The 71538-nt window shown below is 41.8% G+C and overlaps 4 protein-coding genes across 5 annotated transcripts in view; 1 reads left to right on the top strand and 3 right to left on the bottom strand.

Annotated features, from left to right (window-relative positions):
* LOC104347957 (granulocyte-macrophage colony-stimulating factor receptor subunit alpha) overlaps positions 1–2802 on the top strand; it is an 11772-nt gene extending 8970 nt beyond the window's left edge. The window contains exons 9-10 of the mRNA XM_086481956.1: positions 783–912; positions 2705–2802. Coding sequence (XP_086338082.1) covers positions 783–912; positions 2705–2802 — 228 coding nt within the window. The remainder of the gene's footprint in view (positions 1–782; positions 913–2704) is intronic.
* Positions 2803–9156: 6354 nt separating this feature from the next.
* SLC25A6 (solute carrier family 25 member 6) lies at positions 9157–13123 on the bottom strand. Its single transcript, XM_086465522.1, has 4 exons — positions 12979–13123; positions 11232–11718; positions 10353–10493; positions 9157–9855 (listed from the first exon to the last, which is right to left on the bottom strand). Exons 1-4 carry the CDS (start codon positions 13087–13089, stop codon positions 9698–9700), a joined length of 897 nt encoding a protein of 298 aa, XP_086321648.1. The 5' UTR covers positions 13090–13123; the 3' UTR covers positions 9157–9697.
* Positions 13124–15459: 2336 nt separating this feature from the next.
* Positions 15460–45502, bottom strand: ASMTL (acetylserotonin O-methyltransferase like). 2 transcript variants are annotated; one of them, XM_086477155.1, is made up of 13 exons: positions 45410–45502; positions 43761–43892; positions 41901–41948; positions 41199–41263; positions 39100–39161; positions 37070–37178; positions 31357–31783; positions 28340–28502; positions 26352–26536; positions 24274–24403; positions 23033–23176; positions 22334–22456; positions 15460–15780 (listed from the first exon to the last, which is right to left on the bottom strand). In XM_086477155.1, exons 1-13 carry the CDS (start codon positions 45500–45502, stop codon positions 15566–15568), a joined length of 1896 nt encoding a protein of 631 aa, XP_086333281.1. In that variant the 3' UTR covers positions 15460–15565. The 2 variants fall into 2 exon arrangements, with proteins under 2 accessions (XP_086333281.1, XP_086333275.1); XM_086477149.1 differs by lacking the exon at positions 15460–15780 and adding an exon at positions 20127–20728.
* A 15894-nt stretch (positions 45503–61396) lies between these two features.
* On the bottom strand, positions 61397–62615 carry P2RY8 (P2Y receptor family member 8). The gene has a single exon (XM_009955859.2). It carries the CDS (start codon positions 62579–62581, stop codon positions 61508–61510), a length of 1074 nt encoding a protein of 357 aa, XP_009954161.1. The 5' UTR covers positions 62582–62615; the 3' UTR covers positions 61397–61507.
* Between the last annotated feature and the right edge of the window lie 8923 nt (positions 62616–71538).

Here is a 71538-nt window from a genome sequence, read left to right on the forward strand (position 1 = left end):
AAGTTAGTACACCCCTTTTGGATGGGATAGCTTAAACTAGGCCGAATTTTTCATGAGTTTCACAAAACTTCACACTTCCCATTTATCACACAAATAGACTTTACTTAAGACAAATAAAAATTGGAAACATTATCTTTCTCCTATCTATTGGTGGAAAAATACAACTGTAGTTCAGGAGACCTAGACAGAGGGAATGGTGAGATCTTCAAAACCTGTGAAATTTAATACATACCATCAGTCTTTCTCTGACAATGAGTGGTCCGCTCAGCCTGGGAAACACCTTAAGCTTCACAGATTCCAGACTTTGTAGAAAGTATCATGAGACCAGATGATACATATCTGTTACTGGATTGTCTCAAAAATGTTAAGTCTGTTTAGCCAAGACAGGCACCATCTGGGGAATATTTGCATGATTAAACCTCATAAATGTTGCAAGGTGAATTTACAGGTTACTTCTCCAGATTCAGCTTTCTGTCCTTCTGTTCTTCGTAGGATCCATACAGAAGAGCAAGGAAAAAAAGTGTCCTTAAAGCATGATAAAATAAATTAAAGACCAAATAGGCTTCAAAATCCAATTTTAAACTTCAAAAATCAGAAAGATTCAGTGGAAGGATAAACTAATTTACCATGGTTTTAAATTTGGGGAGAATATTTAACCATTATATAGCCACAAAATCATACAAATTAGTTTTTTATAGAAACTGTATCATGAAATTAAACCCCAAATTTTATTAATATTTGCCTACGGGGTGAAATGCACAGTCTGATTGCTTTGATTTTAGGTAAGGAAGAACAGCTACGAATTCCAAAATTACAATGAGAAAAAAAAATACAATCTGAAAATCAGAGCACGTGGAAAAAATTGCCTCATAAGCTCAAACTGGGGGCAATGGAGTGAACCCATCGAGTTTGGTAAGACTGTGAAATACTATTTTAATATAGTTTTTTTTTTCCAGTATTACCATGTTTGCCTCCCTTTCTCCCTTGCACTCACAGATACAAACAAAATCTTAATTCTTATCCAATGACATAGAAGGAATGGGGTGGAAATTATTAATATGGAAGAGAAGCTCCAGAACTATGGCAACTAAGGCTGATACCAGCCTTTGATTAGTTTGGATTGTGAAGGCAGCAGTTACTCAGATGCCAGGGCTACAGGAACAGGCCAAGATAGACTCAGTCTTGTCTGCAGTACATCGGCTGCCTTTCAGTTATTTAAGTTTTTGCCATGAATATCACCCTCTTCCTTCCAATCTTCCTTTCCACCCTTTCCTCAACGCCCTTTTTACAGTTTCACCACTTTTGCTGTTACTTGTTCTCTGACTCTGTTTCTTCTACCCATTTTCCAGATTTTTTTTTTTTTAATTCTCTACATTTTAAATGTTTGAAATGGTTTTAAACCATAGAATCATAGAATCATTAGGTTGGAATAGACCTCTCAGATCAAGTCCAACCGTCCACCCAACACCACCATGCCCACTAAACCATGTTTACAAGTGCCACATCTACATGTTTTTTGAATGCCTCCAGGGATGGTGACTCCACCACTTCCCTGGAAAGCCTGTTCCAACGCTTAGCAACCCTTTCAGTGAAGAAATTTTTCCTAATGTCCAATCTAAACCTCCCCTTGCACAGCTTGAGGCCATTTCCTCTGGTCCTATGGCTAGGTACTTGGGAGAAGAGACTGAACCCCACCTCACTACAACCTCCTTTCAGGTAGCTGTAGAGAGCGACAAGGTCTCCTCTCAGCCTCCTCTTCTCCAGACTGAACAACCCCAGTTCCCTCGCCTGCTCCTCATAAGACCTGTTCTCCAGACCCTTCACCAGCTTCGTTGCCCTTCTCTGGACACGCTCCAGCACCTCAATGTCCTTCTTGCAGTGAGGGCTCCAAAACCACACACAGTATTCAAGGTGCAGCCTCACCAGTGCCCAGTACAGGGGCACGATCCCTTCCCTACTCCTGTTGGCCACACTATGTCTGATACAGGCCAGGAGGCTGTTGGCCTTCTTGGCCACCTGGGCACACTGCCGGCTCATGTTCAGCCGGCTGTCGACCAGCACCCCCAGGTCCTTTTCTGCTGGGCAGCTTAACAGCCGCTCCTTCCCAAGCCTGTAGCGCTGCGTGGGGTTGTGGTGACCCAAGCGCAGGACCCGGCCCTTGGCCTTGTTGAACCTCATAGCATTGGCCTCAGCCCATCGATCCAGCCTGTCCAGATCCCTCTGCAGAGCCTTCCCACCCTCAAGCAGACCAACGCTTCCACCCAATTTAGTGTCATCTGCAAACTTACTGAGGGAGCACTCGATCCCCTCATCCAGATCATCAATAAAGATATTTAACAAGACGAGTTCCAATACTGAGCCCTGGGGGACACCACTTGTGACCGGCCGCCAGCTGGATTTAACTCTATTCACCACCACGCTCTGTGCTGGGCCATCCATCCAGTTTTTAATCCAGTGCAGAGTGCGCCTGTCTAGGCCATGAGCCACCAGCTTTCCTAGGAGAATGCTGTGGGAGACAGTGTCAAAGGCTTTACTAAAGTCCAGGTAGATGACTCAAGTGAACCTTTTTGACAAGGCTCTGTAAGAAGTCAAGTTGAAGCCCTTCAGATTATTCAAAAAATTAGGTGAAATTTGCATTCATTATTGACAGTCACAAAGGTAGCTTTTTGGCATGCAATATATTTTTCTCTCTTCAATGTTTCAGGTCGAGGAAAAGACTACTTTATTTTTGTGATTTTATTTCTGCTAGCACTTGGAACAATCTCAGTGATGCTGCTCCAATATTATCTTTTCAAAAGGTAAATCAACCTTATTGATGTAGAAACTATTGATACAGTATTATTTCTATGAAACACATTCCTCCTATCTCCTACCTTCCTACCTACAAACTTAAATACTCTGATTATCAATGTCATAGAATCATAGAATCATTTTGGTTGGAAAAGATCTTTAAGATCATCACATCCAACCATTATCCTAACACTATCAAGCCCAACACTAAACCATGTCCCTAAGCACCACATCTACACATCTTTTGAATACCTCCAGCATTGCTGTGGATGACACTTCAGCATGCAAAATCACAAGTGAATAGGATAGGAAAGGAGGCAAAAGGATGTTAGTAAGTGACTCATTCCACCAGATCCTGCAAAAATATTTCTGTTCTTACTTTTAAGCATTTAATATCCACATCACTTTGAAGCCATTGGCTGCATACAGTACCAGACAAGAGGGAATCAGGACAAACGAACGTGTCATTATTTTGATAAAACTTCTCCCTTACTGGTGGAAGAAAGTTTTGTCACACGATTTATTGAGAGTCATTGTTTATAAATTATTTAAGGTGCCTCTTGTCACAAGATAAATTTTGGTTACCCAAGTGGTAAGTATAATAATAGTTGCCCATCAGTCTACACTCAAAATATTTTACTTTTCACTTAGTGATTTGTAGAGCAATAGCCATTTAATCTTGTGCCCTTAAGGCACAATATAAAACGTTTCTGTAAGTTCTATTACCACTATTTTTAATTTCTTCACAATCCCATTTTCTACCCAAAGGTGTTGCAATTTCAAGAGTATATTTTCTCCCATACCACAACCAAGAGACAAATTGAATACATCAACAGATGAAGATAGCCAGGTATGCTTTCTTTTCAGTTCAGTCAAATTTGTTAACTATCAACCACAACAGGCCAAAGACTAGCAGAACTGGCATATAGAGACAAGCATTAAATTTGGTCCATTAAAATCTAATTTGCTCTCATGCCAAGTATGCTGTTTTGAAGCTAGAAATGCTGCGTGCCAATGCTGAGACTAGAGATTATCCTGCATGTATTTGCAGCCATATTTTAAGACCAGAGTTTTCACTTTTACTGAGACTGGCAATTTCTGTATGTACCAGTTTTGCTTGGTTGCCATTCATACTTTGAAAATAACCTAAGTGAGGAAGCATTTGCCATTAGCATTTTCAAATAGCAATGATCATAATACAATGTGTATGCATATCTTATAAGTCTGACCTATACCCATGTAAAAATCCCGTTGTATCAAATCATTAAAATCAATAGGGCTGAAAAGTCTCAACAGCCTAACTAGCCTTCCTCTTTGCTTCAGCATAGGATTAGCTACGACAGTTTCAATGTTTTGTGCAAATTGCATTCAACGATATTCTGCAGCTTCCCTATGCAGCCTATCCTAACGTTTAATTATCCTTACTTTCAGAAATCTTTTTTATTAGCCTGTTGTACTGCACTTAAATTCCATCACTTCTTATCCTTATTCCTTTCCTGTTTACGGTATCTTACATGCTCACACACTGTCAAGGTAATTAACTCTTCCAGTGTTTCTTCATGTGTCATGACAACCAGGCTTCAAACCATTCATGCTTCTCTTCTAATTTGTCCATTTGAACAGTGGTGTGTATAGTATCCTCATAGTGAGGGAAAGCCCTGTATCAGCTGGCTAAAGTAAAGATGTACTTTAAGTCAATAAATCAGGGTAGTCGTTTATGGCCTACATTTCAGTGGGCAACACCACCCTTTTCAATGAGGCTTTCAAAAGTGACACTGAAATTTTCCTTTACCAAGAATCCTCAAAGCTATTACTACTAAAATTCCCTAGTTTTGCTAACTATATACCAGCATATTGTCTTGACTTATTTGTCTTTGGTCCTACCATCTTTGGCTTTAATAGAAGGCAGGTAGCAATGTAACTTGGATGAGTTTCCTCATACACCTTAAGTCAGAAATACCTGCTATCTCACTTCATATCAGGCTGACAGAGTTAAGACCACAGAGCAGCAGCAGTCCAGGGTCCATCACATTATTACATAGCAATTGCTAGTAAAGTAGCAACCAGTCCTTCAAAAATTGCAGGCTCTCTGGATTGCTTGCTGTTACTAAACTTAAGGGGCTTCCAAATTCCTGTGCGTATACTACCAGAATTACTCAAATCACCCCACTACAACCCCGAAACCTTTGTGGATGTGGTTTTGTAAACGTTGGCACAGGCACTTCCACACAGGCAGCAACTTATCAGCGGAAACTGTCAAGAGTTCAAGTGAAGCCCTCAGCTCAGGCTGCCTCACACCTGCCAACAGGCACTGTGAAGAGGATTCGTAACTCTGACATGTCTTAACAGTTTCTACACCCCTGTTTGCCTAGTTTAATTTAGTCCTAAAGCCTAGTTTTATCTTACGTCTTATCTCCACACTCAGGTATCCTTAACACTGATGGAATGTTGCAATTCTTCAAAGCAGCTAATAAAGCACAAATAGGTTCTCTCAGGAGAGCTCTCCTCCTCCATTGAATACCAGGACTCTCTCTTCCTGGCATTTAGTGTAATATATCTATGAGTTTTGTAACCTGTAATACCTTTTGCTAATAACACCTTTTAAAATCTTCTACTTCCTCATTTTGTCCCTACTTACTTGATGACCTTTCTCATTATTTGTCCTGTTGCACAACACTTTTCCTTAGATCACTGAAAAACCTCACGACTTACAGCCCTAACCTTTCTGCACTGAGTTGCACTTGTGTCCTTAACACTCGTGTTAAACTGTCAGATTTCCTATTTGCTGTGGGTAAGATCCTATCAACATTTTCACATAGTGCATTCCTCTAATCAATTTTATTTTACTCATCTTCCTTCGCTTTTGGGTCATTCTCACCGCAAATGCTTTCCTCACCCTCACTCAGAACTTTAATACTTTGTTTTCCTCTTTTCCTGAATTAAATACATTCCAAGCACTTGCAAGACACGCTCTGTGTGGAGATGCATTGTTTTCCTCCGAGAGTGGGAGCAGCACAAAACACCATGACCACGAAGTCCTGCCATGCTTACCAATCCTGCAGATTTCCTAGGCAAAATTCCCCAAGACACCCTGGCTTGCTCTGTAACATACCTTCCCCCCCCCCCCCCCCGCCCCAGTACTACCTCCTCCTACTTTAAAAAAAAAAAACAAAAAAACAAAAAAACACAAACTTGTCCCCCCTCACTATTTGAGCCCCAAGCACTGTATCAGTACTACGATCTTGCCTTGCAACTCCCACTCTTGTAGAGCTCCAGGTTAACCAACACAAAACCACATGATAAAGCCAACACGTTTTCTCTGTAAGTCAACGCCTACATATGAAAAACTCAGCCAATACTCACCGAATATATTTCTTCTGCTGTCTCAGTTAAGGCTGTCCAGCATTTAAATCAACTTCTGTTCTTTTCCGCTGACAAGCAGCTAGTGCTGATCATACATGTCAAAAGTCAAAACAATCCTTAACTGTCCTTAATACTGTTCTATTTTATGTATTAAAATAGCCAGACGAGGTGCCTTCGGCACTGGTGTACCTTAACGTTTAGAAATGTTCTCTGATCATCAGCAGTGACTCTTCTGTAGCTCATTGCGTGTTACAGAAAGCTCTTTCTCTTTAGGCAGAGTATGTAAGCCTACCAAAAAAAAGTTGTACTGAGGAAATAACTACGGTTGAGGAGATGACCTAACCTTTCAAAAAGGAAACACACTTGGATCCCCCAACAGGAAAGAAAATCATGGATCCTCCTGACAAGGAGTACTTCCAAGCAGATTAGAAATTAATATAACTACCTACCTATAAAACTATTTATCCCATAAAAATCCACCTAAAATGGAGCAGGGGAAAAAAATGGAGAAAAACAGCAAAACTTGTTCTTTTCCCTTTGTTCAAAAACACAATGCCTGGCAGCTAAGCTTTGCTGCAATCACCTACTGTGAAAACTTGCTTAAACCTTGCTGAGATTTTCTTCAGGAGACAAGGCCTCACCCCCAACACAGAAAAAGACGATTTCCTGTCTTTATTGCAATGATGAGTCTTTCCTCTGAAGAGAATTATCTCTTATAGCATTAAGGGTCCACTTAGGAATGCCAGAGTCTTTAATTTTACCAGCTTATCATTTTTATATACCCAGAGTATTTTCTGAAGCAGAAACTAGGTACTTAAAGCATTTAAAATTGCCCTTCACCCTTGCAACCAGCAATACCAAACTGCCACAGTATATTCAATAAACTTTATGCAAAACAGAATGGGAAATAAAATGACACTTGCCAAAAGTAACTATTAATGCTGTGCAGCAGTCAGCCATTTCATGAGCTCAGTACTTCCAACGCAAATGTGAACCCCTGCAATACTAACATGGACTTAACTCACAATAGATACTAAATCTTCAAAAAAATCAAGTGTAACAGTTGTGAGAATCAGAATAAAATCTGTAATAAGATTTAGTAACCAGAATTTAAATGTATTTCCTCACACCAATGTATTTTATTTATTCCCTTCAAAGTGTGCAAGCTGTATTTTCAATGCCTTTTAAAAACACAGGCTTTAGATGCCAGTATTTTCTTACACAATTTCCAGATCTTTTCCTGTTAAAACATATTTTTCAAAATAAATGTTTCAATAAGGCAGAAAACAAATGCTTTTTTTAAAAGTCTCATTTATTGTTTGCCTCATGTTCCCACACTGCATAATCACAATTGAAAATCGCTGCTGCATGACTAAGGGAAGCCATATACTAAAAAAAAAAAAAAAGAACACCAAGTAGTACATGCTGTACATGTGAACACACAGCATAAGTAAATTGCAGTTCCACTTAAAAACCCATCTACACTTGCATTGATTTATTTTCCTATTTGTTCTCGTTAAAATCTAGGGGGGGGGGGGCAGGGGGGATGGGATGGTGGAAAATGTCCTCCTCTGTTCAGGGGCTGCTCAATTGTCACATTTAGCTCTTCCTCACAAAGCCTGGGCCACCACCGCACACTCACAGTGAGGTTACGTGAAGTTTCCTATCAGTGTCTCTACCTTTCAAGCCACCAATACAGAAAATAAACCTAAGCAATGTATTTATACAGACAAAACTCTTCCCCTGCACCACCCAACCAATATAATTACAACAGAAACAGCAAGTTGACTGGCAAGGTCAATGTCAAATGACCTGCCCGCAGCACGAGGGAGCCACCATTACCAAACAGGATAAAACCACTTGCAGTAGGTACAGAAAGTCTGCGATTAGGCTGGGCGCAAAGCAGCTGTGCAACGTACTCACATTCACATACGGACGTTGAAAGCAGTGCTTGTGCAACGGTGAAAGGAGAAAGGTAAATTATGGTCGAGAGGAAGGTAATAATCAGCCAAAGCCAAGCAGTTAATTTAAATACTTAATCTTGAACAGCAACCTCGGAAGGCACACAAAGAACTCAAGAGGGCTTGCTCAGCCTTCAGTGACTCACACAGTGACACAATGTTTCTTTCTCAAGGCATAGGGAGAGTCCTCAAACACAGGATGGGAAGACAAACACCTTGTTTTCCTTTACTGGTCCCTCTACCACATCTTTGCAGATTACAAGTACAAAAGTAAGACTATATACATATGAAGAGCGGCACATAGGTATTACATTATCTCAAACAGCAGTATGAGAAATTATTCTGTCAGATTTTGGTCTTCTGACAGTCCCCAGGACTAGACATCAGCCAGGGCTGAAGGCTGACCTACCTTGACCTGTATTTAACAGCTACACAGAAGCACACGTATTCCCTCACACAGCCCATCAACTTCAGCTCTTCAAATGAACCTCGTTTCAGATTAAATTCACCTTCCACAGAGGTACTGACCACTGCTACAGATCAGGCCAAACAGTATCTTAGACAGGACAATCAGCATTTCCAAATAGCAGCAACAATACAATACATAGGTTACTCGGATGTTGAAGGCATTTACGAGGTTCCTGGGTTTTTGCATGAATGCCACGTTGCTTCCTATATTGATTAAAAAGAAATTAGTTCATTTTAAGCTGTTTTACCAAGGGCAAAGGTATTACATTTGACTGTCCTTGGAACTTTGGGTTCTCCTAGTACTACAACAGAAAACCCCCATTTGACATCATCTGAAAAGTTGCAAATAAATTTCTAAGAGTCATGCAAAAAGCCACTTGCAGCAGCCCGTCATACACTATCAGGCACAAAGAATGGGAGTAGTTTCTATTAGTATAACCCATGCTTCCCCGCCCCACCCCAGAGTTCTCACATTCAATTATTTTGTTTAAAAAAATCAAGCTTATTCTGTTACAGAGTGCAGTGTAAGTGTACCAGAGGAACCATTATTTAAAACAAGTTTTCAAACAAGAGAGGCTTTCCCAAAGCTTTTATGTAATAATTTCAACACAGACAGAGTAAGTATGTTTATTGTTTTACAGCAGAATGCCCCAATTTAAGAACAAAATTGCTAGATGTTCAGCTGTGCAAAATGGTACATAGTGCTTCAGTACAAGTGGAAAAGAACATGATTTGTTAGCAAGTACTTTCAAATACAATTTTATGGTCCTAGAAGATAGGACTTGAAACCGGGGACTGATCCACAGGCAAACAATTTTTTTCTGCCTAAATTGGACCCAGCCACTTTGGACCCAGAACCAACGCCACTCATTCCTCCTTGCTAAAAAAAGAAAGTAAAATAAAAAAAATCACTACACTGAACTGCCAGATTCAGTGTATTCTTGCGTGTTACCAGGAAATGGATCAGTCCTCTACGACAGTTTCTAGCCCCATCTACAAATATCATCTGGCTCCGATAAATAAGACTCACAGGAATTTCTTGAAGGTCAATGGTCCATAATGGTAGTTATTCTACATGATCTGCTCAACTTGATTTCCAATTCTAGTTAGGCTGCTTAAATAACTTTCTTGAACTCATCGTACAGGACAAGCACAAACGCACCCCCCATGCCTCTGAGAACATTAGACCATGCACCCTTGAAGAACGCCTTTCCTCCCTCATCCCTTGCAATCTTCCGCCAGCAGTCAATTGTTCCAGAGTACATGATATCAGCTGCAGAAAGAGCAGAGAGTCGTTGTTAACGCCTGTAATTGTATCCAAGATGTTTTTCACAACTGCCCTGTTTCACTGCTCTAGCTGCTTTGTGATGTCCCAAACCACATTTTAAGACTGTAACACAACACTTGGTTCAGACAACAGAGAAGCTTCCCATCTGCTTGCCTAGTTATTAAAAACTGAGGAACAAGATAAAAAATGCCAAGTCTTCTTTTTGGCAATCATGCTGTCCCCTAATTGCCTTCATTTAATTTGTCACGGCCAACAGGCAGTCCATCTGCCCATTTCATGTTCTCTAAAGGAAACTCCTCAGCATAACTCCTGACAAACATCACAAGTTGAGCCCTGAGCATTTCCTCGTATCACTTAAATGTCATATAACTTAAATTAGATTTATGGAACAAGGAACTGTAAGAGCTGAGGGATGACTATTAAGAAAAAATAACCCTATCTTGTTAATGCTGCTTGAAGAACGGCGGACATTAACAGCCTACCTCCTTTGCGTCCCGACTGCATCATCATCCTACGCCGCACTGTATCAAAAGGATAGGAGACCACACCAGCCACAGCAGTCACCGTCTGGGCAATCATCCAGCTGATGACAATGTGAGTATTTCTGGGATCTGGGAGCATGCCTGCAATGAAAAGAGTAATTACCCTTTAATCTTGTACATCCTCCTGCCGTTCACTCACTGCATGATAGCTACTTCACTGCATGAACTATTATGAATCACTGTAAAACCATACCTTGAAATTGCAACAAGACGCTCGATAAACTTTAAACATGCTGAAGCAATATTAAAAAACCATTTAAGGAAATTCAGAGGATTTTCTTCTCAGTAACATTTAAGCACCAGGATTCTTTTCTGACTGGCATGAGAAGAAACTAACTGCTCCCTACTCTTCTCAGAAATAAACGTCATTAAACTAAGTCACTGCCCCTGTGAGTTACATTAAAGTTAATGTCAGTGACCTCCATGGCCAAATGTCAAGCTTAACAAAGGTGCTATAAAAGCACCGCTCAATCCAATTCTGCTACACACCTGAATTGGTTCGATGTAAGTACATAACACACTGAACAAAAAAGAACTTACTGTAACTATACTGTGTGGTTATCAACAAGCTCTGCTGGCATTAGGAGAAGCTCCTTTAACTACAAACCAGGAGTACTTGAAACTAGCCTGCTGCCATCAGCACATGCCCCAGTTTTGCCCTGAACACTGCAGTGTCACAGATGTTGGCACAGATATCCCCCTCCACCTCCACACTCTCGCAGTTACTACACACAGACACAGACTAACACCCAAGAAAGGACATGAGGAGACAATACAATTCTGAAAACATGTTTATCAGATCCCCCTCTGAAGTGTTACCTTTTGCTGTATCATAGATCCCAAAGTAGGCAGCTCTATAGATGATGATGCCTTGGACAGAGACATTGAACCCTTGATACAAGCCACGCAGACCATCAGACTTGGTAATTTTGACTAGACAGTCCCCTAGACCAGAGAATTCTCTGTCTGCACCAGCTTTTCCGACATCAGCAGCCAAACGGGTTCTTGCAAAATCCAGGGGGTAGACAAAGCAGAGGGAAGTGGCTCCAGCTGCACCACCAGAAGCCAGGTTACCAGCAAAATACCTCCAGAATTGAGTGTGCTTGTCTACACCTCCCAAGAACACCTGCTTATACTTATCCTTGAAGGCAAAGTTGAGAGCTTGAGTTGGGAAGTATCTGATGACATTTGCCAAATTTCCTCGCCAGAAAGAAAGCACTCCTTGTTCCTTTGGAATACGCACTACACAATCGATGATACCCTTGTACTGCTTGTCAGCGGCAATTTGTTTACTTGCGTGTTGTACCTGCAAATAAAAATATGCATTTTGACTGCATGCCTTGGCAGGCTGCACTACAGCTAGGCTTAACGCTGCTTCTACTATAAATTAAAGAGCTGTTAAGCCTGAATGCCTGATGGCAGCCATGCAGAGAGATTAAGCCTCTGTTAACAACGATAAACCAGCTGCAACAGCCGACTTTCAAGCAAAAGCTCCTGGGTCAGTCTGAATCTTGACTAAGAACTGTCAACTATTTGTATTTTGGTGAAGACCAAGGCACTTGTGGGTTAACTTGAATTAGTTCTCAAGAATTAAAAGCCTAAGTTTTACACACACACACAGAGAAAGCAAGCAAAGAAAGAACCAGAGACGTGGGAGGCCTTGTCCAATCCCAAGAACCAGAAAGAGGGTTGAAACTGCTTCCCAGCTTCTTCAGAGCTCAGGACTTGCCAAAATAGGAAGGGCCAGCCGTGAGGAACAAGGGCAAGACAAGCACGTCAAGACTGGGACGACCTAGAGCCGACAGCCCTCACTGACAGCGGCGGGCCTGCGGGGGGGAGGGGGGCCTAAGCGAGCGGCAGGACGCCGAGAGGCCTTCCAGCCGCGGCGGCGGGGACCGCGGGCAGCGGCGGAGGTGGTGGTGGGGGGGCGGCCACCCCTGCGTCCCCCACCCGGCGAGGCCGGGGCCGGGGCCGCTGCCGGCGGCCGCGAAGGTCACGCCAGTCACCTTGGGGCGCCAGGCAGCCCCGCCCCGCCCGCGGGGTCACAGGAGGCCCCGCGCGCCGCTCGCAGGCCCGGCCCCGCCCCGCCGGCAGGCCAATGGGCTGCCCGGCCCCGCCGTCACGTGAAGGTCATCAAGATGGCGCCGCGCTGCCGCCCTCCCCTTTCGCCCTCTGCGCGCTCGGCGCCAAGAGCGGCACGGGAGGAAGTGACACCGGGAGCCGCCCCCACACCCCCCCCCCCGCCCCTCCCTCCCTCCCACCGCCCCGCGGCCCGCCCCCGCCGCAACGCCGCGCCTCGCATAGCGGAACCGGCTTCCCCGCCGCCGCCGGGCGCCCACCGCCCACGTGACCTCCCCGCCAGCCGCCGCCGGGCCGCCGCCTCACGCGCGCCCTTTGTTCCGCGCGGGCGGCGGGCGCGCGCGCCCCCGCCCGTCCCCCTTCCTTCCTTTTGACTTCCCCCCCCCCCCCCCCCCTCCCCGCCTGGGCCTCGGCGGGCGCCTGCGGGGAAAGGCGGTGGGGTGAGGGGCTGCCCCCGCTCCCCGCTGGGCTCGGCCCCGCCGCTGACCTGAAGCAAGAGCTTGACCCGCTCGATGGGCGCCACCGCGGTCTTGCTGATGGCGGCGGCGACGCCGCCGGCCAGAAAGTCCTTGATGAAGGAGATGGCCTGGTCCGCCATGTTCGCGCCGCTGCCGGAGCCGCCGGGAAAGAGACGCCGCTGCCGCTCAAGCCGAAAGGGCGGGACCGCCGCCGCGCATGAGCTAAATGCCGGGCCCCGCCGGCCCCGCCTCCCGGCGCCCCATTGGTCGCACCGCCCCGGGGGCGGGGCCTAGCCGCCCGAGGCGGGAGGGGCCGGGTCGCCTGAGGGCGGCGGTTACGGCAAGGCGCGGCTCTCTCCCTCCGCGCGCCGGGCGGGGCGGCGCCGTTCCCTCCCCCCGCACACCCCCGCCCTTGCGGCGCCAGTGGCGCAGCGCCGCGTCGCCAAGGGCGCGCTGGGCCCGCCGGCCTCCTCCGCCCGCCGCCGCTGCCGCCGCCGCCTGAGGAGGGCGAGAGGCCTCGCCTCCACCCGAGCCCGGCCCCCACGGGGCGGTGCGGCGGAGCCGGCCCCGCAGCGGAGCCCGGCCGGCCGAGCCCCGCGGCGCAGTGTACGGGTCGCCGTAGCTCACGCAACGGTGATCCCGTTCTCGGTGGGGCGCCCAGCAGCCTGTACAGCCCGGCAAGCCGCCGCCCCGCGTTCCCCGGTTGTTCCCGCCTGCTCTCCCTCACCACTGCGGTGCCGAGCGTCACATCGCCGGGCTTTTCTGTCCGCCGCGGAACTGACCCGAGAGCACGAAACCGCCGTTCCCCGGAGGGAGAGCGGGGCAGGGTGGTCCCAGGTTCTTGGCGGGCCACTCAAAGTTAGGCGCCGTGAAAAGCTCTTCGGCTGGTTGCCCCGGCAGGGCCTCTGCCCTGCAAAGGCAGGCCTGGTCTCCGTCAGTGGTTTCTGCTGGTTTTATTGTATGCTGAAAGCGAAATTTTACACCTAGTGGCCAAACTCCTGCCTAAAATTATACCCATTATTTCTAAAAAAGCAAGTCTTGCGACCGTCCTAGCTGGAGGGCGTTAGTTCACCCGCACCTTTACTGCTCTCACTTTTAATGGATGTTTCCTACAAAAGTAAATCAAGCCGAACATTTTTTTTTTAAACGGATGACTGGTGAACCACAAAGTTGCAGTAGCTGAGGCGTCCGAAACCACTCCTTACACGTGTGTGTACTTCGCAGGATTTCAGAATGAGAGCGTCTCTCTCGGAGGGCATGTTGTGAGAACAGCGTGTGCTGGGCGTAGCCTTTGTCTGCTGAAGTACCATACAGTAATACCCAGCACACGTCACTATGCCTGGTGGCTTTTTGCACATCAAAAGTAAATTGTGTGCTATTTTGTACTCTAAATCGCAATGCAGATACAGTGAAGTGCCTCCCGTGTGCACACAGGGTTTGGCACATACAGCGCTACCGGACCGTATTTTGGATGCAGTTAATGAACGGCTGCGGTGATATTCTTGGGCAGATGCTTAGCGTGGTATTTTTCTTTTTTAAAAAAGCTCATCACTGAATGTTAATACTCCCACAGCACAACACAATGTGTGCAAGGCTGGGTGGTGTTTTTTTTTCTCTATAAAATTTTCTATTGATTAAAAAAGAACTTCATACTCTGGGACTCTGAATTGTCTTCGGTTTGAAAAAAGAAGGTAAAATATACACAACTTTTGTGACCTGAAACTGTTCAGTCAATAGTTGTCCTGTCCCGTTCAGCTTGGGAGCTCAGAGGGATCTGACGGGGGGAAATCCTTTTCTCTTTAGCACCATGCTTTTCCTTCTGGTTTTGGACTTTTTTTTTCCCTTTTCTGTTCTTCATCTAATCTCATATTCTGCTATCCACTTTTGTAAGAGCTCACAAATTAAGTAGGGCTAAAAAGGAGGAGGATGTTCTTGAACCAAATGAGGCGCCCCCACATTTAATCTCCAATTATAATCACAGATGAAACTTGCGCTTTTATGCAACTGCCTTTTTCCAGAAACCTCACAGAAGGCAGAGGAGTCTGCCTTGACTCTCTTGAGAAGCTGCTGCTCCAGTTCTCTGTTTCCAAGCTTGACTACACCACTGCGGTAGCAGTTTCCAGACTTCATTAGACAGTTTGTTTATTTACAGAAGGGAGTGTAACATAAAACAGTATTAAAATGGGTGTGATGGAGTATTGAAACAACACCTGCATTAACGTCCTGAAATGGGCAAAGCAATGTGTGCTGGTCTAAAAACTGGAGTATTTCTAATTGCACCAAGTATGAAGAAACCGTGATTTCTCAGCAACATGATTACTGCTGTAGGGCTGCCGACACCACTTGTGGTGGGAGACTTGTACCTGAGGGTACTACAAGTGTTGTGCAGCCACCGTAGTGCTGCCATCAAATGAAGCCAGAATCTTCTGGCATCGTTTTACTCAAGCTAAAAAGATTTACAATCAATCTCTCCTCTTTTTTAAAAGTAAGTTCAGAAAGCTGACATAACATTTCTCTTTTATGATACTGATGGGAAACCAAAAATGTATTTGCATAATTAGGAAACATCAAACATGACTCAAGACATCCAGATTTTACTCCTAAATCCATCTTTTTCTAGGTCTTAACACAGAGAATAACATCTAACATATTTCCTGTCAATCTGATTTTGACATTTGTGAATCCATGTTGTTCCAGTAAGTCTCGATATTCGGAGCCACTTCTCTCCTTTCCCTCTGTCTGCACAAGCATGTTCAAAGACTGCAGCAGAGCTGTGCTCCTGTTCTTCTTCTCCTCATCCAATACCATTTCGGCCAGCAGAATCCCACAGCCTAATTTAAAAACAAATGCATGCAACAGTACTAATCCATTATCAGGCAAGGAATTTCTGCAAACTACAAGACACAGGTGATTTCCTTTATCATTTATGGAGTTGCTCTGCTATTAAATTACTAATCCACTCTTCTCACAAAACCCAGGGAAACTGCCTTCTGCACTATGGAAGGATCAAACACCAGTCAAGTCCACCTCTGCGTTTTCAGGGGAAGAGGGGATGAATTCTGTAGGCTTGGCATGAGGATTATTGAAAGCAGTAAGACGGGAATAGTAGTTAAATCTCTTTGGGGTATATTGCTGCTTCACGTTCATACTGAAATGGTGCCAAGGAGACAAAATGGTGGATGGCAAGCATTACAGAAGCAGAGAAGTCATCGATGTTGTACTTGTTTTGTAGGAACTGAGGCCTTTGTGGTGGGACAGGCCTAAGGATGCAAAGAGAACTTTAATGATCCTGCTTACACACAGCCTCTTCCTCCATCTTCAGACCCGTGAGGGGAAAGGGAAGACAAGAAAGGAGTACTGACAAACAAGCACTGTTTTATTCATTGTCTTTTGGCCTTGCATCTGATGTGGTGGTTTCTCTTGGCATGGTGGGGGTAGGAGGCCACCAACTCGGATCAAAATAGCATTTTACAGTGATTTTAGTACTACTAAGTGCTGCATAACATTCATATCTTTCTGACCCTCAAGACAATCTCCTCAGAGCCATTCCTATCCGTACACCTCAGGCATTTAACAATTAATAAAAAGTAAACATAACTGCAGTTTCTTAGAGAAGAGATTGAGATCTGCAGCTGAAATTGCTGGTGGAGACCTCAGTGTTAACCATCAGGAGTCATGAAAGTCCTTCTGACAGCTTATTAATAAATTCCCTGTTTCTTCCCCATATCATCAGCTACTTTAGTAAATGCAAGTTCAAGCCACCTACGCTGTGATGAACCTATGGCACAGGTTTGCTTCAGAATGAGAACGGATTAGCCAAGCATGTCTGAGGTGAGCCTGGACCTACATCATCTGTCCAGATGGACTCGTCTGCCCTAATTCAAGTCACTCATAGATTACATCGCTGTATTTCAGCTTGCCCTCTTAAAGATGCTCTGTCCACTATGAAACATATAATCACTTTTCTTAGGAAAAACATGACATTTCCTTTCACAGACAGGTGAGACAAATCATCCTCTGAAAATGCCTGTTTTTCTACTGACTGGAGAGCTCAAGGTGACTAGATTATTTGAATGCCTAATATTTAGGTATCTAAAGTTGTGCTGATGAAGCCCATTTCTATTCTCTCCCCTGCTTCACACATGATTCTCTGCCTTCAACAGAAAGACCTGGGAACTGCTGTTCGTGGTTGCACAGCAAACATCGCTAGGTAGAGTAATGCAGGACTCTCATTTCTAAGTCACCATTACATGACAGCTTTGGAAGATGACGTCCAAATTTTGTACATTCCAAAAAGAGGACACAAATAGCACGGTCGTTATAATTTACCATGGAAAGTTATTTGGGACATCTGGTTAACATCAGGGTATTCTGGAAAAATATACCCAGAAAGCACAACCAATGTGGGAAGAACACTGCCAAAAATTAGACACAGTGTATTAAGTTAGTACAGGGAAAAGGAAAGAAAAATCTCTCTATAGTTAGTGAAGATTTACTAATGTAATTGAAATGTCATGAGAGGGAGAGAAACAGAGCTAATGTTCAACACTTTCAAGAAGGATACTTTGATGAAGATATTTTGGCAATGATTTTATAGGAGATAAAAATTAATGGTCATAACAGTCTTTTCTGAATTAGAAACTCATCTAATCCAGATTATCATTGTTTAGCAAGAACATAATTTCCAGACAAGAGACTGGGGGTGGGGTGGGCAGTAAAGTGCCAGCCCTCCAAAACCTTTTTTTAAAAACAAAACAAAGACCCACATTAAATACTTCCACTATCCAGAGGTCAGCCAACACATCCAAAACCAAACTGAGAGCTCACACAAAGGGGCTTAGCCATTAAATAGCTCTTCCTAAGCTTTTGCGCTGGGCGGCTCAGATGACATGCTACCCTTTGCTTCTGTCCCATTACTTGCTATAACAAGGTCAAAAATTGATATAAAAATGATTGAGCTAGGACAGCAAACCAACTTGTCTCTCTTACAAACTTCTGTCTTCCTCAAGGATTCTTACATCAGTGCTCAGTAAGCAAGTGCTGAAGTTCTTGTTTGTTATTCATCTATCATTCTGTTAACCCCCACGATTCTCCACCTCAAAAAAATTGGTTTCTGCACATCACATTTCCTCTACACTGTTGTTAAGGCAGAATGTGCGTAAAAGCATTCTCAAGAAGGCATAGCTGCATGTCACATCCCAAGGAGCAACACAAAACTACAGGCTTTATTGGCAGAAGTTCATTTACATTTTAAAACTTAGCCCCCTCGTTCTTCATGTCTTGATCAGTGAACAGGCCCAAATTCTCCCCAGTTATACCTATCGCTTAGGAAGTCTTTGCAGTGTAACACCATTAAGTCCACCCCTTCTACCAGTCAGCAAAAGATACCAGCTTTCTCTAGAGCAACTGAAAAACCGAATTTGGACATTAGTGAGAGAAGATGAGTTTATTATTATTTCTCAGCTGCCTGGGCTATGTCAAATGATTATAGAACAGCTTATGCTGAAATAGACCACAGGGCATCTCTAGTCCAACCTCCCGCTCAAAGCGGGGCAGCTCCACAGTCAGCTCAGCTTGTTCTCAGGTCTTGAAAATGCCAAGAGCAGAGATTCCAGAGCCTCTGGGCAACCTGCTCCAATGCTTAATTATCCTGAGAGTGCAAAGCTTCAGTGCATTACCCACAGACACCATGCCCAGGGGACTAATGTGTGTATACAGTGTTGTGCTTTAACCACAGAGTACCATTGAGGCGGTGTGGTAGCCAGGCACTTCCTATTCAAATCTGACAGGCAGATCCTTGGTGGTTAGAGGCACAGTTTTAAAGTCAGTGACAGTTACAGACGTGCCAACTTTGAGTCAGAAAATTTCAGTCCTAAACAGCTTATGGCAGCTTGAAGAACAGCATTATGAACTTTATGAGATGAGAAACATCTCATTGCTGGAATGAGTCTCTCAAACACAAACCTGTTAAGCATAACAGAAAACTTCATATCAATATGGAAAATAAATCTTTTTAATTTATTCAGTTGTTGAATATTTTGCCTTATCTCTTTAAATGTCAGTATGAGATCAGCCAATTTCCATTCAAAAAAACCTTCTGCTAAGAATTACAAAGCCCAACGTGGTAAAAGTCTGGCATTGCCCTGATATTGTGCAGCTGAAATGCTCTGTAGTAAGCATGTTTCTCATGATGAATTGAATCACCGTGGCACTTTTGCTTTGCTTGCTGCTCAAAGAGCAAAGTAACTTCTGATTAAGTAACGCAAGTCAGAGTCTACCAGACAGAAGCAACTCTTTCTTGACCTTGCTCATCAGTTCTCTGAGGCTGGTGATTCTGCATAAGCATGGCCTCTTTCACGCTGGCTTACTGGGATTATTGCTGTAAAAGTGTGACAGGCAAGAAAGTAACAACTGATAACAGGAAAAAAACTCGTTTGAAAGTGCAACTTTAATCTTCAGGAAGGCTTCCACTACAAAGTACACTTTAAATAGAAAAAATAAATATCATACAATAGAATAGAATCATTTAGGTTGGAAAAGACCTTTAAGATCATCAGGTTGCAAACATTATCCTAACACTACCAAGCCCACGACTGAACCACGTCCCTAAGCACCACATCTATAAGTCTTTTGAACACCTCCAGGGATATCAATGTGGTATCAGGAAAAACATAAACATTAGGAAAGCTGACATTAGTGACAAATTAATTGAAGGGATGGGATACAGTATGTACTTCTCCAATTAAAGACTGGAACATGAAGAAACTTCTACTTTTAATTTTCGTAAGAGAATTTATACATAAATCCTAAAACTCATCTCAAGTAATGAGACAGAAACTATATATGGCCATTTAACCATATTCAGAAAAACCCCAAACTGATAGAAACTGACAGGAACAGCTCTCAACTGCAGCCTGTGTGGGTACATCCTGTGGCTGGAGGTCAGAGGCTGCTCAAGTTCTCTGTGACATAGCTGCTGTAGGAACATCTTTGAGCTTTGTCCTGTTTTCACTTTTGCCCATGGAAAAAGTGCTTTAAAAGAGTATCCTTGAGATGTTTTAGAGTGAAGCCCCACAGAAAAGTAAAAAAGAGGACTGGCATCCCCAAATTACATCTCACAGTATATTATTCATTTTTATTTTTTCATTTCTGATAAAAATGAGCAGTAACCACTGAGTACACTGCAGAGGGAGAATTTGCTTTAATTTTAAGATCCAAGAAAACCAATGTATTAACGTGGCTCATAAAAGCTTGTAGTTTTAACTTGCTACGCTATACAGCTATGTCAAGTCTAAGCTTAATACCATCTGCAAAACTAGCCAAAAGAACTGGACATGAAGGTGTTTAACACATAGGAGTTTCAGCCTGTCCCAGACACTTTTTAAATGCATAGAACTCTCTCCTGCAGAAGCTGCAGTCCAACTTTTATTCAAGGCCTGTAACAACTATGCTACGGATAAAGAGTCAAAACTATCCGGAACTGATAATATATACTGGTTGATGATGGGAATATTGCACAAGTGTTGTAAAAACTCAGTGTCCCAGTTTGCTTCTGGGCGCACTACGGTGACAGATTCTTCTTGACGCACAAAACAGCATCTAATAGGTTTCCTGTGATCTTAATTTGTACATTTGTGAAGCTGTATTTCTCCAGTAGTTGTTTATATTCTGAGCCACTTCTCTGCTTGCCTTCAGTCATACTGAGGGACTGTAGTACAGCTCTGGGAGGGTGTGTCTTCTGTTCATCAAGCACAAGTTCTGCCACTAGCAAGGCACTTCCTGCATTTCCAAAACAACCAAAAGTGGTTCAGAAAAGTATTTCTAGCTTCAAGTTTTTATCATTTTGTTCAGAGACAGTTATAGAGGTTCTCAGACTAGTGTTTTAATGGTCTTCAGAGGAAATCAGTGACAGAACTTTACTTTCAATAATCTCTCCCTGGAAGCAACCATTTGATTGTTAAAAGGAAGGAGGCAGTTAGAGCACTGTCCCCAGTGAAGTTCAGATCACTTCCTGACTATGTATTTAAACTCAGTCTTGTTACCATTTGAATCAAGCAACTCCTGTAAGCACCTGTCATACCCCAGTCTTTGCAAACAAAGATTAAGACAGTCACTGACAATTTTCTTTCATAATTTGTAAACAGGATCAAGCTTTATGGCCTAGATCTAACTTTGAATGTTCTCCTATGAAACAAACTTCATAGCTACAATTAATCCTGTTGTATGAAGGAATCAGTTGATTTTAGCAGTCAGGCTTTTCTGGTTTTTGGCTTCTCCTTTGATCTTTAATGCTATCCAAATATGAGCCAGCAGTGTGCCCTGGCAGCCAGAGGGGCCAACCACGTCCTGGGGTGCATCAAGCACAGAATAGCCAGATGGTTGAGGGAGGTGACTGTCTCACCCAACACTGCACTGGTGTGGCCCCACCTCAAGTACTGCGAGCAGTTTTGGGTGCCTCAATAGAAGGGCATCAAACTATTAGAGTGTGTCCAGAGGAGGGTGACCAAGATGGTGAAAGGTCTCGAGGGCAAGACTTATGGGGTCACTTGGTTTGTTCAGCTTGGAGAAGAGAAGGCTGAGAGGAGACCTCATTGCCATTTACAACTTCCTCAAGGTAGGCAACGGAGGGGGAGGTGCTGATCTCCCCTCTCTAGTGACCAGTGATAGGACACAAGGAAATGGAATGAAGCCGCATCAGCGGAAGTTCAGATTGGACATTGGGAAAAGGTTCTATGTTGACTGAGAGAGTGGTCGGTCACTGGAACAGGCTCCCCAGGGAAGTGGTCACAGCACCAAACCTGTCAGAGCTCAAGGAGTGTCTGTATCATGCTCTTGGTCATATGGTTTAGTTTTAGGCAGTCCTGTGAGGAGCAAGGAGTTGGACTTGAGGATCCTTATGGGTCCCTTCCAACTTGAGATACTCTGTGATTCAAATGTAGGAGAAAGCAGAAAAGGCTACATAGTTTTCATGAAATCTGTGCATAAAGTAGCACTGAACTCCAGTTTACGATATTCTGGGCACTACTGAGATAGCAAAACAAACTGCTGCTTCTTGATCAACGTAAAGGAACTTTAGTTAGGCTACATGTATGTATAGAAATAAGTAGATGTTTAGTTATTTGATGATTCAGGGCTTAGTAAGAAAGACTGGGCATGGCAGAGATCGGGGAGATGACTATAGTAAGGTCTTATTTTGTAGTTTCATTAGCAGCTTTGTTTCCTTTTTTTCTTAGCAGGTATTACCATAATGCAAGCATAGACATTCAAGCAAAGGCTACTATGACAGGACTGAAAAATATGCTTTTTTAATATGAATTTCTTATGATTACTCATTATGTTTATGCATTAACATGCACCTTTAAACCCCCAAGATGAAAAACGTACCTGGTTTGCAAACAGCTGATATCTTGCTTAACAGCACATGTATCTTTTCATCAGGCCAGTCATGAAGAACACGTGAAAGGATGTAAAGATCTGCTTCTGGAAGATTATCCTTGAAGAAGTCACCTGTTGGAAAGCAGAGTTAGTACATTCCTACAGAAACCACAGAGTACATTCCTACAAAATGAAATGAAAGTATTGCAGAGGAACTAGGAGCTTCAGCAGTGGTAAAGAAAGAAACAAGAATGAACAGGTATAGGTACGCACCGATTTGCACATAAGGAAAGCGTAGTTAAAGAGAAGAGCAGATCACAGGTCAGAACCCTGTAACCTATCAAAATGGTGAAGAAGTCTAAAGCAAGGAAGGAGACATCAAAGTCCTTTGTAGCCACTGTGTTGATCTTGCCTAGAAAAGCAAAGCCTGAGAAAAGGACATGCAGCCTCTACTCCAAGTGGTACTCAAACACAACTAATTCATACTGCCTTATTTATCCACATCCTCCAACCATAGCCAATTTTGTTTTTATCCCCACAGGCTTGAGAAATAGTGTCTCCATTTAGCATGGGTGAGTCTACATTGCCTTGTACCAAGACACGTGTTTGGGGTGGGAGCAGCGTAGCATGCCATTTTCTGCAGCAAAAGCACCTGCTCTGTGCTCCAGGGTAACAGAAATGAGACAAAAGGTCATGTGCTACATTTACCTGATACAAATGTCACTGGAGCTGTGTGTTGTTCTGAAGGCTGAAAGTAAGAGATGTTTGCAATGACTTCTGGAAGGTCAAATACTGTGACCTTGAGATTTGGGTATATTTGTACTAATTCATGAGCCAGAGCTCCAGTGCAACCTGTTGAAAGTTTAGAAATGTCAAATCAAATCTTTTCTCCCAGCATTTGCACAATTTTTTAAAGACAAGGCTGTAAATAACATTAAAATAGAGACATCATAATTAGAGGTAGACAGTCAGCTCCACAATTAACATGGCACTAGCACTTCCTGGTAGATAGAGCAACACTTTAAAGCTTGGGGAATACAGACACAATTCCTTACTGTCATAGAATTGCTAATATGACCTTTGATACCAGTACCTCAGGGGTTTTTTGAGGGTAGAATACCATTAATGAAAGAGCAAGGTCTTGTAATTTGTGGATGAAGAGCACTACAACTCTTTACCATTTACAAAGAACTGATATACAACATTTGACAAATACTCTCCAGCATGGTGAAGGACAGGGATAGTGAAGTCTTGGAGTCTCTGTGCAAGTGGCAAAGGTTGCACCAGTATTGTGTTAATTCCTCTGACATTGCTCTCCACCTCCCCTGGCAATAAGTGTTTTTTCTTCAGTGGATCTTTCCCTGTGTAATAACGCTCCCTCTGTACAACTCAAGCACAGGGCAAAAAAGGACCCTAACCAGGTGTATCATTAGTCTTCAACATTTTGGTGGTCACCTTAATATCACCAGATATTAATAATCAAAGAAACACAAGACAATTATAAAAAAATCAAAACTTTGTTCTAGCAGTGCAGTGTTTCAAGTTTGAGACACCAATATAGAAGGCTTCAGAAATAAATCCTTCATTACTTTAGAAAATCTTGGACATGCCAAAGGACAGTAACAGCACAGTTGAAAATGGAGTTCCCAGGCCAATGTCCTATCAGCTCAGCCTCAAACCACCTTGTTTTCTGTGTTGAGCTGTGTCAGTATGTAACTGATTGTGACAAACATTCACTTTTTTCAAACTACTCAAGTACCATTTAAGTAACTCTGCTTTCAGTTAACTGCACTCAGTCCTTTTATTCTGACATTACAATATCAGAAAAGTAACAGTAAATAATATTACTGCAGTTCTAGTAAAAAATATACACGTTTTAACTAACGAAATATAGAACTGAAATCAAGCTTTTCCCTTTAATTTGTATCAAATTCAGTTACAGGCAATACCTCCTAAATCACAAGCAGATTTAAATTGTGAAAGATCAAATGCTGTAGCCACATCTCTTGCTGTCAGGTGGGCAATGCTGTGCATGGCAGCCATAAAACGCTGTTTTACCTCCTGGCTGTGATAATAGTCCTAAAAAGGGGAAAAAAAGCACCTTAATTGAAGTTTATTTTCATTACGTAACTAAGACTATGTACAACCAAGGCAGCAGGTGCACACCATTAGAATTCTAAAATTAAAAGATCAGTTCAAAGTGGCATTGACTAGTTGCTCATCCAAGACATTTGCTATTTCACTGTAGTGATAAGCAGATTTTTGCATCCTCTCCAAAATTCTGATCAGACAGACGTCTTTTGCAGTGTGTCTCAAAGGGCATACACTTGCCTGGTTTGAATCTGTTCTTGGTGATGTCCCAAGGGCTGTTAAATTCAACACTTCCTCCCACTGAAGCTGAGGCAGCAGAGCAGGAAGAAGGGGTAATCTGAAAAGCGCTTTTTAAAGAAATACTGTGGCTTTGATATACATTTACTAACACATTTGCTCCACAGGAAAATGTCTCCAGACTTTAAAGTGTTTGAAAGGACAGATTGAGAGTTTTTTCTTTCAGTCTCCTAAAGTGTTCCTCCTTCTTGATATACTCACAAATTGCTTTCATTTAATTCTGACATTTATTCTCCCACGATAGGAAAATAATTAGATGACTGGACCATAACTTAAACCAGAAACATTAAAGCTCATACTGGGCTTTTTGATTAGGTGAGATGCAAGCATTCAGTACCAGAACCGCATGCCTTTACCTTTGAGATGATACACAAGCATGACTCCCTTCATGTCTCACTTTCATACAGACTTCATCAGTTATGTCTGGCTTTACAGCTACCATGGCTGTGGTATGCACAGTGCTATAGGCAGCCCATATATTCTGCTTCGACATACTATCTTGTACACATATGGAGCCCAGGCCTGAACTGGTAGTGATTCCTGCCGCAACCATCACCCAAGCAAACTCAAGTTGGTAATCCAGATGTTTAACAAAAGATGAGATCCGGTTCACCTACATTAAAACATTTCACTTGCACATAAATTGAAGCATCTACTGCAGTATCTCTCCTAAAGCAAAGTTTCTAAACTCCCTTTAAAAGATGTTTTGAAGGATTCCTAAAGGAGGTTCTATCCACCAGTAATCTAGGTATTAACATTAGGCTAACAGGACCTTCTTAAGTTTCTAAAAGCCCCTATTTCCTTCCATCGACTGTACATGAGGGATGTAGACACGTTAATTAGGAGACTGGCTTCATCAGCATCTAGAAGTTACATACAAATTAAGAACATCAGGATGCAGTCTGAAGTATACTTTAAGTCAGCACTGCTGTTAGAGATGAAGTCCTGACATATTCTCCTGCTTACTCTACTAGCCCTCTCCTTGAACAGGCACAAATATTTATGCCCTGCAACCTGCGTCACCAGCTGGGTAACTGACACAGCGGTTATAGCTAAGTGATTCTCCAGTCTGAAACACATCCACCTGGGCTAGCAGTGGAAAAGTAATGCTACAGAGATGGAAACAGATGGAAGAAAGGATTACAATTCTGATCAGCAATATATACCAGCTTGAAGCATAGACAAAGCTACAAACCTTCATAAAAGAGACTGAACCCCTTTCTCCACTGCATCAACACAGGGCAGCTTTGATTACACCATCAGCACAGGTTGAACTCAATGCCCACCAGTATCAAGTGATTGGCATCCAATACGGAAGGAGTGCATGCGTGATAAGGTACTACCTGGTGTTATAAAAGGCCACATAAATGTAAATTAAACAGTCCCACAGGTTGTTCTGAGAGTGTGTTAGCTGGACGGGCAACACTAGCCAGAGAATTTTCATCAGCACGTGAATTTCCCAGTATATTCTGCAATTGCTCCAGCACTTCAGAGCCTAAAGTTGAAGGGAACAGAAGCCTGGGACTAGCGAGTTGCATTCTGTTTCTACCATTTCTGAGACTGCCCAGTCTCCATTTGCCCCTAGATCAGTTCTGGGCTCCTCACAGCTAGTTTTGATACTAGTAAGAGTTTACATTACCTTAAATAAATCCTCTGCTTTCTTTCCGAAGGCTCGATGGTTCTGCCTGCTGCCTTCTTTGACAGCAGACTCCAAGTTTGTGAAGAGAGGCCAAAGGTGGTCATTAGAGTGGATAATGTAGCCATGAAGTGAGTATTCACCATCTGAGGTCAAGTAGGTATTTGCTGAATCTGTATTACTGTAACCTTACGGGAAGAAAACAACTGTAACCAGCTTTGTTTCAGTATTTTACAATTGTCATTTAAAATCTGAAGGCATGTCTTCCTGCATAGCTGTTAAATAGCTAGCAAATCCCGATCTTATGATCACATTATTTTTGTGCAAAGATTTCTGTGAAACAATTCTAAAAGTCTTCTCATTCTTAAAGGATCAAGTACTTTTTTACAAAAAGAGTTCAGATGCTGGAAGATACAGATAGGCAGTGATTTTTTTTAATTTTTTTTTTGAACCAGAGTACTTCAGATACCTGATATTCAAGGGACAATATTAGAAGTTCCTCATTCTGGACTGCATTTTTCTTTAGGTTATGGCTTCTCCTTCCTTAAATTCAAGCTTTCTCCACTATGTTTTGCCTTAGGGCTTTCTCCATGGACTTGTCCTCTAACAGAGTTGAAAGCCTCCTCTATTTCCTTTCCTTGGCACTTTACCATTTCAAGTCTTACTACGTAAATGATGCATATGGAAACTTACAAATATATAGTGCAGACTGAAAGAGTTAATCCTAACACTGACTCCCTCACCTATATATACCTTCAAGCACTGTTCCAGTTAGGGGAACTAAAATTTAAGCTGTTGTCCATGAAGAGGGTCACATTCCAGAGCTCTCCTCTTTAAAACCCTGATTCTCTGCTGAAGACTGTGACTCTGCATTGCTGCAGCAGGGAATGGAATTTAGTCCTTATTTTAGATACAATCATAGAATCATTTCAGTTGGAAAAGACACTTAAAATCATTGAGTCTAACCCTTAACCCAACACTGCCACTTCCACCAGTAAACCATGTCCCTAAGCACCACATTTACACATCTTTTAAAAACCCCCAGGGATGGTGACTCCACCACTTCCCTGGAAAGCCTGTTCCAATGCTTAGCAACCCTTTCAGTGAAGAAATTTTTCCTAATGTCCAATCTAAAGCTCCCCTTGCACAGCTTGAGGCCATTTCCTCTGGTCCTATCACTTGTTACTTGGGAGAAGAGACCGACCCCCACCTCACTACAACCTCCTTTCAGGTAGTTGTAGAGAGCGACAAGGTCTCCCCTCAGCCTCCTCTTCTCCAGTCTAAACAACCCCAGTTCCCTCAGCTGCTCCTCACAAGACCTGTTCTCCAGACCCTTCACCAGCTTCGTTGCCCTTCTCTGGACACGCTCCAGCACCTCAATGTCTTTCTTGCATTGAGGGCCCCAAAACCACACACAGTATTCGAGATGCAGCCTCACCAGTGCCCAGTACAGGGACACGATCCCCTCCCTACTCCTGCTGTCCACACTATGTCTGATACAGGCCAGGATGCTGTTGGCCTTCTTGGCCACCTGGGCACACTGCTGGCTCATGTTCAGCCGGCTGTCGACCAGCACCCCCAGGTCCTTTTCTGTCGAGCAGCTTTCCAGCCACTCCTCCCCAAGCCTGTAGCACTGCGTGGGGTTGTGGTGACCCAAGTGCAGACGATATATCTGAGCTATGACTCCGCTCCCTGTGACTTCCCATGCAACTTCTTCTTAAAGATTTTGTCAGCACTGTGTCCGGAGAGCAAAAGCAATCTAAGGATTCCTTGAAGGAGACCTAAATGTGTTCATTAGATAAAGCCAGCCCCCAAATGGAACAATTCCAGCTACTAATAATGAAAGCAGAGAAGCAACAATCCATTCCCTTCTCCCCCAAATCCAAGTCATCCACAATATCAAGTCAGACCCTGTGACCTTCAAAGCACGTCTTCCAGTCCTGCATGTCTTTCAGTACTATATGCAGTTGGAGAGAGGAGAAATTAGTCACCTTGTGATGTTTTCTCCAGTAACCCAAGACCAGCACATGCATCAAGGAGTCTTTCTGTTCCACACACAGAGGTTCCAACCTCATGTGCAATATCCGCAGCTTTCAGTGGACCTTTATCTTTCAGATGATCGAACACTTTCAGCTTAGAAGCTACAAACAGAGCCTACACGCAGGAAAAAAAATTGTTAGCGTGCTGTGTTTAAAAGACTGCAATCAAGAAACAAAAGAACTATACCTTTTGCCTAGAATTATTCTACACAGCTACTGTTCTTTAAGAAGTGCAACACAGTTTAAGAAAACTCCTAAAAATTGCTCTGATATGTCTCCTTCCCTCTCAGAGGGTTTCACTATCTTAGCCAAGCAACAGAATTTTGAACAGAGGTGTTTGGGAGAGAAGGGAACTCAATATTTTGGAATGCAGCCTACAGATTTTGTATGAAGGCCACCTCTTTATTCAAATATTTAGCATATCCCCATCTATAAGATCATTCCATGAGGTCAAACATTCTCAAGCATCTGAACCAATGCCAAAAAATCAAATTAAATTTGATTTACCCAAAACATAAGAAACTGGAAAGCTCCACAAAGGCAGTGTAACAGCTTCAGTTTCTATAATACAGGTCTTTGTTTAATAAAAAGTAAGGAAAAAAAAAACCAAAATACTTCAGAGCACAACTGTACTACACGCGTACCTTAACAGGACACGTACACACGGAACTGAGAAGAGAGAACAGCTAGTGCCTGACGGTGACGAAAAACTCATGGGCAATGCAGCTGTCTAAGTTGAAAAATTTAACTGAACTTGTAGAGGTATGCTAACCAAACCAGAGAGGACCGTTAACGAGATATGATAATATATACCTCTCCATTCGAAATTAATTTGCAATTCTGCAGTTTCAGTATTCTGAAATAGTTAAAACACCTAAACCCAAGGAACTTATGTAGAGTACAAGAGTGGAAGCACACACAGCAATCACAGAATCCATTTCTTCAGAACTGCAGGCAACTATAATGTACTTAAAGGCAGTCAAGGAAAAAAAATGGATTGACATTCTGATTAATAAAAAATAAGTGGAGAAAAAGATTAACTTTGAGAGGAAGGTCTGCTACTGTGTGTCTATATATTTTATCATCTTCATCCTCTTTTTACATTTTCCTCTGTTATTCTAATAAGAATGTATAGCTGGGATTTGTTATAATCCAGGTTTTCACAACACTGAGCCAACTGCATCTAGTCTACAACCATTTGGCTTGTAAGACCTGCCCAATCTTTGGACTGATATCACCTGGAAACTGTAAGAACATGAAAGAGAAGGTGAGAAGATAGGGTCAAAAACTTGTCTGATCAAAATCACTCTTTCTACCATTCTGTAATTGAATTAAGGGCGGGGGAAAAGAAGAAAAACCCCCAAAGGTCTGAGTACAGATCAGACTAGGCAAATTCAGAACAGAAGTTTGAGAATGTTATGATTTAACCCTGATCCCCTGCTGTTCTGCAACAGCAGCTGTTCAGAGTAAAACAGGCAGCAACATCTTCGCTTGCAGAAGATTTCACTTGTCTTTATGAAGTCCTTGAACACACTCAAGAATCAAAATGAAACAGAACTCAAGAGCTTTTGTGAAACTAAGTGCTTTTGTGCTCTTATTCTCATTCTACAAGTGGAGAGACTATGAGTTCTGTCAGATCACAGGAAGTGTTCATTGCAACTGGTAATCAATTTTACAAAGATCCAAGCCCTGAAGAAAAAAAAATTCTCCACTAGTTCAACAAGAAATTCAACACTCCATACTCTAACTTTACACTGGATTAGTGGGAAAGGAAAGCTTCTACTTCTGTTTACAACCTCCTCTGTCTTTCACTGCACAAAACCAAATTCAGCATTGCATCACTGTAAACACTGTACATAATATGCAACGAAATGCTGATGATTCTCTATATTTTTTTTTTACATAAATTGAAGAACGCCTAAGCATCATCTCACCCAAATACATCAAAACTCGCTCCCTATGGATACACAAGGAAGTTCACAAATGTAGCAATCTCAAGGCTGCTTTATTTCAAATCTCTCAATACCGCTTGGCATGTCTGCAAGCAGCATGCCTACAGCTCTACAGTGACCACACACACTAGTTGTGCTATCTGAGCACAACTTTCCACTGTTTCAGCAAAACCATTGTCTGCTGTCTTGTGGGTTTCCTTCCATTCCCCTTCAAATTTGTTCTTTAGTTCCAGGTTTGTCATTTCACTGCCACTTTGGCAGTTTTTTTCACCTCTTCCTAAAACATGAATGACTTGATGGAGATCAATGATCTATCAGAATGACTGGTGTTCATTTATCCTTCACCTTCTTCACTATTGTCTTCACTACACTGGACCTGCAAGTAGAAAACCTGGCAGCACACAAAATGTCCAGCTACTCATTTCCCATCACCTTGGCTGCCACACAGAGCACGTGACGTTCTGTCTGTAAGCTGTTACGTGTATGTCTCCATCAGATACTGCATGGAGATTATCAGCTAAACATACCTGGAACATGAAGCAGGGTATAAAAAAAATTCCTTAATAGGGAACAAAAAACCCCAAGGTCTTTTACTAAGCGCTAAAAGTTAGAAAGGAAATATATACAATTCTTGTCACAGTTTTAAGTTTGGTAAGTTAACCATATTAAATGCTTTCTTTGCAGAGTATATAAAGGTAACTTCCTGCTTGATTGTGCTCTTGTGATCAGTAAAGAAAAAAATAAACTTTTTCCTCTCAAGAGACCAAGAATTTTGTCAAATGGGTAACTGAAATTTCATAGAACAGATAAAAGCAAATACCAAAAAACCCCAATGTTTGCACTGCACCAGAAGTTTCAGCTATCTTAGATTCTCTGGTGCTTCAGTGGTCCTTTGATACTAATTATTAATACATTCTTACCCCAGCTCAAGTATTTCACATTACCTGATGTACTGAAGTCCAATGAAACAATCATATCAGTCAGCAATGTAATGAGTAGTTTTATTTTTTCCCTTACCTTTGAAGCTCTAAACCCATCCATCAGCTCTAGAATTTTAGATGGAAGTTTATCTGCACTTTCCAACACTCCATTCTGTTTTTCCAAAGGTATCACAAAACCAGTTCTGATGCTAGAACTGTTTTCAGATTTGTAAATAGCTCCCGAGGAACACATCCCACTGCTGTCCAACTTACTAGCACCCTTGTGCTCTGTGAAATTTGAAGATTCACTTTCTCCATCACTCAGGTTCTCAAAAGTGTCCACAGAAGGGATAGAGTCATACTTTTTACGTTGTACATTATGTTTAGGGGGTGGATAGTACAATTCTGCTAGCTTTTTGCAGAAGTGATTCAGAGGAAATCCCACCACATTCAAGAAGTCTCCGTGGACGTACTCAACTAACATTCCACCAAGGGCCTGGATTCCATATCCACCAGCCTTGTCCCTGAGGAAGGGAAAGCAAACACGACATGTATCTAATTAAGGTTAAGAGTAAATGTAGCACAGAACACAAATAACCCAACCAGTACTGCAGAGTCTGGAATAAAGACTAGTGTACTCAAGTTAGAGGCAGATTAATTCTACTAGTTACGCTCAACACTTATATTTATCTTGTGGTTTATAAATTGAAGGATCTGTATTTCTACTAAGGGTGAGTAGCCTAAGGTCCAAGTGCCATAGTCAGCTAAAGCAGGAGGCTCATGATCCGACTGCAGTCAGATTGTGTTGCTATAGATTACCCAGCATTCTCCAAGTCCTGGCCACCAAAAAGGTAAGAGCAAGCATCACCAAGACCAACACTGACACTGGATGGCTCAGCTGCATACTGACCCTCACTGTATTCCACAAGTGGCTGAAAAAGCTTTAGGAACACATTCGCTCCAGAAGGAGCTCGTGCTGAAGACAACTTAGAGCTCAAACAATTGCAGTATGTCTTGTGGATCTCAGTCACAGGAATACCTAAAGTGAGGATCAGGAAGACAGGATTTTCTGGGGGAGGAGCAACCTATTCAAAACCAAAACCACTACTATCCCATTCAGCCCTATACAATTCTTGTGTAACCCTCTAAGTAGAGTTGTGGTTCACAACACTGTGCTCTTAGATGTCATGGTAATACTACTGATTTGGCGCAGGAATGTATTTTCACAGAAAGTAACCTTAGAAATCTAATTTGTCTTTAGGTGTCATTATGCAAATTCCACTGTGTGGAATGGAAATGCATACAGGCAGATAAGCTGCAGTAGACCCAACAATTTTACTGTTCGCTTTTAAGGAACAAGGCATTCAGAAGTCTGCTTACTACATGATAACACCAGAATCTGAAAGCCTAAGTCATCAAGCTTTGAAACCAAAGGTCAGTCAGTCTCAGATCTATTAACTGCAGGTAGCACAGAATTACACAAACTACTTGTGAAAGGAAGTTACTACACAAAGAAGGCTGTAGATTTTTCATGTTATGATTTGATCAGAACCAGCTCTTTACATTTTTAGGACTTCTTTCTAGATTCCCTTTCCGATAGTCTCCTAAGAGAAAGAGAGGAATCAGTATCCCAGTAAATGGGATTTTTTAATTGCTGTAAACTAGGGAATAGGGCTTCTCCTTCGATCCTGCATTTTAAGCACCACTACATAGCTTTGTCATTGTTTAAATTATTCCATCTTTATAACATACTTAATACTTACACCATATAAATTAGGACTATTCTAATGACTAAAAAGTCTTTTCATTTTTAAATGAAGTAGCAATCCAGTAAGATTAAATCATTCTGGTACATGCTGACATGGAGGCAAAAAACATTGTGGTCATCAGAAGCCATGGTATCATACTCCCAGCAAGGACATTAACACAACTGGCCACATCTTGTTTATTTTTATACAGAACTTCATATTCTGGCATTGGATCCTGATTAGAATTCTCTACTACAGGTACAGCTTCCAGTTCAAAAGTATAAGGCTACATAGTTAGTAACAGTTCTATTTATTTTTCCACAAGTGTCTTCCAAGCTAAAACCCAGAATACATCAGTATTTACACAGCTCTCATAACTTGCTCTGGCTAATCTGACTGACTTTTGTAACTGGATACTTTTCTTAGTATAACACTAACTTTAAGGCTTCATTTCTAACACTATGCATAGCGTCAGTTAGCTTGCATTACAATAAGATATACAACTCACTTTGAAGAGTTTGGCAAACAGTAAGATCACTGCCGCAATTACAACTTTTTCAGTAACTGACTGTTGTAGAGGATACATAATTTCAGCAGGAATGCATGCAACATCCAGTGATTTAAAAACAAAACAAATAAAAAAACCCACAAATGAACAACCAACCCACACATAATACAGTAGGAATGTCTGCAATATCCACTGATCTTTTTTATAAAAACCCCACCACAAACAAACCCACACACTATACAATGGTGAAAAATTGTTAAAAAATAGGTAACTCTGGAAAATGCAACGTTAAAGCACATTTCCTTTATCAGCTGTAGAACTTGAAGTTTTGTCACGCCACAAAACAGTATATCCATGTATAGGGTATCTGTATTGTCCGACACAGAGCCAATGATCAAGTCAGTCACTGTTCCACTAACAAGCACCACTGCTCCTACTCATGAAGGGAGATCTTGGTTGGGTTTTAGGTGGGCTTCCAAAGGCGAGAACACATGTACGACGGTTATACACGTGTCCTGGCCCATAGTGTCACATTAGTAGAAATACAGACACATCGCAGCCACGTTAGACAGAGTCCATCTGAACTACTGACTAGGCTTCACTAACAGTCAGAAAGGTACAGGTACATCACTGACAAAAAAATTCGTCTTTACTGAAGCAAGCGTTTAAAGCACATTAGAAGCTGTATACTAATTTCTTGCATCTCTATCAACTATTAGTTCATTGGACACCCCAGCTTATCTTCGCTTCACATATCTACAAATTAGGCAAGGCCCACCTTCAGTTCCTTTAAATTTGAAGTTAATGGTTCTGTAGAGCAGAGAGACTAGCATGACAGAGGTAAGGAGAAGCAGGTCACAGAAGGTCACCTGTCTCTTGGGAGACGCAACAGCTAGATATCTGGTCAGCATACACACATCATGGAACCAGTCAGAAATGCGTTTCTATTTGCAAAGGAATTGCAAAGGAGCAGAGACAGGCAGATACAACAAAAAGATTTGCCAGTAGGTTCTAGTGAATGTAGAACAACTATTTCATACAGAGGAGTCACCTGTAGCAACACGGTAAGACTGAAAACAAGATTCAGAGTTAATTCTAGTATAAGAACAGTGCAGCTCCCCTTACTTCCGTAATCCTGCACCTGGAAGATTTCTGCTCTTATGCTCCAAGAGCTGATCACCCCAAGCTAACCATGAACTAATTTGAGCTGTGAGACTGTAATTATTCACAAAATCTAAAAGATACATTTGCTATAGCTTTGAAGGAAGTAACTCTTAATAGAAATCATACAAGAGAAGAAAGTTAGACATTTACATTCTACATTTTATTACTTCATAGTTCAAGTCTGGAACCACAGAGCTCCAGCCTCTGTAATCACCCTCTTTCCCAGCGTGCAGTAGGGTCCTTTGGTTTCATTGCCACCATTCAGAGCAGAGCTACAAAAACCACGTAAGATCTTCAGACTGGAAGTTGTTCACAAGGGAAAAGATTACGAAATAAAAAGCTAGGTCAAAGAGGCTGGCAGAAACGAAATCTACTCATTACACAAGCCCTGAACAGTTAGGATTACTATGGTCCAGCCCTCTTTCTACAGAGAGAAAGAGACCCTGCCAGCAGGCAGAAAATCCTCGGTTGGAAAGAGGAATAGGAATAAAACAGAAAGGGAAAGGCTATCTTTCTGCAGCCCAAATTTTGGAGGGGTTTTATAGCCTTATCACAGTCTACCTTGACATAGTCCTTTTCCCTCTTCCCTTTATTCATACTTTAAGTCAACTACATACTTTTAGAACTAGTCCCTGTGTCACCAGTGACTGACTTTTAAAACACTATACGCCAATTCTGTCCTCACTATAAAAAACTCAATCCAATCCTGAACAGCACAAGAGAGTCAATTTTCTTCTAATTTTTCATGTGATCATTGAGTCTTGTATGATTTCACAAAATTAAGTCAACATTAAAAAAATAAACAAATGGTCACTTGAACTGCAACAGTGTTTAAAAAAAACCTGTATGCACATAAATGTGCAACCAGTACAGGCAGCTGTGGAGGAGGGGACAAAAAACCCTAGCCAACCAACCAAAAAACAACCACGAGACACTTCTCCTTACTATTTTGCAAAATTTATAGACACTATATTTAGTAGTTCCTTCACAAGGCCAAAGCAAATGCTTCCTGTCCTCTTGATTATATGAATGAATATTGATTGGCTTCAGCTCCAGAGAGTAATGAAATACATTCTCATGACCTTTGGTTCCCAAGAAACCCTTGCCGTCACACACCTTATTTAGTAGAATGAACAGTACTACCCAGTGCTGTTCATGAGCCATTTTGCTGCAGCACAGCACTGCTAAAGCTTATTTTCTTCCAGAGGAAATAATCAGAATATTCAAAAATATTTTTCAACCTGACATTCTTCCAGAAAAAAAAAATCCATGGTCATTTCTCCTTTATGATCAACTGCATACTAAAGTTCACCTTTGAAAAACCTAACTAGGAATTTCTGTTACAAACTGTATTCTGGCCAAAACATTCTTCTCTGCATAATCCAATTGAGTTTCAGTCTCTTTAATAAGCTGGGAGCCTTACAAGTTCAGAAAGTATGCCTCATTTACACCTAAGGATTAAATAAATCCAAAGCCTTACACTGGTTCCTCTTCCCCAGTAAAAAGTAACTGTATTGTTTTACAGCACAAATGAGTTTAAAAACCACCATGACTGATACTCCTAGAGAGTCCGAATTGAAGTTACAGAGCCAAAAGTTCACCTCAGATCATCAGATAGGGAGTCCATAGTGCTAACTATGGCCTGGTTTGCCTTCATCAAGCTTCAGCTAACACAAAGGCAAATTCCATAAAGTCACAAACATTCCCTTGTTGTCTCCAAATAAGTCATGGGTTTTTTTTTTTTAAACAGTCTAGTCAACTTCATCTTAGGATGCGTTAGGCATTCTGTTCTCATACTATTTCTTCTGTGGAATCAATGTTGTCTGCAAGTAATATATTAGAAGGGTAATGGAAACACATAAGCTAAGAGACAACTATGGAACACATACAAGCTGGCCACAAGAATAAATGAAAATTAGGCTGGCATTTCTTGCATCAGAGCACTGCGATTTTGATAAACTAAATAAATCAAGTTCTAGCTTATTTCAATAAAGTTCTCCAATACCGTGATTATCCAATACTCACTCTATTAACCTGTTTTATAATGAGAACTATGCATTGTCTCAGGTATCCAAGCTCCCTGAATGCCTCTGCTAACAGAGAGATAATTGTATACCGCATGAGCGCTTGCTCTAATCCAGAGCATTTCAACAGTCTTCACTTTTCAAATTTGTTAGGGTATTAAAAAGGCAGCTCAGTTTCCCTGGAGGGATGATAGATCCAGACAAGATGAACAGAATACCCACCTTGCATCACCCATGATAATATTTATCATATAGACACAGCAAAAATTCACAGAACACAGGACAAAATGTTTTATGGTGGTGGCTAATAACGTATGCTAAGGCCTATTCTCGAGTACTGTGTGATAGCTTCAGTGTCTTACTTACATTGGCTCCCCACTATGAATGTACTCCCATAAGAGCTCTTCAGACAGGTCAGAAAATTTTACTTTAGTCTCTTCATAGAAATCAGTGACTTCGGTCTCTAGCTGATTATCTACAGAAAGGAAGAGGCCTTATTAGAAACAAATACTGTAGTTTAGAGAGTGTAACATCTCGGGTTTATTTCGTATTTATTTCACGATATTGCTTGGGAAAAATTAAAGACACTACACAGATACATGAGATGACTAATAATGCTCTTTAGGGACAGTGGACTCATAACTTTCACCAAAAATAAAAGCTTCCATTTTCAACCTCTGCAGTCCTGTCTTGGGGTTAACAGGTTGCTCTGTCTTTGTGGGAGATCTTAAACTAATGATGCTTATGCAGAGCTATTTATGGACTGCTAGCATGCACATCCAGCACTGAGTACAAAGGTAGCTACAAACAACCTCCCACTTTATGACTGTTTTCAAAGAACTCTTAACAACACATCATAGTTAAACACGTAGCTGCTGTAAATGCTTGAATATCAATGTGCAGCTGCATCTGCGCTGCCGACTCAGGCATCCAGCAGTCCCATCAGTAACCATCAGTGTCGCTTTCACATAATCTCTCAAAAAATAAGCATCTATCAGACTTCTGGATCTAGAAGTGCTTGAGAGAAGGCCAGAGGAGCAATAAAGTACTGCACACTTGGCTGTGGACCCTGCTGCATGCAGTACCCTGTGAACCTGGTAGACGGGAGGCTTTTCCAAAACATGTTCAGAAGGAAACAGCCTTGCACAAATGAGTGTCCATGTTACGGATTATTAGTTCTCTTTACTCTTTTCTATAAATACTAAGGTCAGCATCTCCTCTTATTGCTGTTCTGATAGCAGCGGAAATTCTTGAGGAGGAGTAAGAAAGATCCTCAGTGCAGACCAACTGCTAATGGTGTTAGTGTTGAAAAAACATGTAATGACCCAGATGATAAAAAAAATTGTTACATATGAAGACAGATTACTACCTCTGTCAGTATTGATAAAAAAACCCAATCAGCTCAAGATGAAAAGTTCATCTGCAACATATGTGGTACTTAATAGCAGAACTGTAATCAAACTAAAACTAAAACCATATTCTAGAAAGCACTTCCATTGATTGCATCACTTGGGGAACACGCAGACTTGTGGTTATTTTTATTAATATGAGTATGATGTGCCTTAGATGTGTAAACTTCAAATGAGACATGCTGTCATAGCATCAGTACTACAGTTGCGTGCACTTTTACTTTCTTCCTAGAGCAAACAACTGAAGGCATTATTAGTCTTGCTGGATTGCTCACAGGAATCCCTTGATAACATGTTGTATTTTTCAGCAGCTCTTTCTACTGTACTAGCATATTAGTAAGGGTACTGGATCACTGACTTTATTTCTGTTACAAGAGTTAAGAGCAATCATTCCAGTAAAGATCAAAATCTGTAAATAATTTGTCTATAGAAAGACTATGTCTAGTAAAATTTGAGAGGAATGATCCTTGCAAAAGTTCCACTAAACAATATTGGATTAGTTATCAGAGGAAGTCCCTCAAACCAAACAGTGCTCAAATTATGTTAATAGTACAGGTCTCAAAAACTGCTTGCTTACTATATAAACTATCTGATAAAGAACATTGATGTATTGCTCCCTACAATTCATTAACAGTCTGAGGCATTAAACCATTACCTTACTCATCCCCTAAAAATCGGCTCTAAAGCTCCCCCTACAGATTTAGAATAGTCCCACAATTTACTCTGTTTTCTTAATTAGGTCCATAGCTTTCAGAGATAGTATTTCTAAACTCTATTGTACTTTTCCTGTGTGAAAACTTAATATAGTAAGAAGGTTGCCTTTTACGGAGAGTTTAACTTCTATATTGATAAGGTAATTCTCATCTTGAGTAAGAAGCCAATTCAGACTGTATATGAAAAATTTCCATTCTGTTACTTCACTTGTACAAGTCCTTATGAAAATAATTTTTAATGGCAATACTGAATTTAGTAAAATAACACACTCACCTTTACTACTGCAATGTATAATAGCCACTCCTGTGAAAACACTGTGCTCTTTCCCACTCAACCTGTAAGGGAAAAAATGTGCATTAAGCAATAGTTTTATGAAATCTGGCATGTGCAAAAATGTTCTACATGATTACGTTACTGTAGCCTGAGAAACAGACCATTATCTTAATACATTACTTGATGGCTCTGACATGCATCCTAAATAAATACATTTTATATTATTTCTTTATTTCAATATAGATGAAAATACATTGGCAAAACAAAAAAAGCTATCAAAAGATTCAGTCATTTCAAGCCTCCAAAATCTCACTTACACTGATGTCCGTAATTTGGAAAAGCAGTCCATGGTATCAGCTTATTTACTGTACACAGGGAGAAGTGACTATTTCAAATGCACAAGAAAAAGGCAATCAGCTTAAATACTACTATTACAGGCATCTTCACTGAAAGCTGGCAATAAATAGCTAGCTGATGCAACTTAAACCAAACAAGTGATAGGCAAGTAGAGCTTAGGCACTCATTTCATCCAGCCTGCCCCCAGGGTTTCCCACGGCAAGCCAGCGTAAGAGGTGCAGAGCGCGCAGGAGGAGCCTGCAGTCCCTCTTGCCCCAGACCTCTGCGCTCTCTCTTGTAGTGGCTCCAGAGCGCCACCCTGTGGCCGATAAACTCTGAGGACTTCAAATTAATTACTCTAATGTGTAAACTACGCAATTACAATAAATAGCATGAGATCTTGAGCCTTGGAAGAGACTAACTAAGGAATAGTCTCCTAGAGATTAGCCAGGCTATTATTTGATGTGAGCAGAAGCACCTTGCGCTCTTACTAGACCCCACAAGATTCCACATAATTAATTTTAAGATGAAACAGTGACTGAAAACTTTAATCTGACACCTTGGATATATGCAAATATATACCTTGTCTGCATTTTTTCCTGTTCATAGAGAACAAAATTAAGAGGAGTTCTAAAAAACTAAATTTTAAGTGAATTTCATATCCATGATTAAGAGAGTGACACACTGACATTAAAAAAAAAAACAAACCCAAAACATTTGCATGTGTTAGAAGTAGACTAAGTTCTAAAAAAAAAAAAAAAAAAAAAAAAGTACTATTTTTGAACTACTCAAACTTGGAAAGATTTCAAGCAAAAACAGTTGTGAAATCTCTTGCCAGACAGACACCTTTGGCAATCTCCTACTAATAACATATGCTGCTATCACTTTTTTTATTAAGACTACTACTTTTGAGTTAGTAACATGGCACAAAGGATCAAAAATTCAGCCTAAGTCATCAAAGAAAAAAATATGAATCTAAAAGCCACTTAGAGTAAAACTCCAAAAACTACCAAGCCACTTGTATTCTCACGTTAGGAGACGCTTGAGTTACAATGTAAACTGGTGAAACAAGCAGTGCACCTTTTCTGTATTTCCCCCTTAAAACAGAAGCACAACTAGAGGATTCATCACACATCATCCTTGAGAAAGGGAGTGACTAGAGTTATTTAGTTGGTATTTCTTAGAAAAAGAGAGCACTACAAGATAACATTAAGCTTGTAGGGGAAAGTATCCTCTAAGAAAAAAGCAGAAGCGTCGAAAAAACACCAGCCCACCATCCACACAGAACACCGATGGAAGCAGAATTTTCCTCCTCAGTTAAACTACCGAATTTAAAGCAATTGCCCACGAACACTTTACTTTTGCATGTACTTCCTTGTACATGCAATACTCTTCCATTAAGTGTCAAGCCTCAAATGATTTCTATGATGTCCTCTTTCCCATCATGATCCCGTATCTCCCCATCCTGTACCACCTGAAGCATACATACAGTCATGAAATAAGTGACTCTGAAAACTAATCCAAGTGAAACCAAAATGGTTCGTTATGTCCCTGATCAGCTTCCTAAGGTGAAGGGGCAAGAGCAAGCAGCTGTGGGTAACATAAAAGCAGGTCTAACTTTCAGTGGCAGAACTGCCTTACACTACTTAAAATGACTGAAAAATTTGTGTCCAGGGAATTCTTCATATGCATCAAGGAATCTGTACAGCTCCTTTTAAAACAGCTTAATATACACATTTGGAATCTTACTTAAAACTACAGACCTTGACAGCATCCTATAGGCATCTTGCTTATCAACTGGTTTCTCCAGGATCTGCTCATCCACAGTCTAGAACAGAAAGACAGAACAAGCAGGAAGCTCACACTTACTTTTCAGAAACTGAGGCCAGAAATGATGTTTAAATCGTTATTTCAGCCATGGCTTCTAACTTGAGTCTACTGAGTACAGCAAGAAGCACAGATACTTTGGTAGGACAGGTAATTTAGTGTCAAGCACATACTGAGTGCAACACTCTCCAGTGGCTGCAGCTCTCAAACAAAAGGGTAATTCAACTCTTGTCCTTCACCATTCACTGTCTCTGTGGAGACGACAGGTATAAAGTGATGCCCACTACAATGCACAACATTAAACAGTTCACAAGACCTGGACTTCTTGACAGTTAACAGTTGCCCGAGAACAGAATTTCCATTACACACTAGAGGATCCAAGGCAATGATTATGCAATACTAGTGTCTCTGCACACAGCAGCCAAGGCTTCTAGCACCCAAGATACCAAAAATTGCCTTGTTGGGGAAAAAAAAAAAAACAAACAAACTAAAACCCACAAAACCCAAAAGACATATCAAACCGCAGGTGTAACTCCTGAGTGGAAACAGCTTTCAAACTTTAACTTTAAACCTAAAGATACAAGCATTTTCTACGCTTGTCAAACTAAAACAATGCTAAACCACAGAAGGCTTCTTACCACAATAGTGTCTGCTCCTATGACAACATCAGGTGTTCTCAGGTGTTTCTGCAAAGGCATAAAGAAAGAAGGTGTTTCTCAAAAGAGGTAGAAAGAACAAAACCTTTTAAAACTTAAGGTAAGAAAACATGCTTGCTGGTTTACAGGTAGGGTTCTACACAGACCTGAAAACAAGACACTGTTTCTCCTTTTGCACTGTTTACAAAATAGTAATTATTTATACCTCCGTAAAAGTGAGGAAAACAGGAGGCCTGAGCAGACTATTCTCGGGATACAATTTTGCCCAAATACGTTACTGACAAACAAATGCATCCAGGGAAGAACTAACTGCATTCTTAAGAGTCAGCCTGGCCTTCAAGGTGGCAGATAGAATTCCTTTAAATGAAGTGCCCCATGTATGAAAGGCAGGGAGTAGAGCCCTCTAGGATCATTTTTCCAAGCCAAGTTTTGCTGAAAAAAAAATAACCTTTTTTTAGCTACATTTTGCTTCTCTCTCTCATAAAGGAACACATACAGCCCACTTTGGGGAATTGAGAGGTAAGGATATGTAAAGATTCCTTGTAGCTTTTTCTTGGCTTTAAACTGTAATCTGTCCTTATAGCTGAGTGTTTATTTACTTGCATGTTACAAAGTACATAGTTATTAAACACTGCAGGAGAGGAAACTTGCCTGTAACTGTGATCATTATATCAAAAAGTTTGTAGGGAGGTGATTCTTCCCTAGAAAGGCAGTTCTGCTATGCAAAGCGTGTCAACAAATCCCAGACATGATTAAAAAAAACCCATCCTTGTATGAAGAAGCATTTTGAAATCCACTGAACTAGCATTATTGCCAGCATAGTGCTTTGCAATGAAAGCCCAATGCCAGTCAGTTAGTGAGGCTGGGTTTAAATTCCACTCTCCTAATGTTGTACCATAGTCTGAAAAGAAGTTGACGGAAGCCTGGATAACGATTTACATTGCAGGTCATGCAATATTTGCTTTGAAGAATGGTGACACCTGGCAACATTGTGGGTTTGAAGTGTTCGACATTCCTTTTCTGCCATCGCTATAGGTTCAACAAGCATACTCCTCTCTTCCAGAGCTGTATTATTAAGAAATTCTTATGGTACATTTTGTGGGATCTGATCAGATAGACTTTGAAATAGGTTCTGGTAGAGATCAGCCCTACGTGCTCAAACACAGTGATCACGGCTAAGGGCAGAAGTCAAATATGCCACTGACAGTATAAATTCTGTCACTGGTTTTCATAACATTTAGGATGCAAAGTGGATGCCTTGACTACAGAATGTGAAATCATGTCAGCTTCATCCTTCTTAAAATGAAATGGCCCGTTTTTTTGTCCACAATGCTTTAAAACAGAATTTGTCTTTTTCTGCTTTCCTCCAGCCCCTCTATACTCACAAATTATGAGCTATTCTCTTGTCACAACTGTTCAGTTGAACTGCTGTTCAGTGAAAGCAATAGCAAAGCACTGGATTCACATCAGTGTGTTTTTCCCACAGAGTTTGCCTCCACAGTTAATAAATACCTGGAAATGAACAACCATCCCATCACACACCTGACTGTTGGAAGGAACTACCCAGTACATATCCCCAGCAGCAGTAGGTGTGCTGCTGACAAGAAGTGCAGGCCACTGCTGTTTGTGGAAAAGCCCTAACTGCAGGCACAAAACCTTCTTTTGATTAGATGAGTTAATTTCAGGAAGCTATCTTTCACAAATGACAGAAAAACATCCATTTGCCTTCAGTGGGGAAAACGCACTCAAGCCATCACCTAAAGAAGTACATGCAAATTAAGTCACAGTAACACACACCACTTAAAGACAAAAATCTTATTGCCAAAACAGCTGGTAACTTACCACATGCATTCTGTTTGCTACCTCAAGAGCTTTCTGTTTTGCTGTTTCCACAGCATACTCATAAGGGGCTGCAAAAGATGACTTTTCAAGTGTCTCCTTAAACCAGGATGGAACCACCTCAAACCGCAGGCCCTGTAACAAAGGGAAGCAATGGAGTCAGTCTGATCTTGTCATTAACGGCTGCTCCCAAGACATATAAAGCAAGTGACAAATTTGATCTTTGCTCTTTCCACTTGAACACCCCTGCCCCCAAACACAGAGGGGAAAAAACAGTGCTTCTCTTACAGTATTTGGTGTATACCTACCATCTGCAAACAGTCCAGGACAAGAAACAAAATCAGAAAGAACTTCCAAACTGGTCTGCTTACTTGATTTTACCCTTATTATTTATTAGAACCTAATAGTATTAGATTTTTATAGGAGAATAATGGTGAAATTACTAACAGTATAAAACTTACGCACTTCATGAACAGACTATTCCGCTACTGGATTTTTTTTTTTTTTTTAATTGACTCCATCCATAGCACTTCACTTGTGCACCAGTTGTACACATTCTTACAGGAGCTTTACCACCCACACTTTAGGTGTCATTATACATGTGATAAACAGAAAACAAGAAGAGTCAGTTTCTGTGTGGTTTTGTCAAAAAAAAAATTCTTCCTACTTCTTGCCTCCAGGTTATACCTGTACATTTACTACACCCAACAGGCACATTATGTTTCTGATAACTTAGTGCATGCTTGAACCTTGGTGCTTCTCCATATCTCTGTATTTCAAAAAGAATATACTTCTTTCCCATTTAAGGTCAGCTTCTCCCATGAAGAACAGTAACACTACAAAATCTAGATTAGATGCATTATAACACCCAAGTGCTATTCAGCAGCCTGCCCACTGAGGTCAACATGTTCCTTCACAGGGGCTGAACGGTCCGAATGACAGGTTCCAGTTCCCTTTGCACGCCGCAAGTGCTTTACAGAAGGAAGGGACTGCTACCTTATTTCCCCTGCACACCCCTCCCCGCTCATAATACTAATCCCATTAAGTTTTCACACGTTTCAGAAGCCCAAGTCAAATTTTCAGTACGTTCGGTATTAAGTGTCTGAAGTAAGGGCAATGGAAGTACATTTTTAATGACTTCAGTCCTGTAAACATTCCAGGCTTTTCTATTATGGGCCAGAAGTAATTATGCCGGCATTTTTCACCCCGAGCAAGCCTTTTACTTGTTTGACCGCACCACGCCCCTGCCAGCAGAACACTTTAATCCACCCTCACGTTAATCTGGTCACATACAAGACGAGCAGCTCAGGGGGCAGAAACGCGACGGCAGCCGCCCGGCCCCGCCGTTCGGAAGCCCCGAAGGCCGCCGCCCCGGCTGGCGGGCGGGCGGGCGGGCACAGCGCAGCCCGGCGCTGCCGCCGCCGCCATCGCCCCCGAACACGATCCACCCGGCTGCCGCAGGAGGCACGGCCCGGGCTCGGGCCTGCCCTGTGCCGCCAGCCCGCGGGGGCGGCCGGGCGGAGGGGGCGGGAAGCGGCGGGACCGCAAGCCCGGCCCGGCGGCCGCGGAGCCCCAGCGGCTCGGGCCGAGGGACGGCGGCGCCGTCGGCCTCTCCTCAGCCCGGGCGCGGCGAGGGGCCCGCCCGCACTCACCACGTTGGTGAGGATCTCCTGCCGGCGCGGCGAGGCGCTGGCCAGCACCACCCTCTTGCTGACCAGCTTCCCCAGCACCGGGTTCAACACCATGGCGGCCTCGGCCTGCCGCTCCGCGCACATCGGGGGTGGGGGGGTGGGGGTGGCGGCGGCCGCCTTATACGGCGCTGGGGCCGCGGGGCGGAGCCGGGACGGGACCGTCCCCGCGAGTGGCGGAGGCCCCGCGGGGCGGAGGCGGGCGGGTAGCCTTCGCGGCCGGGCCGGGAAGGGGAGGGCCGGGCCGGGCCGGGCCGGGGAAGGGAGGGGGTGCGTCCCCGCCGCTGATGGGCCCGCCGTGGGAGAGGGGCGATCGCCAGCCGCAGGGCTGTGAGGGGTGGGGTAACTTCGGGGGAAGTGGCAGCTTCACCAGTGTGGTGGGTTGACCCTGGCTGGACGCCGGGTGCCCACCGAAGCCACCCTGTCACTCCCCTTCTCAGCTGGACAGGGGAGAGGAACTACAACGACAGGTTCATGGGTCGAGATAAGGACAGGGAGATCACTCAGCAACTACCGTCATGGGCAAAACAGACTCGATTTGGGGAAAAACGTAGTTTATTACCAATCAAAACAGAGAAGAGTAATGAGAAATAAAACCAATTCTTAAAACGCCTTCCCACCACCCCTCCCTTCTTCCTGGGGTTAACTTTATTCCCTGTTTCTCTACCTCCTTCCCACAAGCAGTGCAGGGGGACAGGGAATGGGGGTTGTGGTTGGTTCATCACACATTGTCTCTGCTGCTCCTTCCTCCTCAGAGGGAGGATTCCTCACACACTTCCCTTGCTCCAGCATGGGATCCCTCCCATGGGCTACGGTTCTCCACAAACTGTTCCAGCGTGGGTCCCCCATGGGATCACAAGTCCTGCCAGCAAACCTGCTCCAGTGTGGGCTCCTGTCTCCAAGGGGTCACAGGACCTGGCAGGAGCCTGCTCCAGCACCAGCTTCCCATGCGGTCATAACCTCCTTTGGGCATCCACCTACACCGGCGTAGGGTCCTCCGTGGGGTGTAGGCAGACACATGCTCCGCCATTAACCTCCATGGGCTGCAGGGGGACAGCCTGCCTCACCATGATCTTCACCACAGGCTGCAGGGGAATCGCTGATCTGGTCCCTGGAGCACCTCCTCCCCCTCCTTCGTCACTGACCTTGGTGTCTGCAGAGTTGTTTCTCTCACATATTCTCACTCCTCTCTATGGCTGCTGTTGCACATCAGTTTTTTCCCCTTAAATATGTTATCACAGAGGTGCTACCACCGTTGCTGATGGGCTCAGCCTTGGCCAGCAGCGGGTCTGTCTTGGAGCTGATTGGCACTGGGCTCTGTCAGACATAGAGGAAGCTTCTGGCAGCTTATCACAGAAGCCACCCCTGTAGCCCCCCCCCAGCTACCAAAATCATGCCATGCAAACCCATTACATTCCACCCCTTACCTCTGTGAATCACGTATTTAAGAATTATCATTAAAATCCACATCCGTCACACAATCTTCACGAACTTCACTCACATCAGCAAAAAGAATTCCCTCCATCAAATTTAAAATGACATCATCACAACACCAAATGAAAATGAGCAATTTACACACGATCCACCCCTCCTCCCTTCACGACAATTATGACCACATAAATTCCCCACGATCATTCTGCTCTCTAGCATTTTTCAGTCCATGTTCTGCCTCCTCTCCCAATTACTGTCCTTATCTCAAATTCCTCATGCCCCACACTTGGTGCCAGAAGCAACTGTGGGGGCTTGACTCTGGCTGGACACCAGGTGCCCGCCAAAGCTACTCTATCACTCACCTCCCCAGCTGGACAGGGGAGAGAAAATATAACAGGCACGCGGCTCAAGAGAAAGTCAGTTTAATAAAGCAAAAGGAAAGGCTGTGCATGGAAGCAAAGGAAAACAAAAGATTTTATTCTCTACTCCCCATCAGCAGGCAATGCCCAGGCACTTCCCAGGAAGTAGGGCTTCAGTACACGTAGCAGTTGCTCTGGATGACAAACGTAAAAATGAATGCCCCCACTTCCTCTTTTCCCCTAGCTTGTATTGCTGAGCAGACGTCATACGGTATGGAATATCCCTTGGATCAGTTTGGGTCAGCTGTCCTGGCTATATCCCCTCCCAAGATCTTGCCCACACCCAGCCTACTGGGGCCATGTTGGAGAGAAAGCCTTGCTGCTGTGTGAGCCCTGCTCAGCAGTAGTCAAAGCACTGGTGTGTTATCAACACCTTTCTAGCTACCACTACACAGCACAGCATGATGAGGGCTCCATCTCAGACAGACCCACTACAACCAGTAACTAGGTGTACATCACTGGGCTTAGATGAAGAGGGATAGACATCCCAGGCAGGTTTCATGTCGCAGGAGCCATGTTTAACACCCCGCCTGCCCTGCTCCAGTAGTTCTGGAATGAAGTGTTTGGCAAAGAGACGGTATCATTCACTTTTCAGTCAGAAGAAACTATTATCATCTGATTTGATGCAAATCTTAGATACCCCCTATTCGACCTTTTAAGCGAGTAGAAAAATTTCATAAAAACTCAGATTTATTCCCAGTAAGTTGCAAGTAGTGTGGTGCTGAGTTTTCTCAGCTGGCCGGTAAGAAAATGAAATACATACTCTAGCATTAAAAAAATATATCCAGTCATCAAAATAGCAGTTTTTATTGAATAATTTGGTCTCTTGACATCTATCTTATGCACCATATGTCGCATGGGTGTGCTAGGGGTTGGCAAATCTGGCAGCCCAATGGAGGCGAGGCTGCCGCAGCTCTGTGCCCCCAGCTGCAGCGGGGCTGAGCGTGTATAGCCAGCAGGCGCAACTGCACACGCATCGTGCAACGCGTACGCGTGGATGCACGGCAAACCACAGGGGGCAACACGGGCAGGCGCGGGCAGCGCTTACACAGACACGAAAGGCACCAAAGGTCTCTTCCTGTTCCCCTCACTGGCTCATCAGGATGAAGGTCTGTCAGTGAGGAAAAAAAAATTACACACACACGCACACACGCACATACATGTACCTATATGCAATGCGGACTCCTCCTGTAACAGGCCTGAGACAGGGCTCCTGCGGCACCAGGAGGGGCTGGGGCAGGGGGCTCTGCTGGGGCTCCCCCCACCTTTGGGCCTCTTGCTCCTGTCACAGGGCGCAGACTTTTGTCACCGTAACCTAACAGGTTGTACATCATCCTGTGTATCAGAATTTAAATTTTGAAATTAGATTGCTTTAGGGGTGGCAGTGACTGGAGAGCAGAATTGAAAATTGATCTTTAAAGGTGTTTTTGCTCAAATAATTAAAAAATACTAAGAACCTAGGGAAATTTTAGTGAATTGAAAATGGAAATAAAATGCTTAGATTAAATACAAGTGTGAATGTAGAGAGCTGTCCTCTGCAAAACTGTAATATTGAAAATAGTTCTGGGATAGCTGGAGAGCCAACTAGGAAAAAAGGGACTGTGTGAAACAGAGAGAGGAATAGTCTGTGCGTGTCATAGAGCTTGTCAGAAAACATTCACTGCTCTTTTTTCAGGGCTCTGAACTGTGACACTCCTCCTTGAAAATTAGAAGGTTTGAAAGACACTACAGAAATGGACATCAGAGTATCTTTCGTATGATACTAATATAATTTTTGACTGAATAAAAGGAGAAGGGTCTCTTCAAGTAACAGAAACATTTTTCTTGGCACTCACAAGACAAAGATGTGGAGTTATTTCTCTTGGAAAAGTATTACATCCCTACTCCTAATGCCTGCAAGTTTACCACAATTCTAAATCCTAATATGCGTATGTCTTCAATGTGACTGCGATACTAACCAAGGAAATGGCAATTGCACTTGCATGGATGCTCCCAGAATTTGGAATAGTTTTCTTATCCAGAGCCATCTTTCTATACTGTGCCTTGCTTTATATAGGATATAAGCAAGTTTGATAAACTAAGTTCAGACACTCCAGAGGAGTAAGACAATAATGCAAAGTTTTACATTTCAAACCAACGGGCCTGATTTTCTCCTTTTTCTCATTTTATTCAGTCTTCCAGTATAGTTTCACTGGCATAGAAATGAAGTATCTAAGTTGTGACTCCAACCCAATGTGTGTATATGTATAAAGAATAGATCTGACAAGACAGAACACTGTCTGTTCCTGCCAGCTTGTTTCGATAGACAACAACAGGACACAGACCTGTCTCTAGTCATCTGTAGAGCCTGTAGAGATGCATGCAATGTAACTTACCTTTCTTACGTGTGGTGTCCCATTAACTTAAGAGTAAGACAAGGGTGACTTGACTCCCTTGGCTGAATTCTGCTTGTATACTGCTCCTCTGATTTGCACAACAGACTTTTTGAAGGTAAAACAAACAAATAAATGAAAGAAATACATGGAATTCCTATAGATTCTTTCCCCTGAAAGTTCAGACAATGTCCAAAAATGGAGATCACTAAAAGAACTTTTTCTGTGAAGAAAGTGAGACGTGGCTTTTTGATTATTATTTTTAAGGAGTGGGAGTTAGTAAATTTGTTGTTCTGATAAACTTACATGACATGATTTAGTTTATTTAAAAGTCCAAACCATGAAGCTGTTGAAACACTGCTTTCATTTGCCTTAATCTTATTTATGCTGGTCTAAATGTCAATCCAAAGAACCCTATGAGAAAAGCTAAACCACATCACATGAGCTACCACAGCTGGGAGAGGTTTGACAAGTAATCGTTGTTAACTGCTCCATAGCGGCCTTGCAAGAGTCAGGCAGAGCAAGCGTGAGGCTGCAGCGAGCTGACCGAGGTGAAGATCAATGACACCAGCAGTTATCAGAAATGTTTCTGTCTTGGCTGACTGTGCTAGTCAAAGATTAGCTTGCCCAAGGTTGGTTATGAAACTGTTGACTTTTTCAAATATCTGAGGTATTTTGAAGAAAAGCAAAATAACAGTTAGAGCTCTGAACTGCAGAGACCTTTACTTGACACTTTTGTTCTGGGCTTCTCTGCTTTTCTGCCTATGTATTTACGCTATGGCCGTCACAGTAATACCTTCCAGCATGTGAAGAACACTATGATAATCAAATTCGCGTGCTTGCTTTTATGTTTATCACAATGAGTGTATGTATTTCAGCTTGGATGTATTATTTGGCTGAGTCACCTGTGCAAGCGCAAGGTTAACTTATTCGGGGACCAGTGCATTTCCATTGTGACAAAGTCAGTGAACCCTAGGGATGTTGCTATGAAGGGAATGAACGTTTCACCTTTCACAAGGCAGCTTGGCTTTTCTAGGATAGCCTCATTAATCCCAAGAGCTCAGACTTCTCTTTTTGAAGGAGCCACTTTCTGCCGTTGGAATCCTTGCCATAGTCCGATGTGTCTGCACAGTTCACAAAGTAATTAATATCTCTTGTTTCTATTACTATGGGGAAAAGAACATTAGTGATTTACAGGTGGATTGTATTTCACCAGCTAATCAACAGGAACTCTCCTCTGTTTAAAATCACCATTGTGCCATTTAACATCACCTGTGCTATGTTCTATTTTCATCTTTTTATGTACAGCTGGTATTTAGTTAGCAGTCTTCTGAGCGAGGAGGTACCTGCTTCATGTAACACTCTTAACTCTTTGGTGTTTTGAGATTGCTTTACGTGTTCAACTAGATTTTGGGTTATGAAGGGGTATTCTAGATTTTTTAAATACATTCAGATCCTTGCAAGGTGTATAGAACAGAAGCACATGTTGCCTCTCAAAATATTATGTCATTGCTTCTTGCAGAGTTCTGCTGAGGTTTTACGGAAAAATCCTATGACTTTCAAGAGCTGTTTTTCCAGACTCGTGGAGTGCTTTCGGAGAGGGTACCCTAGATTTCCTTCACAAGTCTTACTGTTTTGCTCTGTGTTCTCATAGTCCATTTCTAAGAAACCCTATCAATTCAGTTTTCTTCAGCTCAGGTCTGAATGCACCTTTCTCCTCTTCTGTCCAACTTGGAAGGCCTGTGATAGCTCAGTGTGTCTACATGATCACTCTCCAGAATTTCCTTTTTATTTGAAGTGGAGTGATTTTACAAGCATATAGAGGTATTTTGGGGAAACCACAGGAAGTCAGATTGAATAAGATTTAATAAGTTAAATGTGTGGGCTGTATAGTATATTGTGTGCTGTGAATGTTTTTACATATACTTAATTTGAAGTTGTTTAACCCACATAGCTGTCAAATGACCTTACACCTTGCCTGTGAGGAAACTTCACAACTGCTGGGAGTGCAGTGTACCTAGTATCAGAGGAATAACAACCTGTCTCTCAGGCAGCTCCATGTCCACCTCATGGGACAAGCAGAAGCAGCTACAGCAAATATGGATGTAGCAGTGCCCAGGAGGAGAACGTGGCCATTCACAAAGCATCTTTCAGCAGCACAGAAATCATTATCCAAGCCCCTAGGAAGCATCTTTGGACAGCATGTTTAAATAGTGTAAAGAGTTTCCTTCCAAGAATAGTTAAAGAATTTACATGATACAGAAGTAGCATCACAGTTAGGTGTGCTTCCAGCGCTGTCTTTCCCAGCTGTTGCCACAGCCCAGTATCTGCTGCTGAAAGCAACTTCTGATCCGCAGCTTGCTTTTGCTGTGCTGTGAGCTTAAGGCCAACAATCAGCCTCAGAAGAGAGGACCTGGCAGTGCCTAACAACCCTGTAATCACCAGGACAGGAGGGTAAGTGTTTGATAACAACACCCCTGGTTATCTGCGTGTTTGTGTGTTAGATGGGCAGTGGATTATTTGGAATCCCCAAGCCTTTCTTGAAGTCTCACGGCTGGCTTGTGCTGCGTGGGTAGTTCCACCTGTAATTACAGTATTGCCCCAGTCTCACTCATGTTAACACTTACATAATCTCTAGAGAAAAATAAATACTGTATCAGACTACAAAGACCAGTGTGTCTAAATTGTTTATATTTGAAAAACACATAAATATGTTAATAAAATATTTTCAGAAAATATGTGCCTGCATATATAATGTATATATTATATACACAACATGCACATGCTATATATATGTATTTATAGAAAAGACATGTACACAAACGTAATGTAAGATACAAATATACGTTTGCCTAAGTATGAAGAACAAGTCTTCCTTCTTCTTGTACAGTATGATTAGTGCAAAGACAACAGTATAAAGCTAGGGAAAATGAAGATCAGATGCAGAGAGGAGAAGGTTTATTGGCTCAGCTTTTCCAGAAAATGCCTTCCGAGGCTCCAAGGTCAAGAACATTTGTGGAGCAATTAAGAATATGTTCATTACTTAAATCTTCACAAGAGGGCAGTGCACCCCATAATTTTTCTATGTATTCGCTCACATACTTTTAACTTTCAAGTAGCTGTAAAGAGCTGTAACTTTTAAGGACTAAAGACCACGCACCACAGACACTCGAAATCCTAGTTTTTAGTATAAGGATTACTTACAATAGCTGGGTATGCATGCATGTGTGTACATACAGGGACAATCAGAGCTAATGTTAATGTCAATAGGTCTAGCAATATCTTGAAAGAGATGCATTGAGATTGGAGTTATAAAAACACATCAGAAACTCATTAATAGGTGCTAAGTTTGTAACAGAGCTTAAGGCCCCTGCAGCAAATTTGCATGCTTGTAAGAACAGGAATAATTCCTCCCTGTGACCAAAATACCTTTATTGACTATGAAAACAATAACTTAATATTATCAGATTAAAGGCTTTATTTTTGTCTTCTATCTTCTCAATCTGATCAGATTTATCAATTGAAGAAAAGTTATCTTCTGTGTTTTATCTTATTTTTGTACTCCTTTAAATGTTTCATTTTAGCAGCAATATGTGGGAACACTTGCCTTGTTAGAAAAGCCCAAATATATGGACATTTTAGGTGAAAGTGTACAGAGTAGTTTGCATTATTCATCAGAATGGGATGAGATACTGATGCATTCTGCATATACTATGGAATGCAAGGTGAAATAGGGAAAGGGAAAATGTCAGTCTGTGGACAATAATGAGGACCTGGGGAAACCAAACCATCAGTGTTGCATTGCTGAAACTTTGTGAAGAAGGAAAAGTCATTCATTGCACTTCTGTAGAGAGTTTCTAACTGAGAAGGTGGACAAACTCTTTGTAGAGGTAAATGATGGGAAGAGGCTTCCAGTCATTTAACTTGTAAAGTTTCTTCTATTATCTGAAGCCATATGAGTTTGGGGAGATGAGAAGGACCTGCAGCCCATTTAAGTGTTTGCTGAGGTCCCCGGGAATATTATTTCCTAGGCCATGAGCCTACATGGCTTTCCATCAGGTGAACAAACTGCTGTTACAAGCATGAAGATGGCAAAATCTGAAGACATCTGTCAAAAAGAAGGTGGTAACAGTCCTAGGATACCAACATTGCTTCTGTGATGTGCATCCGTGGTAACACAGAAATCTACAAACATCTAGATGTCTGACTGCAACCAATAGGTAAAGCAGCTATCATGTAAGTTTTGGAAACGGAGGCGGCAGTCAACATGAATGCTGCCAAGCAATAACATGCTTAGAGCAACACTTAAGATCTACTTTTGATCAGATAAGTTGCACCTTGTGTGCATGGCAAGCCCACATTTCCAGACATCTGAGTTCCTCAGTGAGGTGTTTGCTTCTGTATCTAGGTAGTGGTTTATTTGTCTGTTAATCACATTCCTTTCCTTACAGCAGAGATCTGGAGATTTGCTGCTGCTTCCAGCTTTCATGCTGAAAGGGCTTCATGTTTCTAAAATGGAACTGGGTGTTTATGAAGAAAACTATTTACAGACATTCTCTAACTGCAGGTGGTCTCTTGCAGAGACTAACTTTCTGGATCTTTTTCCAAACTCTAACCTACTCTGTATTTCTCCCCTCTCCCATCCCTGGCTTGAATCTGTTTATACCTCCTTTAAGTCTGTTGTCCTTTCTCCTTTGACAAGGCTGCTGAGGTATACAGCAGAGGAGCCAAACCTTTATGTTTCCTCAGATTTAAGGCACTCAACAAAACTGTTCTCCATTTTTCTGGTACCTCACCATATCCAACAACAGCAGTTAAGGGTGTGGAAGGTATTGAGAAAAGCTTCAAAGGACAATTAGCCTTGGTAGCTCCCAGCAGGACAACATGTGCGCTTTACTTTCTGAATCTGAGTAACTGTGGCATGCCAGAGCCAGGTCATGAGGGCTGTGGTGCAGAAACTGGGGAAAGAGAACCATCAGTGTCCCAGCGCTGAAAAATGCTGCACAAGGAAAAGAAAAATTCTGACTGCAGGATGTCATCATGAGCCAAGACAGTCAAGCAGGGGGTTGAGGTATTTATTTATGCTAAAAGCTAGAAAGGTATACTGTCTGGCAGCTCTGAACTTCTTGTTTTATAATTGAAGAGGCCTGACAGTCTCCTCATTTGAACATACTCCTGCTGTTTAGATTTTGAGGAAAAATACTAGAAGTCATAAGACTTGCAACCAATTCATGAAAGACCAGGAGTTCAGTAGGAGTCCAGACTTCAGGCAGTCAGGAGATTTTTTGTCAAATAAAAAAGCAAGCTTTAAAAAATATCTTTCAACTAATCACTATGCTCTACTCTATTATGTGCTTCACAATTACACTTTGTAAGTTTGATAAGAGAACACTTACTTGCAAAAATTTAATCCACAATGAAAGTAATCCAAATATATCAAGATGAATTATATGATTGAAATTTTTCTCTCAATAACTCACTTTTAAGTCTCTGAACTGCAGCATAAATGAGGAAAGACAGTACAAGATTTATTCCAATAACGAGTTCCTCTTTTTTTCAGGATGGATTTAGTTACTAAGTACAATAACCAAGACTTACATCCTAATCGTTCTTGTGAGAGAAATTTTATATTAGAATTTTCCTTTTGGGCATTAAAAGAACAGCAGCTTTAGATGCATCTAAAAATTTTTCCAACAAAACTGTTTCTCCTAATGGACTTGGCCAGGACAAGATACTGTCAGAATATCTTAAATCAGCTTCTCTAGAGAAACTTGTCAGGTCATTGAAAAAGACCTTGTTACATGCTCTTTCAGCGAAGGGACACTAGAGTGTATTTGCCAGTGTATTTGTAACAATTCAGGCCAGGGAATCACACTCTTCACTACTGAAGGTGTGACAGCTTTTAAGAGTAGACTAGGCTGTTGCCTGAGAAGTTGAAATAGAGCCAGCAACTGCAAATGGCCCTGCCCCAGGAGGTCTGCTGCCTGTCAGCTCCAACAGCAGCAGCCTGCAAGAGAGTTGGGTGATGGAAAAAATGAGAACAGAGGTGAGAAAAGATGTTAGAAATTAATAATAGTATGCTTTGGAGTAAAATGGTTTAACTGTTACCAGCAGCTGGAGCAGTTTGTTTAAGGGTGATACACAAGTTCATCTTTACCTGAATGTGAGGGACTCCTTGACTGGGGGGGGTTGGACAAGATGACCTCCAGAGGTCTCTTCCAGCCTCAACCATCCTGTGATTCTGTGACTTGTCAACAGGGCTAAGTGACAGAGACCCAAGCTTGTGCTCCAGGCTCCCCCTGGGGCACCCTCAGCTCCTTCCCTGACTCTGAGATAACCTTTTCCAAGACAGCAGCAGAGAAAGCTCCCTGCTGAATCCCCACTGGTAGCACCCCAGCAGGCAGGGTTGGTAAAGGGGAGGCTCCAAAGCAGTTCTGGTAGGGCTTACACAGGAGCACAAGACTGACTAGAGTGGGGCCAAGGGGCTGTCTACCTTACAATGTCCTGCCTCAAGCCCTGGGATTTCAAGAAAAGGAAGAACAGGGCAATCACGTACTGTCACTTCCACTTAATACTCCTCTGACCTCTCATCATTTTAATCTTAGGGGTTTTCTTGAGTCTGTTGTGGTTTGCTTATTTAGTAACCTACAATGGATTTCTTTTTTGGGTGCTTTTCCAGTCTCTCTGTGGACCCATGTACTATGTGCATGCACAACACCCTTTGCAAGGTGTTCCTCAATTATATTCTGTGTTAGGAGAAGAAATACTAACTTTTCCTGGTTTTGAGACTGGATTTTATTAACTTAACATATTGTTCCCCAGTTCTTGCTTAGGCAAAGGCAGTGAAACTCATTCCAATCAGCTTTTGCACTTCATCGAGGATTTTGTAGACCTCTTTCATACCTATCTTACATTGTCTGCTTTCTGAGCTGGAGTCCTAAACTATTTAACTCATAAGGTTTTCAATTCATACCTTAAATCATCCCACTTGCCCTGCTTTTGACCTTTTCCAGTTCTTGTAGACCCTATCTGTGATGAAGAGACCAGAAGTGCACAAAGTAAACAAGGTGTGGGTGAACTGTGGATTTCTACAATGCGGAGCTGATGCATGGAATTATGTATTATGATTGACAGTGGTCACTGCCAAGCAACGTAATTTTGTACACAAAGCTGTGACTGGATTTCCCCATGCACATTACTTCACACTTACCAACACTGAATTTCACCCTAAACATTCATGCTGTCATGCACATCTCTGGGTATGTAGCATGTACCCTAAGCATCTCCCTAGAGAAATACCACTCTGGTGGGTATCGATGTAGACCTCATGTTATTTTAAACACTTTCAACTGGAAAAAATTTGAAAAAACTATCGAGTGGCTTTTTAGGATGATCTCTGGCCGTCTCATGTGTCACCATAGATATTGCCAAACAGGCACTGAACCCAAAATGGAGGATAGTCAGTTTAGGGAAGGTTTATCAAGGCACTACTAACCTTGATTGTCCCTGCTGGCCCCCCGGGGCTCCCCCCACCCTGCCCATGGCCCCTGCCCCAGTGATGCCGCAGCAGGGCCGGCCTCCAGCTCCCCACAGCCCTGCCCAGCCATCGGCCAAGGGCCCCGCCGACTCGGGCCCACCCGCGGGCCCATGGCCCATGGCCCATCCTCGTCCCCAGGGAGGTGCCCGATGCCTGGGGTTGGGGCTGCCCCGGTGCCCCCCAGCTGCCCTGCTCCTGGGTGAAAGTGGAGCAAGCCCAGGCTGCCAGCCCCCTTCAGAAATGCATTGAAATTTGAAACTGTATGTATTTGGTGCACCTATTGAGCAAGGAGAAGGACTCCAAGTTAGCCAACATCTCATTCAAGCATTGATGCTTTTAAAATTTGTGTGAAGGGAGTATGCCAATGCAAGCTTCTAGGATATATATATAAAAAAGAAAAAAATGAACAGGTATGCAGAGAAAAAAAATCAGTCTTCAAAATGCATGGGAAAAATAAGAGACTTAAAATGATAGAGAAATCTTAAAAAAGCACAATAGCAATGGGAAATGGAATAATTTTATTTCATAACTTGGTTTCCCTGCCCTCGTCTAAGCTTGGAATTTTCTCACACATGGCAGGTGTAAACAAAGGAAAGAATCTTAAATCATGTCCTTTTTATTTTTATCTTTTAATTATTATGTATACAAAAAAAGTCCAAGCACATTCATAGATTAAATTGCTAAACGATAATTAAAAAAAAAACCCAAACAACAAAAAAACAAACCCCCAAACCAAACAGAAGCCTATACATTCATGTCTTCTTAGGAGAATTACATTAACCACAGAGGCAATCAAGTAAGCATGTTGCCCAGGACCCATATTCCCCAAACCAAAGGCCATATAGACATGAACTTCTCAATAACCTCTCAAATGGCAATCTACATTTATGCGTATATATTTATTTGTATATATACGTATGTCAACTCACATCCACTGACCAAGGAGGGTAGAAGTCTTGCTACCTTATGATGCCCCAGAACGACATGTTTCCAGTGTCAAAGAACAGCATGTTGGGCCATTTCTAAAAATAATTTCTTCTCCTTCTCTTTAAAAAAACTCTCCAAAACTTCACAGTATACACCATTGGACTCAAAAGATTGCTGTTATTCAGCTTCATTTTTATATTCCTTTCTCCAGGGACGATCCTCCTGACCCAAATGGGAATTTTGTCTAATCTGAGCTAACAAAGGCTAGTTAGTAAAATGGCATAAAAAGATACCTGAATGAGGCATCCTTCCTGTTCCTTTCTAGACAATGTCAAAAAAAAGATGAGGGGCTATGAACTGCTGCATGAGGCTGGAAAGAAGAACAATTTCAGTCAGTTGTGAGCATCTTTTCTCTCTTGCAAAAGGAGCAATTCAGTATTTTTCAAAATATCGCAGTTGATGTCCAAAGTGCAAGGTTTCTGCCCTTTTGGCTCTATTTGGTGTCAGTTACAGTTCAGGCACATTGCAGCACATTTTAGGAGGCACTAACTAAGCACTTAAGGATCAGGTTCAAGATAAAATAGTAAAAATCTGCATTAGAGCTAGGAGAAGTAATGGTTTCCATTGTAAAAATACTAGCTTATTAAAAAAAAAAAAAAAAAGAGATTTCAGTATACCTCGAAAAAAGTTTCTGCCACGGCAAAATGCTGAAAAGGGTTTTGGTAGTGAGAAAGCTGGAATTCTGTGAAAGTGGATGGTGAAGGGACTTGAAGAGCAAGGTGAAGCCATTGACTACTAAATTAGCATGTGGGTTTGCAAACTGTAAGTAAACTAACTGAATTTTGGACCGATGGATGTGGGGCAGCTCAGGAAGAACCATCATTCTTTCTTTGGAGGTCCTGGTGCAAGCAGACATTTTGGAGCATGAGGACAGGCTGAGAGAGTTGGAATTGTTCAATCTGGAGAAGAGAAAGCTCTGGGGAGACCTCATTGCAACTTTCCAGTTCTTACAGGGGGCTATAAGAAAGGTGGGAGCAATCTTTTTGGCAGGGCCTGTTGCGATAGGACAAGGAGTAATGGTTTTGAACCAAAGCAGGGTAGATTTAGACTGGATATAAGGAAGAAATTTTTTACAATGAGGGTGGTGAAACACTGAGACAGGCTGCCCGGAGAGGTGGTAGAAGCTCCATCCCTGGAAACATTCCGGGTCAGGTTGGACGGGGTTCTGAGCAACCTGCTGTAGCTAAAGATGTCCCTGCTCACTGCAGGGAGGTTGGACTGGATGGCCTTTGAAGGTCCCTTCCAGCCCAGACTATTCTCTGATTCTATGACTTGCACAGGAACATATTGAGTGAACTCCTCTCTTTCCGCACACAGGACGTGATTTAAAGCAGCAATCCCATCTCACCGCACATATGCACCTGGCACGCAGGCTGATAGTGCAGGGTACTTCCCAGGCAAATTGATGGGAAGGTTTGGATGGGTTACGTGTCAGTAAGGTTGGCCTCATGGGAAGAAAATATGCAGATCAATTAAAACTAAAACTGTGAAACGCCACAAAATGCTTCAGATGGCTTTTGAAAGGTAGTACTAGTTCCACTCACATTTATCCTGCTCCGGTGACTGATGATACTTTAGCAGAAGATAAGACATACAAATATCTCACAGCTGATTTTGTGGTTATTCGGTCTCTATCGTGAAGAAAGTCGTGGTGATTAGTGGTGGAAAATTGTGTTTTAATCATGCCATACACAAAGAAAAAAGGCAGATTTTAAGGGCTTTGGGTGTTGTCTTTTACTTAGGCACAGGAGCTCAGAAATCGGTGTAGGTCTGCTCAAGGCAGGTCTAGCATGTGATGTCTGAACCAACTATCCACAATGTCAAAGACAGGCCCCTACTTAGCGTCGGATGGAGTCTCATCGCAGCAAAGGGATATTGTATAGCTTTGTCTCGCCTGTGAGGGGAAACTTGTCTGGCTCTGTCAGGTTTTTTTTTTTTGCTCTTCACTGTCAATGAGGGCCAAAGGTACGTAAAAAGTTGTAAATACTACAGGAAGAACTTTGCCTTTATCTGTCCTCAGTACATATTCTGTAGCAGTTATCTTTCCAAGCACACAGACAGTTGTTGAAATGTGAGAAGAATTAAAAGATGACACAGCATATGCAAACAAGTGGGAGAAGGATATTTCAGAGTGGAGTGCCAAACACAGGACTGCACAATCAACCTGCCATAACCTAATTCCAGTGTATTTGTTACATCTCCCATTCTCAAGCCTTGCTTTAATGTTTTCTTTTTCTTTCTGTTTGCCCACTTGAAAGAAGTACTTTTCTGACATCTGGCTGTAGGGACAGATTTTCAGCTAGTTTCTGCTGGCAGAGAATCATTCCAGTCTGTGGTTGAATTCTCATATATCCAGCTGAAAATCTGGTTAATAATCCACACCATCACCGTAAGAAAGATAAGCTCACTGTCCTTGCACTACATAAAGCTACATTCTCTGCTGAGGGGGATGTTGCGCCTGCATATAGCCTATAGCGAATCGGTGAAAATGACTTGTTGATACCAATCACATACGAGCAGCAATATTATTACTGTAGTAGGTTATGTGAGAAAATCTGTTTTCTTAAATAAACCGCTCCCCACTGTCCTGAGAAATTAATAACTTCAAGAAATGAAGATATAATGCACTCAGCAGCTGAAGTAGTCTCGGACACTGTTAATTCTAGCTTTCCTTTCATTGTATGAGATATTTTGCTATATAAAATTGAAATAAATAGTATGAGTCAACTTAACCTTTTCAAAGGTTAGTGTGGTTTGGTTCTGATAAACAGTTGGGTGAATGTTGTGGTGAATTCACAGTGGCTATGCATCATGCATTTATGATAAAATGACAAGCTATTTTTACTCATTCTTTTATAGAAATACAAGAGAGAAAGCAATACATTAAAAAAACACCAAACAAAAAACCCCAGCACATTACTTAGAAAAATAACTCCCTTACCCCAAATCCAGCTTCAGTGTATGCTCTAATTTCATATTCACTAGGAATCACAAGCCTTTGTTTAAAAACAGAGATCGTACAACCTGAAAGTAATTTTTGCTCTAAACTTATCCCTTGGTTTCATGCAGTAGGACTAATTCCAGGCCAACCCCTAATTATGAATGTTGGGTTTGCTTCAGTGCCTTCTTGAATAAACTCAGGTCCTTTAATGCTTCCATTTCTTACCAGAAAATACTGAAGCAGAATGCATAATATGTGTATGGATTGAGTTCTGTCACTGGAGCAATGTATTTTGAGGGCAGCTATTCAAAAAGAAATGTTTTCTGTGACTACTCACGGATCTCACAGGTGCCTTTCTTCTGGGGATGCTGAAGGCTAAAAAACACTTTCCTGTCTTTGCAAATAGACCTTTACTCCCTCTAATCCATCCATAGGTCCACTTGACATCGACCTGGCTGACATGGTCCTGCCAGAGAATAAGCTTTCCCTTCTGGTTTCCAAACTGTCACTGAGCAGTACCTTAGGACGGAACACTTGCATGAATTTCTGGTAAAATTCTTTGGATGCAAAATAATAAATGAAGGGATCTATACAGTTGTTGAGGCAACTGAGGCATAAGGTGAGCTTGTAGGCAGGGTACAAACTCCTTTCATAAAACAGGCGGATGATCATATGCACAAGTAGGATAAAGTTATTGGGGGCGAAGCAAGTGATGAATACCAGAAGGACTATGATCGCCAGGTATATGGATCTAGTCTTCTGCCTGTTACCATATCTGTTCGATGTCTGAATAAGCTTCCGAATTATGCCAATATAGCATCCAACTGTTATAACAAAAGGGATCAGGAAGAGCATGACAAACAGCGTGAGGAGAAACGCTACCCAGGCTGCAAAGTTGGGCAGCATATCTCGTTTGAGGACATCAAAACAGGTTATGATCCCCAATTCTTTCACTTCATAGGTCAGATCTGTGCTTTCTAGTGGGTACAAGGCTAGTAGCAAGAAAATCCACATACCTAGGCAGGCAGCCAGGGCATATCTTTTTCTCCTCCACTTGATTAACTTCATGGGATATACCACACCCATGTATCGCTCAATGCTGATACAGGTCATGGTCAGTATGGAGGAATACATGTTGGAGTAGAACATCACAGTCACGAGGCTGCAAAGAGTCTTGCCAAAGCTCCAGTGATTGCTTTGTATGTGATAAGAAATCTGGAAGGGAAAGCAGCTGGCCAGCATGAGATCCGTGATGCTTAGGTTGATCATGAAGATAACAGAAGGTGTTTTGGGTTTGATGTGCCAGCAGAGCACCCAAAGGGAGAACAAGTTGCCAGGGATACTGATCATAGCCACCAGTGTATACACGACTGGGAGGGTGATGGAGATAGCTTTATTCTGGAGCATTGCAAGTGTTTCGACATCCAGTTGGGATCCGTTTTTAATCATTATTCACAACAGGGTTGTTGATCCCTATAAGCCAGCTGGATCATATCCTGAACACTTGGCTTACAAACCTAGAAGACAAATTTCAAGAGAGAAAAGCAATATGTTAAAAGAGAAATTAAGAACATACTTCTTCTATTAATCAAATTAAGAGGAAATGCTATGTAGTTTGACAGATTATCTCTGAATGAACTGAATCCATTAAAATTATCTCCTGAAAACTCTCTCCTCCCTCTGAATCATGGTAAAGTTTTACCAGTCTCACTTCTTCCTAGCTTTGAACAGCTACTTTTTCCCTGCTGAATTGCTTTCTGACACTTTTTGCAGTCTATATGTTATCACACCTCTTACTGTAACATAAAGAAAATCACGTCACAAATTGAAATTAAATTGTGTCTGCATGAGAACACTATGTCACAGCATCTCCATGAGCTAGATCCATCCTATCTCCTGTAGATGTCCTGATCTTTATTCTTGTAATACACAGTATTTTCTGATGTCTTTCCCCCAGTTAAGCAGTGATCCATTCCAAGTAAGTGCTGGATCTTAAAAAAAAAAAATTTTTTCAACTGAGGAGAAGAGAACATGCAATCAATTATTCTTGGTATATTCATGATATAAACAGAATATAAGGAAAACATCATGTATAATTGAGAAGCAAGGACAGATTGCAGTTGCTTGGACTGGTTTATAGGCTGGAGGGACCAGTTAAAAGAAGTAATAAGTCCTTTTCTAACAAAAAGAAAAGCTATTGAGTTTCAATTTCTGCAAGATGTAGGTTATAAAAATTTTGCAGCTGTCTTATTGGTGTCACCTGTAATTCTGCAAAATTAGTTTCAGTTTTGCAGTCTGCAAAGCAACACCATGATTTCACTGTCTGGCCTATATAGATTCTTCTTGGCAGGCACAATAGCTTATGGTTTAGCTTATTTATTTTATACAATGTAGCAGCATTTAGCATCTGCAAGCAAGAACTTGTGCCTCAATATGCTATATGGATGCATGCTTACTTTCACGAAGCTGCAAGTACAGGGATGCAGTTTCACAAAAGTACAGGGTAGAAAAAGTGAAGAAATGGCAGTGAATGACCAGAAAGGCAGAGGACAGAGCAACAGTAATTCTGTGAAGAGTGGCAACAGGGGCCTGAAAAGGGTGCCAGGCCAAGCCAGGTGATAATGCATCTATGCTGTTGGGCATTTAGGTGGGCACATCTATGTTGTTGAATAAAAGAGGGGCAGAGAGTGAGTTCAGGCACACACTCCTACCTGTGGACTCTGATCAACTGCACTGTTTAATCCAAACACCTCTTTGCAAGACACACCTGCTGTAGGAGGCTAGATTTAAAAAAGTAGGTGCCAGTCAGTCGGTGTCCCTTAACCTCAGATCTAGGTAAATAAGACCTTTAATTTAATTGTGTGTTCATAGCCTGTAAGCAGTGTAATGGGTCAGACCCTCAGAGAGGTCAGCCCTCGGTGCTGGCTAACTCTAGCTGCAAACAACCATTCTGACAAAAACTGGTTTCTGACAGAGGCTTTTACTGAATAACTTGCTAGACCTCTCACAAAATAACTGTTGGTGGTTCCTGAGACCTGGCAAAGGTGAAGTCTTTACTAAAGGCTGTAGTGCAGTAGAGAGATACTGAACTCTAAAAATAAACTGAGTGTAGATCCAGAAAAAAGCACAGCTACAGCAGCAAGAACCTCAGAGGGGTCTTGTTTCTGTTGTTTCTTGATTGGATCGATTTGACATAGTGCTTCAAATGTCAGCTAAAAATATTCAGAAGTAGTGAGAGTCAGTATCAAACAAGTGATGTTAACTAATGTTGCCAGTCTTCCAAGAACTTCTGGCTGAGCTGTTGGAAGCCCAGAAAAAGGCACAAGAAAATAGGAAATGGAAAGAAGTCAGAAATGTATTCCTAATATGTCATGTGAATGACACAGAACAAACATGTTCCAAGTAATGAGCATGTCACGTGGTCACAACTGCAAAAACCCCTTTGAGCCAAACGCGTTGCAGATGAAATTCTGTTCTTGTCAGTGGAGCTATACCAAGAACGAAAATAACTCTTCAGTTTTCAGGGGAACTTGAAAAAGCACTCACTGACACATAGCTCTTGGATAAAAAAACTTAATGCTATCTATTTCAGCTCTTCTATCTATGACTTATCATAGTAAATACTGATTCACGAAGTCTATTGCCTCAAAAAATCTGTCTCAAGTGTCACTCCTTTTTGCCTAAATCCCTAAACTTCGCTGAACAAACAATTTTTATCAATATCAATGTATCCACAGAGCTCCAGTAATAAGCCTTTGCAAACGAAAGATATTTTCTCTCACAAGCTAAGGGATCTTATCCCTAGATATTATTCCTATAAAAATTGTATATACTTGGGATGTAGGAGTATAGGTGAAAATTTCCATTGAATCTGTCACACTAGTCATAAAACTGTTAATACCTCTTATATTCGGTTTTGTGTTAAGGCTAATCACAGACATATTTTCTCCTAAACTTGCTTTTTCTGAGAGCACACCCTGATAAGAAGAAGATACAAAAAAATGCACTTATAGATGCTGCCATACATGAAACAGTGTCAGGATTTGTGGCCTGGCTAAAGGCAACTTTTATGCACTTGTAGAACACTACAGTCAATAAAACACAAGTGCCTCCCAAATTTAAGCACCTCTTGATTAGAGGTTGAAATGCAGCAGACTTTGTGGTTAGGTGTCTACAAGATCTCTCCAAAAAGGGTAGGTCTCCTTGGCATGGTTTTCAGTAAGGAAGATGTTCATCACAAGGAGCAAAAGAACGATGCAATGGTTCCATACTGTCTTCTGCAGGGGAGGAGGGGGCATGCAAAGCACATAAGACTGTTGTTGCAAGTCATTCTTAAGGGCAAATAGCCCCTTAGGGAAATATAGAAAATCCTCCTTCCAGCTTTGCCTTTCCTTTTGCCAAATTGTTCTGGGGACCTAATCCTGAATTCCTTGTTCAGGAAAGCCTGGGCTAGCAGAAATTCCTGCACTGAGTCACCCTTACTTGTGATGCTTTGCTTTTTAAGTGCCCAGGTTAAGCTGCTGGACCTACAATGTAACATTTCAACTTTATCTCTCCCATTATTGTGTCTGTTTGGGTTTAGTTAATGTTATATTTATATTTTCATCTTGTTCAGTATAACTTTCTGTCCTTCCCCGCTGCAACCACAGTCTCTGTCTGTCTTTTGTGGTTTAACTTGAAAATGTCATAAATCAAGAGAGAAACTAATCTTTATGAGGGTTAGAATTAGATTCCCCTTACATTTCATGAGTTGCTTCCTTTCAATTTCAGGGTTCCAACACAATTCAAATCAGTGGAGCTTGCATGTATTCTCTGCATGAGAAACTTTGCTGCAGGATAATTTTAAAACATTAATCCTCAGCTGCGGTTTCATATGCATAATCTGTAAAAATATTGTTCTGTTACATAAATATGCCTGTTCTGTTACATAAATATGCCTTTCAGAAAGATATATTTTGACATTTATTTTGAGGAGAACTATATTTAGACTACAACAGATAAACGAACATACAGGTAGACTGAAACAAAAACTCAATAAGGATTGTTCAAGTGAGAAGACTCAGTCATTGCCATTTATATCAGTCCTCAAGCTTCTGACAAAGAAAGAGAGATGTTAAGCTTTTCTACTCACCTCATTTCTGAAACATTTAGTGGATGGATGTATTTTAGTTTTATATTAGGTGCTAAGAGCACTTACAGCCTCTGGAGCAACCCTCACTAAATCCGCGCAGGATTTTTTTGCTTCTCTTTGTACTCACTGGCTCACGGCACTCTGCACAGAAAGCTCACTTGGAAATTCAGTAATGCCAGATTTTCTTCTGGCATTGTCTTAAGCAAAGGTGACAGCTGCTTAGTGCCTTTTTGGCAGGAATGGTGGTTCCTTTCCCTTCAATTGACAAAAAGATGACGAATAAAACATTAAAGGGTACATTGAAAATCAAACAATAAAAAATCAGAAGAGGACTGTGTTATTTCTTTGCCATGGAAGAGTAGAGATGTGTCTACTTTCTTTTTAGGGTTCTACTAAATAAAACTGATTTGTTTTCTCTCTTACATCTAATCCCTTCCCGTTGTCAATTTCAAGTGCACCTGTGAAAAAGACTGAAGAGCCCATGAGCCAAATGAAAACCAGGATTACCATTCCTTAAAAAGTTTTGTGATTTGTTTTGTGATTTGAGATGGAAAAATAAATCTCAAAACATATCACGGAACAGAAAGCCTTCCAAAACCTGTTTCATAATTTTTCATTCATGACCTGTCAAAGCACTATTGTGTAGAATAAAAAGGTCTTATTTAATAAATTATTTGATATTGTTACACTTTCAGAAAGACACCTTTCCAGCTGAAGGATGTAGGAAGGCATGTGTCAGATTACAGGAAAAACAATCTGAAATGCCATTTCAACTCAATTGCAAACAGATTCAGAATGAAGGAAAATGAAAGCACAGATTTTATTATAAGCACTTAGAGAAATCATATTAACAGTTATTAATCAACACAAATGTAGCTGAAGAATATATTTTGTTCTTCTCAAAAGACTGCATTTATTGAAAATTTTTTTAAAATTTTTTTTACTTGCTCAGTTTAATACTATTTCAAAGCAGTAACAAGAGCTAAAGGGTTAGGATAGTTTATGTCTACTTAAATGTAACTAAAATTGCTGAAAACTTATGGATCCTCAGTGTGCAGTGGTCCTGCTGGGGATTCAATCCCTCCTGGACTGTCTGAACTGCTAGTGAGATGAAAGAACATTAGACAAGCACAGAAAGCAGACACTTAATTTCTATTGTAGACTGAGTATGAGGAGAAGAAGGAGCCAGGAAGGCAAGGAGCCAGGAGCCAGTCATCTTGAGTTGTGGGAAAAGTGACAAATACCTTGATATTTAGATCAAATAAGGGGTTTTAATACGAGGAACAAGAAGAAAAAGTGCCCTTTTGTAACACGTCTCAGTTATTGTTCCTAAAGCATCATTGATATGATTCAGAGAAACACTTCTGCAAATGTACAAGTTCACCAAACTGAGGAATGTAAATGAGTGCATCTCTGATTGCGTGTTCCTTAAACTGAACATGGGCTTTACCGAAAGAGACTGTAGGTTTTGTCTGGATGGTTCTTTCTCACCCTTTCAATAAATTTTCATGCAAATTTTAGCTTGTAGGGTTACATCTCTACATCTCTAAAAGCCAAGGGTTTGGTTCAGTCAGTCAAGATCTGAACGTAAGTCTTCTAAGAAACTTCTTTGTATTGGGCCTTCCCTGTTCTTTTTGCTGATTTCTTTTTTTTTCTTTTTTTTTCTATTGTTTTGTTGTGAGTATCATTATTACAAGGATCAGAAACTGTTGCTGAGCCTATAGTTATGTTATCACAAAGGCATTATTTCACACTAGGCTTTAGCTTATCTTCTTTTAAGAATACGTTTGGGAAATGAGACTTCTACCCTTTGTGTACTTGTGTGTGCATGTGTTTCTGAGCAAAAAAACAAATCTGAAAACATCTAACTAGGTGCAATATTCCTCACCTTCTGTGTCATTTAGCTTTAGAAAAATAAAACTGTTCTTTATTTCTTGTTTTCCACCAAAGATTATTCAGATGAAGGACATCAGAAAAAGATATATATGCCTTCACTGCAAAAGATGTTGTATTTTTTACAATGAAAGAGTTACATTATCATCACGATATTCATCAAAAACACTTGCAGAGACAAACTTCAGTCTTTATCTTAGTACATCTAGTCAAAGTAAACCCTACAGTGGTTATAGCTCTGGCCTCAAATAGTTACTGCAAGGTAAAACAAGAGTGTCTTCTCTCCACAAGGATTTCACATTGAGAGGCAAAAAACCCTCAATTTTTCAGTAAGGAAATGCAGAAGCATTACCAGCTTTAGTGTAGTGGAGAGGTACATGCATGTTGAGCTTGTAACTGTACCCGTCTAGACAAAAACAGCTCTATATGAAAGTGAAGAAAAATAATCATATCATTTTACCTATTAGCGAGTGCTTCCTTTCTCTAGCCTGAGACAGTGCAAGTGGGCAGTTTCAAGATTCAAGCAAAGAAGTCTTACTAAGTATGAAATCTAAATATATAGGTGAGAGGCAAAGAAAGAGCACAAGAAAATACTGTACCGATTCTTCAGAATGAGCTAAGTAGTAAAATTAGCTGTACTTAGATACCTTTACATTTCCCGTGTCTGTCCTGGATGATGCAGCTTTGCTGATGGTTGAATTTTAGATCACTTGAACCTTCACTTTTGCTAACCATAAATTAGCAGTCAGAATTCCGTGCTGGTGTTAGCAATGTTCACCCTAATTTAGATAAAGTTTGCATAAACACAGCCACTATCATCTGTGTCAATAACCATGTTCAGAGTGAAACTAGTCAATGTGGTCTTTAAAACGTTCATTGCTGCAGTAGTCAGGTTTATGGAAATAGTAAGGCTGTGGGCCAGTGTTGACAAAAACCTCTCAGCATCTGAAGCATGATTCCATGACTTTAAGTGCTACTAACACTACAAAATGAAGCAGGTTGCAGTTTAATTTATTGGTGTCCAAGATAGTTAGCTTTAAAAAATGTTGTGAGCAAAACCTTAGGTCAGTTGAAACCCAACTTGTGTAACCGCATTGAGAGATTTTCTAGGCTGGTTTAAATTTCAGTCAAGTATCCTAAACTGGATTTAAAGAGGTTCCAGTTTATGGGCTAATAGCTAGAATATCACATATATGTTGGTCTTTCCTACCTGCACAGACTTTTTAATCTTATTTTTTTCAAGCCTGATATTTTTAAAAGGATTAGCAAAACTAAGGCAACCCCTTTTAAGAATTCAATATAACAGCTCAGGAATTCCTTCTACCAGACTTACACTCCTCTGCAGTCAATGCCGATGCACGTGCTCTTATTTCCCAACAGCACAAGGTAACTTGCCTCATGGTGAAATAATGCAGTCTTGCACACATCATGGAGGAAGAGCGTGCATGCAAGCAGTTACTGAAATATTGCTGACGCCTGGCAGGCAACCCTGAATTCATTAGACCACAGGTTTTGTCAGATAGTGCGCGCCCATGGACAACCAACTTACAAAGCTCCTTTTAACCACTGTGGCAGACATCCTGGATAGTGTGAAGTTATCCTATGCCACAGGGCCCTCCTGCAGGTAGCTCGCCCTTGAGTTATGGCAAGATGGTGAAGACTGATGTTTTTATAGAACTTTGATGACACAAAGTGCCCGATCAAGTCAAAATTTCTGTAACACATGAACCGATTTCCTTTATAAATTTAAATCTTTAAAATATTGTCTGTGTCCAGGATTGACAGACAATGGCTTCTGGTCTGCAATTACTTCCTACTACAAGTAATTGCCTCACAAATCTGTTGTGAAAGTCAGAGGAAAAAGCGTAGTCAATCATTTTCCTTCTGACCTCGAATGCCAGGAAAAGAAGTAACAGTTTGTTGGCACAACGTATTTGTGCTAGACAATATGACAGGATCCCAACAGAGAATCCCTCAATATTCAGAAAAGTTGATGGTCTTATATTAAATGTGTATGGTCCAATTGGCATTTTACAACAAGCATATATGTACATATACACACACACGTGTAAACATATGTGTGTGTATATATATATATTCTATTTGAAAGCTATACTTTCTATCTTTCATCTCTCTTTTCTGTGAGACTCTTTTTGAATGTTTCCTCTCCTGTTCAGTCCGCAAAGGAATTGAGGTAGAGCTGCATGCGTGTTTTTGAAGATTATCTTTAGAGATTAAAAAAAAAGGAAAAAGCTCACACATTGGTTTTTCTTGCACTTGCACTAAGGATGTGGCAGTCTGTAGCTGTTGATTGATTTAACATATGATGGAGTCCATAAACAGGACAGTCAACCAAGTTTCGCAGGTGTAGCTGAAAGGATAATTTGGCATGGAATTTGGGAAATGTTTTGAGCAAAGAACGTAGGGTAATTCTAACATTCACACAATGTACTGGGCCAGAAATTTGAAACAGTATTGTTAGGTGTGAATCAAAGAACTTGGCTGAGCATGTAGGCTGTCTTCAGATAGGCCTTCTTCCACTGCTTCCGCTAGTGGGTCTCAGTATGTACAAAACCTCTTACTACCTCCTAGATAAATAGACATGTCCCCAAAAGCCCATCTTGGATCCATAACAACTGGTGACTTATAAATACAAGCTGAGTTACTGTTCCTCTATTTAAGTAAGATCTATATGAAAATGCAACGCTTTTTCCAGAGCAGTAGCATTGAGTAGCAGGATTTGGGTATAGCTGCCCGGTCTTTGCTACAGCCGTGGATTTAGCATCTGCAAAAATCTAAGTATCTGTTTTAGGGTGAGTTGTAAAGTGTGGATGCCACTGAATACACTGGGCGGATCTCCAGCAACTGTAACAGGCTTGTATGTAGTCACTTCCATTGTAAATGCAGGTGTTTGAAGCTGAATCCAGCCCATTTTAAACATCCTGTTGATTCAAATCCTGGTTTCCTGAAGGCCTGTAACTGCTTGAATTCTGTCAAAGTCTGAACTAGTTCACTAAAACGTAATTGTCCACTTTCACACTTAGGCCACTTAGCTGCCACTTTAAAATGACTGGCTTTCATGTGAAAATAATTGGCACAGAATAGGACCAAATGCGTGATTTTACCTGTACCTGTCTTCTTCCATCCATGCTGGAAGCCCTTTTGTATGGCTGGAACTGGTGTTGTGTCCACTCATTTCCCTGGACCTGCTGTCAATACCCTTTGAAAATAGGTGACCACATATATTTCAGCAGAAAAGATGTGCCAGGGCTGACGAAGGGCCAGTAGGCAACAATGTATACGATCCAGGGCAGTGGGAAATGAGTGAGCCTTGTGGTTGTCTCCTCATTCCCTAGCACTTTCGACAATGCTTCCCAGCCTT

This window comes from Leptosomus discolor, chromosome 1, assembly GCF_034619465.1.
Source record: "Leptosomus discolor isolate bLepDis1 chromosome 1, bLepDis1.hap2, whole genome shotgun sequence".
Lineage (NCBI taxonomy): Eukaryota > Metazoa > Chordata > Aves > Leptosomiformes > Leptosomidae > Leptosomus > Leptosomus discolor.

Excerpts from the sequence above, each read along its gene's own strand:
- SLC25A6 (XM_086465522.1), bottom strand. The coding sequence starts at position 13,089 with ATGGCGGACCAGGCCATCTCCTTCATCAAGGACTTTCTGGCCGGCGGC. Across the intron at positions 11,719-12,978 it reads GGGTCAAGCTCTTGCTTCAG|GTACAACACGCAAGTAAACA; the intron begins GTCAGCGGCGGG and ends TTTTATTTGCAG. Across the intron at positions 9,856-10,352 it reads GCAGTCGGGACGCAAAGGAG|CTGATATCATGTACTCTGGA; the intron begins GTAGGCTGTTAA and ends CTCTTTCTGCAG.
- ASMTL (XM_086477149.1), bottom strand. The coding sequence starts at position 45,502 with ATGGTGTTGAACCCGGTGCTGGGGAAGCTGGTCAGCAAGAGGGTGGTG. Across the intron at positions 43,893-45,409 it reads AGGAGATCCTCACCAACGTG|GGCCTGCGGTTTGAGGTGGT; the intron begins GTGAGTGCGGGC and ends CCTTTGTTACAG. Across the intron at positions 37,179-39,099 it reads TATACATTGCAGTAGTAAAG|ATAATCAGCTAGAGACCGAA; the intron begins GTGAGTGTGTTA and ends TCCTTTCTGTAG.
- P2RY8 (XM_009955859.2), bottom strand. The coding sequence starts at position 62,581 with ATGATTAAAAACGGATCCCAACTGGATGTCGAAACACTTGCAATGCTC.